Here is a 72,089-nt window from a genome sequence, read left to right on the forward strand (position 1 = left end):
GCGGAGGAGGGCAGGGGCGGTGGAGGGAGGAAGAAGAAGGAAGAAGAAGAAAGAGGGGGGAGAAGGAAGGGGGTGGGTGGCGGCGGTGTCTAGGTGGTCGGCGGGGTGGCGGTCGTTCGATGATGGTGACTGGGTAGGGTTGGTGTGATCGGAGAAGAAGAGAGGGAGGAGAGGGGCTTGGGGGGGCGCAAATGGTAGGGTTCGCGTGACTGGGGGGGTTATAGATTTGAATCCACGCGATCGCGTAGGGCACGCGGTCGCGTGGCTGGAGTGAAATGGGGGTCGACGCGATCGCGTGAGTGGCGTGATCGCATGGAATAGCTAAAAGAATGAATGACGCAATCGCCTAGGGCATGCGATCGCGTCGCTGGAAATTGTGCTAAACGCACGAATCCAGCGTTGTTTCAACGCAACTCTCTGTCTCCTTTTGGGGTTTGTGTAATCCATGAGACGCGATCACGTGGGATTGATGTTGTGCAAGTGACGCGATCGCGTCAGGGACGCGACCGCGTGGGTCGTTTGTGCGAAACGCACAATGGCCGCACGATTCCAGCCTAACTTTCTGGACGTTGGATCTTTACGCTGATCTCCAGATCACGTGGCCGCGTGAATGACGCGGTCACGTGGGAAGTGTTTTTCGTAACTTGACGCGATCGCATGAATGATGCGGTCTCGCGTCGCGCACCCCTTTTTTTTGTCCAAAATACAGAATGCAATGCTAATATGAATGTTATGCACGATTCTAGGTTCAATGAAGTAAAATAAAATAAAACTCAAAAATAAACAAAACGGAATAAAATTAAAATTGAAAAAAAAAGAACGATCATACCATGGTGAGTTATCTCCCACCTAGCACTTTTAGTTAAAGTCCTTAAGTTGGACATTGGATGAGCTTCCTGTTATGGTGGCTTGTGCTTAAATTCATCCAGAAATCTCCACCAACGCTTGGAATGCCAATAGCCTCCGGGGTCCCAAACTAGGCATGTAAAGCTTCTGAGCAGCTTCAAATAGATTCTCAGGCTCTCGGGGTGACGAGTGTCAGAATAGATTCCAGGATCCCAAACTTGGCTTTTAAATCCGGTTTAGAAATTAGATTCTCACCAGGATAACCAAACGTTTTCCGAGATCCATCCGATTGATCATGATGACAATCCGTGCACTTCGAGTTGAAGCGTGGAACCTTATTAAACCTTGTGCACCAGCTCTGAGTACGAGCCATTTCCCTTTTACTCTTAAAGCCGCAGAGAGCTCTAAGCTGGCCATCTGTTTCAAGCAAACCATATTCAAGTAGAAAAACACAGTTAAAGGTTAAGGATTGTACCCACTTGAAACTTGTATTGGGTGGTAATGGCCTTGGGATAGGTGGTTCCAGTGGTTCTGTGAGTTCTACTCCCTTGTGCTCTTCTGTGAATTTTTCCACTTCTTTGCAAGATTCTTCAAATGTATCCATGTCCTGATCAAAGCCATCTATGTCTTCCTCATCACTTAAGTCATAGACTGGAGGTTGAGAGAAATCTACCTCCGTATCATCTTCGTATTCACTTGGGGAAGATTCTTCGATCTCAGAGAATTCATTGCGGATGCAAGTTCATTACGTGGGGGTTGGGCACTGTCCTCCTTAGCATCAATTATAACGTCCTTGACAGAATTTTTCACAACTCTGGATTCTCATGGAAGTTCAGCGTCTCCTCAACCAACTCTTCTTCTTTAATAATGACAGCTTCCTCTACTTGTTCCAGGACAAAGCCATGCTCTGTCTTGTCCACTGAAGTTTCTAGTATCTCCTTCATGCTACGCTCTTCATTAGATTGTCCACATGGGGTTGTGGGAGGTCCTTGAATGTTCGAACGTCTAGAAGATAATAGACTTACTGCTTGCTCCAGTTGATGAAGGGTTGTTTGAAGTTGATTGGTGCACGAAATTGTGATCTCCAGGCTCGAACAAATCCTGGTAATGGCTCCAAAGCTTGGTGCTCTGATCTTAATTCATAATTGTCACAACTTCGATACAACTAACCAGCAAGTGCACTGGGTCGTCCAAGTAATACCTTACGTGAGTAAGGGTCGAATCCCACAGAGATTGTTGGTATGAAGCAAGCTATGGTCACCTTGTAAATCTCAGTCAGGCGGATATAAATTGATAATGGAGTTTTTGAATAATAATTAATAAGATAGGGATAGAGGTACTTATGTAAATCATTGGTAGGAATTTCAGATAAGCGAATGGAGATACTTTCGTTCCTCTGAACCTCTGCTTTCCTGCTATCTTCATCCAATCAGTCTTACTCCATTCCATGGCTGGCTTTATGCAAGGGCATCACCGTTGTCAGTGGCTACATCCCCTCCTCTCAGTGAATAATATGCTCACGCACCCTGTCACGGCACGGCTATTCATCTGTCGGTTCTCGATCATGCTGGAATAGGATTCACCCTCCTTTTGCGTCTGTCACTAACGCCCAACAATCGCGAGTTTGAAGCTCGTCACAGTCATTCAATCATTGAATCCTACTCAGAATACCACAGACAAGGTTTAGACTTTCCGGATTCTCTTGAATGCCGCCATCATTCTAGCTTACGCCACGAAGATTCTGGTTAGGAGATCTAAGAGATATTCATTCTAGCTTAATTCATGTAGAACAGAAGTGTTTGTCAGACACGCGTTCATAAAGGAGAAGGATGATGAGCGTCACACATAATCATCACCTTCATCACGCTCTTGGGTGCGAATGGATATCTTAGAAGAGAAATAAGAAGAATTGAATAGAAAACAGTAGTACTTTGCATTAATCTTTGAGGAACAGCAGAGCTCCACACCTTAATCTATGGAGTGTAGAAACTCTACCGTATGAAAATACATAAGTGAAGGTCCAGGCATGGCCGAGATGGCCAGCCCCCTAAAGCATGATCAAAGGATCGTAAGGTAATCCAAAGATCCAAAGATGCCTAATACAATAGTAAAAGGTCCTATTTATAATAAACTAGCTACTAGGGTTTACATGAGTAAGTAATTGATGCATAAATCCACTTCCGGGGCCCACTTGGTGTGTGTTTGGGCTGAGCCTGAGTGTTGCACGTGCAGAGGCCATTTGTGGAGTTGAACGCCAGTTTCTGTGCCAGTTTGGGCGTTCAACTCTGGTTTTGGATCCTTTTCTGGCGCTGGACGCCAGATTTGGGTAGAAAGCTGGTGTTGAACGCCAGTTTACGTCGTCAATTCTTGGCCAAAGTATGGACTATTATATATTGCTGGAAAGCCCTGGATGTCTACTTTCCAACGCAATTAGAAGCGCGCCATTTTGAGTTCTGTAGCTCCAAAAAATCCACTTTGAGTGCAGGGAGGTCAGAATCCAACAGCATCAGCAGTCCTTTTTCAACCTCTGAATCTGATTTCTGCTCAAGTCCCTCAATTTCAGCCAGAAAATACCTGAAATCACAGAAAAACACACAAACTCATAGTAAAGTCCAGAAATGTGAATTTAACACAAAATCTATTAAAAACATACCTAAAAGTAACTAGATCCTACTAAAAACATACTAAAAACAATGTCAAAAAGCGTATAAATTATCCGCTCATCACAACACCAAACTTAAATTGTTGCTTGTCCCCAAGCAACTGAAAGTCAAAATAGGATAAAAAGAATAGAATATACTATAAATTCCAAACTATCAATGAAACAGAGCTTCAATCATATGAGCGGGACTTATAGCTTTTTGCCTCTTGAATAGTTTTGGCATCTCACTTTATCCATTGAGGTTCAGAATGATTGGCATCTATAGGAACTTCAGATTTTGAATAGTGTTATTGACTCTCTTAGTTCAGTATGATGATTCTTGAACACATCTTCTTTATGAGTCTTGGCCGTGGCCCTAAGCATTTTGTTTTCCAGTATTACCACCGGATACATAAATGCCACAGACGCATAATTGGGTGAACCTTTTCAGATTGTGACTCAGCTTTGCTAAAGTCCCCAATTAGAGGTGTGCAGGGTTCTTAAGCACACTCTTTTTTTTGCTTTGGACCTTGACTTTAACCGCTCAGTCTCAAGTTTTCACTTGACACCTACACGCCACAAGCACATGGTTAGGGACAACTTGGTTTAGCCGCTTAGACCAGGATTTTATTCCTTTAGGCCCTCCTATCCACTGATACTCAAAGCCTTGGGATCCTTTTTATTTGCCCTTGCCTTTTGGTTTTAAGGGTTATTGGCTTTTTGCTCTTGCCTCTTGGTTTTAAGAGCTTTTGGCTTTTTCTGCTTGCTTTTTCTTTCTATTTTTTTTTTCGCCTATTTTTTTTTTTTTCTGCAAGCTTTGCTCTTTGCTGCTTTTTCTTGCTTCAAGAATCATTTTTATGATTTTTCAGATTATCAAATAACATGTCTCCTAGTCATCATTCTTTCAAGAGCCAACATATTTAACATTCTTAAACAACAACTTCAAAAGACATATGCACTGTTCAAGCATACATTCAGAAAACAAGAAGCATTATCACCACATCAATATAATTAAACTAAGTTCAAGGATAAATTCAAAACTCATGTACTTCTTATTCTTTTGAATTAAAACAGTTTTTATTTTAAGAGAGGTGATGGATTCATAGGACATTCATAACTTTAAGACAGAGTTACTAACTACTAATGATCATGTAATGAAGACACAAACATAGATAAGCACATAACATAGAAAATGAAAAACAGAGAAAGTAAGAACAAGGAATGAGTCCACCTTAGTGATGTCCTTGAGCTCTTCTATGTCTCTTCCTTGCCTTGGCTGCTCCTCCTTCATTGCTTTTAGATCTTCTCTGATTTCATGAAGGATGATGGAGTGCTCTTGATGTTCCACCCTTAGTTGCTTCCAATAATTGTGTGGAAGAAAATGTATCCCCTGAGGTATCTCAGGGATCTCTTGATTTGCAGTCAAATGTTCTACCACTGAGCTATAGACCCTTGATGGAAGCTTTTGTCTTCCCTTTCCTCTTTCTAGAGGTTTCTCTGGCCTTAGGTGCCATCAATGGTTATGGAAAAAACAAAAAAGCTATGCTTTTACCACACCAAACTTAGAATGTTGCTCGCCCTTGAGCAAAAGAAGAAAGAATAGAAGAAGAAGAAGAAGAGGATATGGAGGAGATGGATGGAGGTGCGTATTCGGCCATATGGGTGGGATTGGGTGGGAGAGAGATGTTGAATTTTGAAGGTAGTGGTTGTATGGATGTGAGTGGTAAATGGAAAAAAAAAAGAAGGGATGATCATGAATGGAAAGAGAGATGATGAGGTAGGTGGGGATCCTGTGGGGTCCACAGATCCTGAGATGATCCTGTGGGGTCCACAGATCCTGAGGTGTCAAGGCATTTACATCCCTGCACCAATTTAGGCATGTAAAATACCCTTGCACACAACTCTGGGCGTTCAGCGCCAGGTTGGTGCCCATTTTGGGCGTTCAACGCCCCTTTGCTGCCATTTCTGGCGTTGAACACCAGAACCATGCTTGTTCTGGGCGTTCAGCGCCAGGATGCTCCCATTCTGGGCGTTCAGCGCCAGAACTATGCTCTGTTCTGGCGTTTGAACGCCAGACAGATGCTCCTCCAGGGTGTGATTTTTCTTCTGCTGTTTTTGATTCCGTTTTCAATTTTTATATTTATTTTGTGACTCCACATGATCATGAACCTAAGAAAACATGAAAAACAATAAAAATAAGAATTAGATAAACATTGGGTTGCCTCCCAACAAGCGCTTCTTTAATGTCAATAGCTTGACAGTGAGCTCTCATGGAGCCTCACAGATGTGTAGAGCTTTGTTGAGACTCTCCAACACCAAACTTAGAGTTTGACTGTGGGGGCTCTGGTTGACTCTGCTTTGAGAGAAGCTTTTTTTGCTTCCTCTCCATGGTTGCAGAGGGAGATCCTTGAGTTTTAAACACAAGGGAGTTCTCATTCCATTGAAGAACTATTTCACCTCTGTCAACATCAATCACAGCTCTTGCTGTGGCCAGGAAAGGTCTTCCTAGGATGATGGATTCATCCTCTTCCTTTCCAGTATCCAGGACTATGAAATCAGCAGGGATGTAAAGGCCTTCAACCTTTACTAATACGTCCTCTACTTGTCCATAAGCCTGTTTTCTAGAGCTGTCTGCCATCTCTAATGAGATTTTAGCAGCTTGCACCCCATAGATTCCCAGTTTCTCTATTACAGAGAGGGGCATGAGGTTTATTCCTGAACCAAGGTCACACAGAGCCTTAAAGATCATGGTGCCTATGGTACAGGGTATTATGAACTTTCCAGGATCCTGTCTCTTCTGAGGCAATGTCAGTTGATCCAGATCACTTAGTTCATTGATGAACAAGGGAGGTTCAACTTCCCAAGTATCAATGCCAAATAATTTGGCATTTAGCTTCATGATTGCACCAAGAAACTTGGCAGTTTGCTCTTCAGTAACATCCTCATTCTCTTCAGAAGAGGAATACTCATCAGAGCTCATGAAGGGCATAAGGAGGTTCAATGGGATCTCTATGGTCTCTAGATGGGCCCCAGAGTCCTTTGGTTCCTCAGAGGGAAGCTCCTTATTGACCACTAGACGTCCCAGGAGGTCTTCCTCCTTGGGATTCACGTCCTCTCCTCTCCTCACAGGTTCGGCCATGGTGCTTATGTCAATGGCCTTGCACTCTCCTTTTGGATTCTCTTCTGTATTACTTGGGAGAGTACTAGGAGGGATTTCAGTGATCCTTTTACTCAGCTGGCCCACTTGTGCTTCCAGATTTCTAATGGAAGACCTTGTTTCATTCATGAAACTTACAGTGGCTTTAGATAGATCAGAGACTAGATTTGCTAAATTAGAAGCATTTTGTTCAGAGTTCTCTGTCTGTTGCTGAGTTGATGATGGAAAAGGCTTGCTATTGCTAAACCTGTTTCTTCCACCATTATTAAAGCCTTGTTGGGGCTTTTGATCCTTCCATGAGAAATTTGGATGATTTCTCCATGTTGAGTTATAGGTGTTTCTATAAGGTTCACCTAAGTAATTCACCTCTGCTATTGCAGGGTTCTCAGGATCATATGCTTCTTCTTCAGAAGATGCCTCTTGAGTACTGTTGGATGCAGCTTGCATTCCATGCAGACTCTGAGAAATCATATTGACTTGCTGAGTCAATATTTTATTCTGAGCCAATATGGCATTCAGAGTATCAACTTCAAGAACTCCCTTCTTCATAGGCGTCCCATTACTCACAGGATTCCTTTCAGAAGTGTACATGAACTGGTTATTAGCAACCATGTCAATGAGTTCTTGAGCTTCTGCAGGCATTTTCTTTAGGTGAATGGATCCACCTGCAGAAGTGTCCAGTGACATCTTTGATAGCTCAGATAAACCATCATAGAATATATACAGGATGGTCCATTCTGAAAGCATGTCAGAAGGACACTTTTTGATCAACTGTTTGTATCTTTCCCAAGCTTCATAGAGGGATTCACCTTCTTTCTGTCTGAAGGTTTGAACATCAGCTCTAAGCTTGCTCAGCTTTTGAGGAGGAAAGTACTTGGCTAAGAAAGCCGTGACTAGCTTATCCCAAGAGTTCAGGCTGTCTTTGGGTTGAGAATCCAACCATAATCTAGCTCTGTCTCTTACAGCAAAAGGGAAAAGCATGAGCCTGTAGACTTCAGGATCTACTCCATTAGTCTTAACAGTATCACATATCTGCAAGAATTCAGTTAAGAACTGAAAGGGATCTTCAGATGGAAGTCCATGAAACTTGCAGTTCTGCTGCATCAGAGAAACTAATTGAGGTTTCAGCTCAAAGTTGTTTGCTCCAATGGTAGGAATGGAGATGCTTCTTCCATGTAAATTGGAATTAGGTGCAGTGAAGTCACCAAGCATCTTCCTTATATTATTATTATTTTCGACTGCCATCTCCTTTTCCTGTTCGAAAATTTCTGAAAGGTTATCTCTAGATTGTTGTATTTTAGCTTCTCTTAATTTTTTTCTTCAGAGTCCTTTCAGGTTCTGGATCTGCTTTAACAAGAATGTTCTTGTCCTTGCTCCTGCTCATATGACAAAGAAGATGGCACAGAAAAAATAGTAATAATAATATGGATCCTTTATACCACAGTATAGGGATCCTTGTGTTAGTAGAAGAAAAGAAGGGAAGAAAATCTGAACTCAGAGAGAGACGGGGTTCGGATTTTTGGAGAGTTGAAGGAAAGATGTTAGTATATCAATAAACAAATAGAAGAAGATGAGAGGGGGAAGTGAATTTTAGAAAACAATTTTTGAAAAAGAGTTAGTGATTTTTGAAAATAGTTTTTGAAAAAGGTTAGTATTTTTTTCGAAATTTTTTTTTTAATAAAAAATAAAAATAATTAGTTAATAAAAAAGAAATTTTTGAAAAAGAGGGAAGATATTTTCGAAAATTAGAGAGAGAGAGTTAGTTAGGTAGTTTTGAAAAAGTTAAGAAACAAACAAAAAGTTAGTTAGTTAGTTGAAACAAATTTTGAAAATCAATTTTGAAAAGATAAGAAGTTAGGAAGTTAGAAAAGATATTTTGAAAATCAAATTTTTGAAAAAGATAAGATGAGAAGATATTTTTGAAAAGATATGATAGAAATTAGTTTTGAAAAAGATTTGATTTTTAAAATCTCAATTAATGACTTGATTCACAAGAAATCACAAGGTATGATTCTAGAACTTAAAGTTTGAATCTTTCTTAACAAGCAAGTAACAAACTTCAAATTTTTGAATCAAAACATTAATTGATTATGTTATTTTCGAAAATTTGATATAAAAATAAGAAAAAGATTTTTGAAAAATATTTTTGAAATTTTCGAAAATAACTAAGAATTTTGAAAAAGATTTGATTTTTGAAAAAGATTTTGAAAAAGATAAGATTTTCAAATTGAAAATTTGATTTGACTCATAAGAAACAATTTGATTTTAAAAACTTTTGAAAAAGTCAACTCAAATTTTCGAATTTGATGAGAGAAAAAGGGAAAGATATTTTTTTTTTATTTTTGAAATTTTTATGAAATCATGAAAATTATGCAATGCATGAAATTTTTAGATCAAAACAATGAATGCATGCAAGAATGCTATGAATGTCAAGATGAACACCAAGAACACCATGAATGTCAAGATGAACATCATAGACACAATTTTGAAAAAATTTTAATGCAAAGAAAACATGCAAGACACCAAACTTATGATATGACTCAAGACTCAAACAAGAAACATGAAATATTTTTTATTTTTGTGATTTTCTAAATTTTTTTGGATTTTTATTTTATATTTTTTTCAAAAATTATTTTGAAAAAGAAAAATAAGGATTCCAAAATTTTTAATATGAATTCCAGGAATCTTATGCTCTAAAGCTCCAATCAAAGGGTCAGGCATGGCTTAATAGCCAGCCAAGCTTTAGCATATAATTACATGGACTGGAGTGATTAGTTGAATACCAATCCCAAAGCAGTTTGGGTATGGCTTTACAGCCAGATAGGATTCAACATGTTTCATAAAACACTAGAATTCATTCTTAAAAGTCTTGAAGCCATAGAATAATTTATTTTTGAAAACATTATTTTTATTATTTTATTTTATTTTATTTTATTTTTTCGAAAACAAAAGAAAAATTTTTGAAAGCTTTTTGAAAAATTTTTGAAAACAAAACAAAAAGAAAATTACCTAATCTGAGCAACAAGATGAACCGTCAGTTGTCCAAACTCGAACAATCCCCGGTAACGGCGCCAAAAACTTGATGCACGAAATTGTGATCTCCAGGCTCGAACAAATCCTGGTAATGGCTCCAAAGCTTGGTGCTCTGATCTTAATTCATAATTGTCACAACTTCGATACAACTAACCAGCAAGTGCACTGGGTCGTCCAAGTAATACCTTACGTGAGTAAGGGTCGAATCCCACGGAGATTGTTGGTATGAAGCAAGCTATGGTCACCTTGTAAATCTCAGTCAGGCGGATATAAATTGATAATGGAGTTTTCGAATAATAATTAATAAGATAGGGATAGAGGTACTTATGTAAATCATTGGTAGGAATTTCAAATAAGCGAATGGAGATACTTTCGTTCCTCTGAACCTCTGCTTTCCTGCTATCTTCATCCAATCAGTCTTACTCCTTTCCATGGCTGGCTTTATGCAAGGGCATCACCATTGTCAGTGGCTACATCCCCTCCTCTCAGTGAATAATATGCTCACGCACCCTGTCACGGCACGGCTATTCATCTGTCAGTTCTCGATCATGCTGGAATAGGATTCACCCTCCTTTTGCGTCTGTCACTAACGCCCAACAATCGCGAGTTTGAAGCTCGTCACAGTCATTCAATCATTGAATCCTACTCAGAATACCACAGACAAGGTTTAGACTTTCCGGATTCTCTTGAATGCCGCCATCATTCTAGCTTACGCCACGAAGATTCTGGTTAGGAGATCTAAGAGATATTCATTCTAGCTTAATTCATGTAGAACAGAAGTGTTTGTCAGACACGCGTTCATAAAGGAGAAGGATGATGAGCGTCACACATAATCATCACCTTCATCACGCTCTTGGGTGCGAATGGATATCTTAGAAGAGAAATAAGAAGAATTGAATAAAAAACAGTAGTACTTTGCATTAATCTTTGAGGAACAGCAGAGCTCCACACCTTAATCTATGGAGTGTAGAAACTCTACCGTATGAAAATACATAAGTGAAGGTCCAGGCATGGCCGAGATGGCCAGCCCCCTAAAGCATGATCAAAGGATCGTAAGGTAATCCAAAGATCCAAAGATGCCTAATACAATAGTAAAAGGTCCTATTTATAATAAACTAGCTACTAGGGTTTACATGAGTAAGTAATTGATGCATAAATCCACTTCCGGGGCCCACTTGGTGTGTGTTTGGGCTGAGCCTGAGTGTTGCACGTGCAGAGGCCATTTGTGGAGTTGAACGCCAGTTTCTGTGCCAGTTTGGGCGTTCAACTCTGGTTTTGGATCCTTTTCTGGCGCTAGACGCCAGATTTGGGTAGAAAGCTGGCATTGAACGCCAGTTTACATCGTCAATTCTTGGCCAAAGTATGGACTATTACATATTTCTGGAAAGCCCTGGATGTCTACTTTCCAACGCAATTGGAAGCGCGCCATTTCGAGTTCTGTAGCTCCAAAAAATCCACTTTGAGTGCAGGGAGGTCAGAATCCAACAGCATCAGCAGTCCTTTTTCAACCTCTGAATCTGATTTCTGCTCAAGTCCCTCAATTTCAGCCAGAAAATACCTGAAATCACAGAAAAACACACAAACTCATAGTAAAGTCCAGAAATGTGAATTTAACACAAAATCTATTAAAAACATCCCTAAAAGTAACTAGATCCTACTAAAAACATACTAAAAACAATGTCAAAAAGCGTATAAATTATCCGCTCATCATTGATCTACTGTTTCCTTGAGGCAAACCTCTGATTCTCGGGGTGATAGATTTGGATATGGTACATGGGGAAGTGGTGATGTTTGGGAGTAATTGGATTGGAATCGGGGTGAATGAGGATTATATGGTGGCGAATGGTGAAAAGGAGCTTGTGAGTGTGGTGGTTCAAGGTTGTGTTGAGAGGATGGCCTATAAGCACAGGGTGGGGCTTGTTGGTAACTACGAGGTTGTCCACCATGTCTATTGCCTTGGTATACATTGTAGAATGGTCTTTGTCCATGATATCTTGGAGGGTGTTGCTGCCAAAAGGGTTGATCAGATCCTCTTGGCTCCATCCATCTTTGATTGCTCTGACCTTGATGCATGTTCCTGTTATAACTTTCATTCCTTTCAACAATATTAGAACCAAACTCAAAGCGAGAGGGGTGAGAATTCATAGTAGCTAATGAAGATAAAAGAAGAAAATAAAAACAAATAAACACGTAAAAGAAAAATATTTACAATAACCAATAATAAGGCACACGATTGCAATTCCCCGGCAACGGCGCCATTTTGACGTTTGGGGATTTTTGCTAGTAAAGAATTTTATAAAAATAGTTGCGTTGTAGACATAGTTTCTAAACCAACAGAAATCCCTTCGTACAAACGTTTTGGTTGTCACAAGTAACAAACCCCTAAATAAATTGATAATCGAAGTATTCAAACCTCGGGTCGTCTTCTCAAGGAACTGCAGGGAAGTATGTTCTTATTATTGGTTATGGAGATTGTAAATTGGGGTTTTGAGAATGAGGAGCGAATAGTCTAATTAGCAAATAAAGTAAATGAAGAACAAGCAATTTAAATGGCAAGTAAAATAAATAAATAACTGTAAATAAACTTTTGGCAAGGTATGAGAAATTGGAGGTCTTATCCTAGTTATCCTTATCAATGATGATGAGAATTGAATCTTAATTCCACTTTGTTAACCTTTACTAAGATAAAGGAAGGTCAAGGGATTAATTGGTTTGATCTTCGGATCCTATTTATTTCCTATGAAAAGATTGGGATTATTGAAGTTCAATTTAATTAACAAAGATGACAATTATCAATCATGTTTGAGTTTGATAACTCCTGAGTTACTGATTTCTTAACCAAGACCAAAAGGGGAAAAGTAAATCTATTGGAATAAAAAATGTCTTCAGATTGGGAATGATAGCAACATAAATAAAATAAAACAATATTAAACTGAAATACCTCAAATAACATTAATTCAAAAGAGTAATCTGTAACATGGAAAAATTCATAAATTAAATTGCAAAAGTAAATAAAAAGGAATATTGAACCTGATAAAGAGATAATCCTAAAAGCGAATAAAATCCTAATTCTAAATCCTAATCCTAAAGGGAGGAGAGAGAGGAGAGAACCTCTCTCTAAACTAAATCTAAATCTAAATCATGAAAACTAACTAAAGTGGAGACTCTCTTTGAATGGATGCATTCCCCCACTTCATAACCTCTGGTCTATACCTTCTGGACTTGGATTTGGGCCAAAAAGGGCTTCAGAATTCGCTATGAGCATTTTCTGCAATTTCTGGTGCGTGGCCTCTGTCACGCGTCCGCGTGGGTCACGTGGTCGCGTCATTCGGAGTTTTTCTTGTCACGCGGTCGCGTCAGTCATGCGACCGCGTCATATGTGTTTCGCTCGAGGCGCGCGTTCGCGTCAGTCATGCGGCCGCGTCAATGCCTTTTCGCGCTAGCATGCGGCCGCGTCGCCCATGCGATCGCATGGCTGCCAGTTTCTTCAAAAACTCTGTTTTGTGCTTTCCTTCCATTTTTGTATGTTTCCTTTCCATCCTTTAAGTCATTCCTGCCTTAGAAGATCTGAAACTACTCAACACACGAATCATGGCATCAAATGGAAATAAAGGGTAATCAAAATAATTATTTTTAAGCATAGGAAACATGTTTTTCACATACATCACATAATAAGGAAGGGAAAGTAAAACCATGTAATTAATATGAATAAGTGGGTGAAGGATTGAATAAATCACTCAGATTAAGCACAAAATATATCATAAAATATGGGTTTATCAATAACACAATAGGGGAAAGAAGAGTTTCTGGACGTTGGGTGCTAAATGCCCAGTCACCGGCATTTAGCACCAAGGCCATTAGATTTCATGAAAACCATTCTGTGTGGGTAGCGCTAAATGCCCAGTCACCAGCGTTTAGCGCCTAGAGCGTAAATCACAATGGAACCACACGTGCAAGCAGGAATCAACGGAAGGCCCTTATGATTGATTCTAAATCAAATCTTAATTAGAAAAGATTTGTTAGGCTTTAATTTAAGTTTCAAATCAATTACAATTAGGACTAGAGATAGGATAGAGATTCGCCCTCGCAGGGACTTATCCTCTCTTAATTTTCATTATGCAATTTACAGTTTTTCTTTCCTAGGGTTTTCTTTGCACTATGAACAACTAAACCTCCATTGTTAAGGTTAGGAGCTATGTTTACTTTGATGGATTAATAATTATTTGTTCTTATACTCTTGATTAATACATTGATTTATGTTTAAGAATTGGTTTCGTTCTTCATCCTACGAATTAGTGATTATTGGAGAATAACTCTAATCTAATTTGAATTCTCTTGAGTCTTGGAAAAGTTATATCATTAGAAATACATCTTGAAACCACTTTCTCACAACTCCTTAATTATTTGGACTTAATGTGGTAGTGACATATAACTGCATCATTTTTGGGTTCTTAGGATTTGTGTGGCTTATAAATCAGAAATTGAACGTAACCTTCTAATACAAATCGATTGATCAGGGAATTGATGGTTGGTTGGATTAGAGGAGATTGAATTGCCTAGAATAGGAATTCAAGCACTTAGGGTTTGCCATAAACTTAATCATTGTATGATCAAGGTAGTTGACATTGAATATTAATGCGGACATTTAAACATCTCCGAAGCTTTAACTTTATTCTCATCGTTTCTCGACCATTCACTGTTTGTTTTTCTTATTTTACTGTCTTTTAAGCTATTCGACACTCAAAATTTTTATTTCAACTTGTCTAACTAGAATAACTAATCAATCATTGCTTGCTTAGTCCATTAATCCTTGTGGGATTGACACTCACTCACTTGAGTTTATTACTTGGTATGACCCGATGCACTTGCTGGTAAGTTGTTGTTAGAAATTCTACACCACCAGGTAACCTTAAAAATAGCGTGCATAGTATAGCGAAAAGCCGCAACATTTTGAATTTTTGAAAAACACATTGAGTACCTGACCTATCCCAAAAAGGCGGCATGCCTAACGTAATGTGGCTACGTCCCAAAAATCAGGTAAATCTAAAAATGCTCGAGTCTGACCTTGTGAAAAGGTTGGACTCAAGCAGGGGCACTATTCATACTCTAGCCCAAAGACATAGCCAGGCCCATGGAAGAGATCATGCCTCCTTTACACCTACCCGACCTCAAAAAGGTCAGGCTCGACGATGACGGATCAGCTCTATTTATCAGAATAAATAACTCCTAAGATATCTCCCATTTATTTAGAAGGGAGATCTCAACAACTTCCCTAGAAAAAAGGAACGGTTATTCACGAGCAAAGATGGAACTACACTAAAAGGTAGTTATCTACTCTACATAAATACATTGACACCCTCGGGTATATTCTGAACTCAATCTACTAAAAACCTATTTAAAACCCTTGCTAACTTAAGCATCAGAGTCCCTTGCAGGTACCACCCCGACCACCTCACGAGGAACTCGGACGACAGCACCTCGATACCAGAAGAAGTCGAACGATGCCTCAAAAAGAGTCTGGATCACATATTCAAGCTCAAAAGCAACCAGTTTCAGGTAACCCTCGAAACAATAATATTAATATATAATTAATTATTTGTGTTAAGCTCTTTTAAACCGATACTATATGAAAATAAAAATTATTTAATATATCTAAAATAAAATAATAGTAAAAAAAATTATTACAAAAGAGAGTTAAGAAGATTTAACTATTAAAAAAATTTAATATTAAAATTATTTAAAAGTATTCATTTTTATAATAATTAAAAAATGATCAAATTTTTTTATAAAAAAATAAATATATCTTTAAGTTATTTTTATTTATTTTTTTTTTGTAAATATATTTTTTCTCTAATTATCTATTATGCTCAATTTCTTATTAATACACCTTCATCCATAACTCATAACAAAAATTTGTTACTGTGAATCACAAATTCCTCATTAGTAAGTCTTTTAATTTTTTCTTATTTTCTCTCATTTATTGATTAATTATTGATTTTTAAAAACATTGATAATAGAGTAATTAAGAGATAGACACAGAGATAGAGCAATGTCCCAGTAATTAGGGTTATAAGTTATAAGGCGTGACATTCTCAATCACTGTTTTCAAGTCTCAAAATTGATTTAAGCATCATGAATGCTGAATTTGAATTTATGAATCTTCCAAATGTCACACATTTATCATGCATGGTTCATGAGGCATGGCATGACCCGAATCATGGTCGGTAATTATTTTGAAATTGGCCTCAAAATCAAATAAGAGGCACAGCACCGTATTATTACGCTGAAAACTACCTCTAGTCGACTTTACATAAAGTTATTTTTGGATGGATGACACGTGCTATCATTTAGTTTAAAAAAATTAGTTTATTTTATACAAATGATTTAATTAAAAAATTAATTGATATAGCTATGATGTTAGATTTTTTACTGCATTTTATTTTAAAAATAAATTGACTAATTTAAATTAAGAAATTATAGTTAATTGTTTACTATATAATTTTTTAAACTAAAATTATAATTAAAAATCATTAAAAAAATAAAATTATCTAGTATATTGGACTAGTTCAATGTTAATCAGATTTTTTATTTCTATTATAAAATAGAAAAAAATTTAATTCTCAGAAAAAAAAAATCATGTTATTTTTAGGATTTAATTTTTTTTATTGTATTTTCATAAAGTTTGCATAAAATTCACTTATTACATCGACTAAATTTATTTATTTACCTAAAGTTTGTTTATGGACTCAGCAAATTTGTTTACGTTTTAATACGATTCGAATTGTATTAATATATTTTTATTTTTTAATCAATTTAATTTTATTTAAATAATTAGAATTTTAAATTATAAAATTTGTATTAGTTTGTAATTTAAAATTTAAATAAATATAATTTAAATTAATGATTTATAAAATTGTATATATTCGTATTATTGTATTCATATGATTAATTATATTTATTCTATTTAAAAAAAATAAACGGTGGTTAATTTTTAACTAACAAATAAATACACTTATATTATTTTAAAATTAAAATTTTTTAAATAAATGAACTCTTATTATTTTAATTTTTTAATTTAAATAAATATATTCGTATTATTTTAAATAAAATTTAAAATTAATATAAGTAGGTTTATTAAAAATTTTAAATTTTAATATTTTAAATAAACATACTCTTATTATTTTAAAATTTTTTAAATTTAAATAAATGTACTCATATTATTTTAAATAGGTATATTCTTTTAATTTAAAAATAATATGAATGTATTTAAATAAAAAAATTAACAACCATTATTTTTTATAAATCGAATAAATATAATTAATCATAGGAGTATAATAATACGAATACATATAATTTTATAAATCGTTAATTTAAATTATATCTATTTAGATTTTAAATTACAAACTAATACAAATTTTATAATTTAAAATTCTAATTATTTAAATAAAATTAAATTGATTACAAAATAAAAATATACTAATACAATTCAAATCGTATTAAAATGTAAATAAGTTTGCTGTGTCCATAAACAAACTTTACGTAAATAAATAAGTTTAGTCGATGTGATTGGTGAATTTTGTACAAATTTTCTGAAAACAAAATAAAAAAATTAAATCCTGAAAAATAACATGATTTTTTTTAGAATTAATTTTTTTTATATTTTATAATAGAAAAAAATCTAATTAACATTGAGATGGTCCAATACATTAGATAATTTTTTTTAATAATTTTTAATTATAATTTTGCTTAAAAAAATTATATAGTAAACAATTAACTACAATTTCTTAATTTAAATTAGTCAATTTATTTTTAAAATAAAATACAGTAAAAAATCTAATATCATGTTCATAGTTATATCAATTAGTTTTTTAATTAAATCATTTATATAAAATAAATTGATTTTTTTAAATCAAATAGTAACACGTGTTATTCATCCAAAAATAACTTCATGTGAAATTGACTGCAGGTGAATTTCTACCTATTATTATATTAGACTTATATATATCATCTAATAATACTAGAGAACTGCAAATTGTTTTTCTTGGTATAGCTAATAAGGTTACTAATAAGTAATGACAACGTAAGACTAGGGGAGTATACTCCTCTTTTGGTTTCACGAACTAGTTCTTCTCAAAGCTCAAGGCCATATTATTCATATTGTTAGTCAAAGCTAAGCTACAATATTCATATAATCTGTCCAAGCATAAAACAATTAAGACACATTTATTAGTCTTTCAGCTTTTTATTTGATTCGCAGCAACAAAACTTTGTTATGAGTTATGAATAAAGGTGTGTTAATAAAATGAAAATGTATCAATAAAAATTTGAGTATAATAGATAATTAAAAAATATATATATTTATGAAAAAATAAAAAAATAACTTAAAAATATATTTGTTTTTTTACAAAAAAGAAATTGGTCTTTTTTTTAATTATTAACAAAATTAATATTTTTAAATTATTTTAATATTAAATATTTTTTATTAATTAAATCTTTTTAATGGTTCTTTGTAATATTTTTTTAAAATTAAATAATATAAAAGATGTTAAATATAAATTATCCTTTTAAAATAAAAAATCATTAAAAAAAAGATAAATAGATCCCTAACCTTTTACTTCGCAGGTATTTCTATCCGTAACGATTTAAAAATATTTTTAAATCTCTATCTATTTAAAAGTTGGACATATGAGTCTCTCAATTCATATGGGTCCGTCGGACTCAATGAAAAAGTCTAATGTGGCTCCCACGAATGCACACATGGAGTAAACCTTTTTAAAATGTGATAAATAAGTCTCCTTATTACAAAACTATGTCGTTTCATAAGTAGTCCTTTTTATACACTTTCATTTCTTATGTAATACCTATAACACCCATACCACACTTAGAGAATTACATAAAATTCTAAGAATACTAATCATCAAATGAATAATACTCTATTTCTCCCTCCAAAAACTTCACTACGTAGGTTGAGGAAGTTGTAGTGTGCAGTCGCTTGGAGACAGTGAAAAATGTTTCATTATTGTTATTGTAGTTATTGTCTTCGTCACCGAAAGTAAGATTACTTTGCTTAGTGACTCAATTTTCAAATTAAATGGTTATGCAAAGGGATAAGTACTTTTTTCGTCCCCAAGGTCTGAGGTCGAAATCAAAATCGTCCCCGACCTTTTTTTTATTAAAATCATCCTCAACATTCAAAAACACTTTAAAATCATCCTTTCCCGAATTTTTGGACCAAAATGCCCTCATCATCATCATTCTCCTCTTCACCTTCCTCACCCCATCACCTTCACTGCCACCAACATTACCACCACAACCACCATCAACACCAACACCACCACCACCACCACCACCACCACCACAAACACCACCACCAACACCAACACCAAGACCACCAAATAGCAACAACACCATACCACCACAACTACCATCAACACCAACACCACCACCACCACCACTAACATCAAGCCCCTCACTGTAACCCCTCCCCCCTCCCCCCACACCCCTCACCCCCACTCCCTCACCATAACCCCCACCCCCTTCCTCATGCTCCTCTCTTCATGGTCATCATCATCATCATCAACAGATTTCATCAAAAATCCAGAAATTCAAATTTCAGCAACAATAAATTTCATCAAAAACAACAAATTTTATCAAAAATCTAGTTCACAGAAGAAGAAGAAGAAAAAGAAGAAGAAGAAGAAGCGGTGGTGCGGTGGTGCGACGGTATGGAGAAGAAGAAGATGGTCGTGCGGCGGTGCGGTGCGGTGCGGCAGGACGGCAGGCGGCAGGGCAGGGCGGCGGTCCCCCTTCTCTCCCCCCTCCTCCCCCCTTTTTCTCGCGGCCTCCCCCCTTTCTTTCTCTCCCCAGTCCCCACCCCCTTTTCTTCTTTTTTTTTTTATTTATTTTATTTTATAATTTTTTAATAATAAAGTGTAATTTGGTAAAAAAATAAAATTGAAGTAAAAAAGGACGATTTTATAACGTTTTGTAATGTTGAGAATGATTTTAATAAGAAAAAAAAGGTCGGGGACGATTTTGATTTCAACCCCAACCCTTGGGGACGAAAAAAGTACTTATCCCTAAGAAAGGGTTATTTGTGCATGCTGAGAGTGATGTAAAAAAGGTATAATATTATGAAGCTATTGGATTGAAATTGCGTTTTTGAAATTTATTCCATGTTAGGGCAAAGGTTCTTGGTTGATTTCTTTTCTATTTTATGAAAGGCATTGCTTTTTAAAACATGAAAATTACTTCTTGTGTATAGAGTTAGTTGAATTGGGATGAAGATGTGCGTTAATTTTAAAAATAAAAAAAGAAATTAACCAAGAACCTTTGCCTTAACAGAGAATAAATTTCAAAGCAAAACTCCTAAAAATGCAATCCAATCCAATCGCATGACAATATTATACCTTTGTCTTTTTTTACATCACTCTTAACATGCACAAACAATCCTTTTACAAAACAGTTCATACTTACATAACCATTTAATCTTAAAATCGAGTCACTAAGCAATGTAATCTTATCTTTGATGAAGAAAACAGCAACTACGACAACAGTGGAGCTTTTTTCACCCTCTTCGACAGCGACTGTACATCACAATTTTCTCAACTTACGTAATAGAGTTTTTGGAAGAAGAAATAGAGTGTTATTCGTTTGATCGTTGGTATTCTTAAGGTTTTATATAATTCTCTAAGTGTGGTATGAGTATTATAGATATTACATATACGGTAATGGATGAGAGTATGTGAAAAGACTGTCTATAAAACGACGTAGTTTTGCAGCAAAGGAATTTATTTGTCCCATTTTAAAAAGATTCCCTCTACGTGTATTTTTGTAACGGCCAAATCAGCACAATGAGAGTCATATCAGACTTTTTTATTAAGTTCGAGGACTCATATGAATAGAGGGACTTATAATCCAACTTTTAAAAAAATCATGAACTTCAAAAATATTTTTAAATTATCAAAAACAAAAATATTCACAGAACAAAAAATCAGAAATTTATTTACATTTTTTTTAAAATTATAGTACACTGTCATATTATAATATTTTATGTGTGATTCTTCATGCCATGATTTTTTCTTTCTTGATAATTTTTAAGGGCAAGATTATAAAATAATAATATTTCAGTATTGTTAAATATATCATTAAAAGATAAAGCTCTGAAAGCTTAGACTTTAGACAAACATGTTTTTTTCTCTTTTTAAGTGATAGATACTACAATTAATAATATATTAGTTTTTTTATAAATTAAATGGAGATAATATTTTTTAAAATAATAAATTTAAAAATTAATTATGACATGATTAGATGTCTCTGTAAACAATAAATTATATTTAAGTATTTTTAATTATTGTTGATAACATATCTTGGTATCATATATTTTTCCCTCAGTAAAACTTTGTTAATTGACTTATTGCATGAAAAATTAAAACTCATATAAATGAACACAAATTAAAAAGAAAATTGAGAAAATAAAGAAATATTAAATCTCTTTTTATATTTCATTTTCTATTTTTTTTTTTTCAACTTTGAAGTGGAACTGTGAGAGCGGTGAGAGCGAGACGCACTTGTGTGAGATTATGGAATGTGAATGATGATGATACATTCCAGGGCCTTGGATGTTGGAACAGAGTAACTAACAGTCAACAAACTAAAATGGCTTCATCAACTATAACCTGCAACTTCCACTATACCTATATTCCTTCAACCCTCGCAGCTTCAGCTTCATCCACAGCCACTCGTTCTTCTTTTCCCTTATCTGCTTCTTCTTCTTCCCTTTTTCACCGCTACACCCTCCACCGTGCCACCTCCACTAGAATCCTTGCCAAGTTTGATAAATTCCAAGGTGAAACTCCCCTAGACACAGACACGCCTCAGAGTCCAGAACCAGAACCTTATCTTGATCGCGATAAGGAAGAAGATGACAGGTACTTCTATTTCGACCACCTTTTAGCCTTACCTTTCTTAATTAATTAATTTGATTAATTTATATTTAATATTACTTTCCTTTTCCAATTTATGTGTTATCGTAGCTTTTTGTAAATTGTAAGCTATGAAACATTGTATTGGATAGTGTTTATATTTATGTTTTCAATAGTGCTTTATCTTCAGTTCGTTTATGTAAATGATCGTTTGTTGCTGAAAGTTTATGCTGTTAATTAAACAATTTTTTGGTGAAGTCCAAATATGAATTTATCGAGATGATGATGCGTTTATTAGCCTTGGAGTTTGGTCTAAATTGTGATAATGTGTGTCTGGAAGATGTTAACTCAATTTTTGTGTTTTTAGTTGTTTGCCTTCAGATTTGGAGGGTGCGGTGCGACAATCAAGTGAGGCAGCTGCATTGTTTGTCTCTTCAGGAGGGATGAGAGCCATAGTATGTGCCAAAATTTCATGTCCTTATTAATTTTTTTATATTTTATGCTTTCAATTTTGTGGTACTACTTGCTGTAATCAATTGGATATTTGTCGCAGATCTTTTTTTTTAGGTGTGGTTTCATTTATAGAAGATAGAACAATGCTTCTTTGTGGATATTCTTGGGTGAATCCTGGTGTTTTGACTTTGATTAATTGTACTGAAAATCTTGTTTAAGATCAACTTCATAAATTTATTTAACATGTTTAAATTAAAAAAGACTATGATAGTGCTAGTTTTATTCTTTTTTGAGATTGGCATTAAAATTTTTATCATTTTGTGTCTCATGTAACTGAGATTTTTTAAGCAAAGACAGGTTAATGGGTGGCTTAGTTTGTTCTTTTGAGTTCCTTTAGCACCTCATTTTTCTTGAACTAACTATTTTTAACTTGCTCACAGGTTGAACTCTTAATCCCCCAACTGCAAGTTTTAGATGATGAAGGTGCACAGGTAGAGCTCTGGGAATTGTCAAGGATTTTCTTGGATACACTTATTGCAGAAACAGAATGTCAGGTTAGTGTAATTGAAATGTGTGAAGAATTTGCTGAATTTTAAATGCCATTTTCTATTCAATATCTTAGAAATACTTGTATATATGATCCGTTATTTTGTTATGTCCATGTAAGTTAAATTGGTTTCTTTTGATGTAACCTACATTATTGACACCTATGAGTTATGTCCAACATTAATGCTTTCTCTGCTACTACATGTGCAAATGTATTTATGCATTCTTTAGCATCCAACTTATACTCCTACTTAGTCCATAGTTTTATTTTTAATAAGAAGATTACTAATATGTCATTTGATTTATCATGAATTGTTCTAGACCCCTAGTTCTTGGTTATGAAGAGAAAAATTAAATAACTCACAGATATAGCCATAGTTACATTTCGTTCCACTAATTGAAGTAAACTACACGTATTAGAAAATGCAATAAAATTCATTGACATAATGATTCAATAGAGTGATAGTTGTGCTTTGACTGATTTCTGCATGACATAAGGATTCACAAAATAGATGCTGACGAATACTTAAACTTAGGCATGCTTTTGTGATTATGATGATTCAAATTCAATAAGGTTTTGCGATTTGTGTTTTAATGACTGGTTTAATTATTCTGTTAATCCCTATAATTTCATTGGATTTTCAATTAACCCCCTATACCATATCAGATTTTGTAATTAAATCCGTAATGTGACAAAAACGTTGGAATTAACAGAATATTCTGTTAAACAAAACGAATATGCCTAATACTTGACTGAATATTCCGTTTTGTTTAACAGAATATTCTATTAGTTCTAATTTACGGTAGAGACTTGGTTATAAAATCTGATATGATATATGGATCTAATTGAAAAGAAAAAATATAGGGACCTAATTGAAAATTTAGTGAAACTATAAGGACTATCGGCCGAGTAATTAAACCTTAATGAATCTATTTTATACACTGTAAACTTGTTTCTAAGTTTATGAGTTTGATTGATAGAGAGTTAAAGCCATATTTCCAGATGCTGGCGCAGCTGCTCTTCTTAACTACCGGTGGAAGGATGCTCAGTTTAGATTTGCAAGGTAACTGCCATCACATCAATTAACGCTCTATGTTTTATTTTGCTTTTCACCCCAGCAGCATAGTTAGTAGTGTAGTTTTTGTAAGCATTTGATTCTTTTGTATTTCACTTAAGGCTGGATGATTGTTCAGTTACATTTCTATTTGTAGAATTTAAGTTTTCCTCTGTACTTATAGTCATGCTGCATATATCTCACATTCCGCTCTTCTGTATATCCAGCTTAAGTGACCGGAAGCCTATAGAGAGTGACGATGAGATTGTGGTTATGGTTGTTCCTGATTATCAGATGTTAGAAAGTGTGGAGAGAATCGCATCCAATCTCTCAAGTGATCCAGTACATCCCTGCACTGAATTCTCCTGTTTTATTACTGATGTCATTCTTTTGCGTTTTTGTGCACATATATGTTTCATACAAACTACTCGCACATTGGTAGGTGAGACCCCTTATCATGTGGAATCCACGCCTGATTAGTGAGGATGTTGGTGTTGGTATCAATGTCCGGAGATTAAGGCGCTACTTTCTAAGGTATGGTTCTGAGCTATTTTGGTTTACTTTGTATCTTAAACTTGTTGGGAGAAATAATATTGTGTAAATTACATGACCTCTCCCGAGATACAAACTTATTGGGAGAAATAATATCGTGTAAATTGCATGACCTCTCCCGAGTTTAGACGATATTACAACTTGTCCCTCCAACACTAACCTCACCTCTAGGGAAGTTAGTGTCGTGTTTATAAGGGAGATTAGAGTCATATTTTACAAAATACAAGCATGTCTAGTGTGATATTAGTATACCCTAAATATTATGGAGTTAAATGAATACTTTTATAAGTAGAGGATTTTCATTATAATATCACCTAATCACAGGGAAACATGAACATGTTTTTTTTTTTAATGTTTTTCTGGTGATAGTAATTTTTGGCGGGCCAAGCTAACATTTCTAACGAAGCTTGAAGTAAAAAATCAGAGTAGCTGGCATTATTAAATGTTATGTTTATCTTCAACCAAATAATTTACTATATAAAAGTCTTTTTTCATGTGCTTTATTTTGAAGAATTGGCTTATTCTGACACTATCAGAAGACTAAACTCTGATCAATTTTTGTGCAGCACTTTTACAACAGTTTATCACATGCGCCCAATGCCATTCGGTGCAATCTTCAGGTGTTATCCAGGGTAAGGCTCTTCTGTTCCCTCTCATAAGAACTATCACATTTAAAAAATTGCATATTGCTCTTACCCAAACCCAGACTACCTTAGACCACCGTAAAAGTGGATTATTTGGTCCACTTGTTTTGCTAGATGTGGTTCAATAATCAATATCTTTTTTCCACCAGATGTTTCACGGTCATTTTTGTTTATTCAAATTTGGTCAAATTTCATGCTGTAGGCAATATGTTAAATTGTTTGGTTAATCACATTGATCTGCTGTTTGATTCCTGTCGTGTTTTGATCACACTCAGAATGTGGAAAGTGTTCAGTGATGACAAGGATAGGCCAGACAGATATTTGCTTGCCAAGGAATTCATCAACCGTCCTGATTATGCAGATCTTGAGGTTAGTAGCTTTAGTTCCAGATTAAATTGCCAGATCTTATGGATACAACCACTTTCTATATAAAATAGAGGGAGATTCGGAGAAGCATAAATTATTGGAAAGAGGAAGGACAAGCAAATGATGGCGAATAATTCATAGTGAAAAAATAAAATAAAAACCTGAACCAAAAGATGTTATGCATGCATTAAATAATACAAAACCAGAAGTTTCTTAAGAGTTTTTCTGTGCAGTGATATACAAAGAATTCAATTTCAATGCAATGTGACCTACGAGTATAAGCAGGGTTTTAGCAAAAAGTCAATCATGAATTATTACATTAGTAAAAGCATTTAACACAGGTGGTGCCCTTCTATTACAAACACACACGTGATTAGATATCAGTATAAACTTTTACATTGATTATGGATGAAATTTAATCCCATATATCAATATGATAGTCCATTGACCTTTATGTGGTCCAGATTTTATTTGGCGAGGATGAACAGAAGTCAGGACAAGGTCAAAGTTTATTTGGAAAAGCAGCAAGCATCTTTTCTTCAATTAATAGGTTCATGAAGGCGATATGATGATCTTTTAATACATTTTCTCATCATTGTTGCATCCAGACCTTAAATTGTGGCTCATGTCAATTTGTGTGATCACTTCAAAATTCATATTAAAATAACATTACAGCTTGTATAATATGCTACAGTGCTACATAATACAAGTATATAAATGATATGGCATTAAGGGGGGCAAAAAGTACATACAGTATGATTATATTTCAACCTTGTAATGATATTATGACTATTATCTAAAAAAAAATGGGAAAAGATGAATTTTCAAATGTAGAGAGAGAGAAGGGGGCTTGTTTAGTTCTGAATTTCAAATGCATTTATTAATGGTAATATATACACAGTTGATCAATTTCACAGTGTTTCTCTGCGACATCCTCATAGAGCTTCAAGTACAGTGTGTCCTTCACTGTAATTCCAGCCCTGCAGAGTAATTCTAGGAGTGACACCCTCAGGGACCTCAAAGCAAATTTTAACAGTCATGGCCTCTCCTGGAACCAATGAAAAATAGTTATCTGAGTAATGAACAGGGAGAATTCTTGTGTCTTCTCCCTCCTTGTGGTCCTTATTTGAAGAATGCACAGAAAACTGAAGAAAGAAAGCAACACCTATACCATTTCCCTTAATTTCAGATACCTTCAAACCATTATTTTTACCACCAATGCATCTGTGTAATCTCTTAAACCAACCCAGTTCATGTTCTGTTGAACTGTTTTCGGTGTTTGGTGCTTTAGATATGTTTTCCACGTGCATTTTAAATCTATAAGTGGACCCTTTAACAAAAATCTCTGATGTTATCTTGAGTGGTATTTTCTTCTTCCTATATGGCTCCAGTAGTTTGTAGTCTCCACCAGGAAGGTGCAGCCAATATAAGTTTCTTGATAAAACTCTGTTATCCGATTTGTCGTAGAGTTTGAGCAGAAGAAAGTAGACCGGCTTTGCGTTTTCCGACTTGGGATAGTCCATCTCAAAAATAGGTGTTACTGTTCTAGGTAGCATAGTGAAGCTTTCATGAACTTTGTAGTATGGACACATTCCATCTAGATCCCACACTGAAGCTTCAATAGCCATATTAGACAATTTCTCTGATGTAGTATTAACAGCCTGTTTTAAGCAGAAAAATAAAAGAAAATTAAAGCAAGACCTTCCAGAAACTATTCAGAACTGGAAAATCTTGATGATTTGCAGATATATCCTTTTAGCTTGTTCCCATTTGCTTCCTATCTCAATTTTCATTTAAGAGACAAGGGAGTAATGTGTTATTTTCTTTCTCATCTTATTGAAAGGAAAACTTTAGTCTTAGTTTCTTAGATACTTACTTCTATAAAGTATGTATCTAGATTAAGCTGTACATGAATTGGCTCTGCAGCACATCGACAGCCATAGAATCCAGCTGTTTGGTCGAGAAGATGATCATAAAATTGACCTCTCAGACCAGTCCAAGGATTTTGTGTTTTCCAAATCAACACACCTGTATACTTGCGCCACATGCGAGAAGTCCATCCCTCAAGAAGAGCTCTGTATTGTATGTAGTTTACAAGTTGAGCCTGAAAAGATCAGTTAGAAAAAAAAAAACACCCCGCAACTGCACAACAAAGATAAGATCACGGAAAACTCAACATGAATGAGTGGCTACCAGATAAAAGTTTCTCATACCTTAAAACAAAAATCATCAAGATCCTTCGCTATACCATAGAGCTGAATCTGATCATGAACCATGGTTGGTTTTGAGTATGGAATGTATTTATGGTATTTCCAAATGGGATTTGGAACTTCTTCTACATAACCATTGGAAAGTTCATTAAATAATGGTATCTGCCATCCTTCTGGAGGCATTGTGGCTCTTATGGTAGCAGCAACTGGCATTCCTACAGAACCAACCTCCGGGTTGAATCCATACTTGTAGAAACTATCCTTGAAAAAATCTTCAGGGTTTTGAATTTCATATGGTCCGTCGGTAAAGTTCCCCTTCCCATCTGCAAATCCATCCCATAATGATCCTTGTATATAAATGCGAGTGCCATCAAGATACTGGCTAGGGTCCGCTGATGAATTCGTGGTAGCAGATGATGGGGTCAAGTCAACTACTACAGGTTTTCCATTTTCATTTACATGCTTAAAAAATGGATGAAGTTTCAGATCACTTTTCAGAGCAGCATTTATATCTTTTGGTGGAATCTGTTCATTTCCACCAACCCAAAGTGCAAGACTAGCATGATTTCTTAAAAGTTTGATTGTGTCTCTTGCACAAAACAAGAAAAGATCATGGTCTAGCGGACCATTTGGGTTCGACACTGGAATACCGCGCCCGTCAACATCCCCGGTAATCCAGAACTCTTGCCATACCTGCAAGAGTCAAATCATTAATATCATCAAATATAAAGCCAGTATCATGACAACAATATAAGAACTTAATTATAAACAAACTATTGAGATCTCCGAAAAAACTATACCAATAAAAAAGGACACAAATAAACCAAGAAGAAAGAATGATAAAGCAACACAAATGAGCAAAAACCAATCTTACCAGAATGCCATAATAGTCACAATAATGATAAAATTCTGGCCTTTCAGCCAGTCCACCACCCCAGCAACGAATCATCTTAAAATTCATATCCGCATGAAATTTGATATCCGTCTCATACCGCTTCTTTGAAAGTCGTAGTAGCCCGTCAGACAAGATCCAGTTACCGCCTCGGATGAAAATTGGTTCTCCATTGACCTTGAACAACCTATGATATAATAAACATGCAACAAAACATATAATGCAAAATTTGAAAACAATTTTAAGTTTGGAATTCTACTTAAAAAAATGGTATGTGCTACTAAAGAAATACTGGAAATTTTACCATACCTGCCACCGGTAGCATCATCAATATGGCTTTCAATTTTGCGGAATCCGAAGAGATGGCTCCATGTATCAGACTCACCAAATCCTTCAACATCAATGCTAATAACAACGTCGTACAAATTTTGCTTTCCCATTCCATTTGGCCACCATAAATTGGGCTTGTAGAAGAAGAGCTGCCATTACAGACCATTAACACTTGAACAGAAGCAACGAAACTTCAAGTTACCCAACTTAATTGGATCAATACTAAAAGTAGGTTAGAAATCAATCAAGGATCACATTTTTTTTATCAACATAGGGAGAAAAAAAAGATTAGAAAGAATTAAGTGAGTAACATAGACAACATAACAAATAAGTTATGAAAATGGAAAGCTAACTCAAAGTAACAAAGTTCTTGAAAAAAGATGTCATGATTAAAGATTAAGTTCTTCATGTTTCAAAAGGTTAAACCAGAAACAACAAAGCAGTAGATTGAGCATTTTCCCAGGCAGAATGATTGCAGTCACTGACCTCAGGAAAAGTAAATTGCACTCGAGATTTTGGAGGAACTGATAGCATTTGAGTTTGAAGCTTCTCCACCAATTGAACACTCCCCTCGAGTTCTGTTGTCACTTGAATTTTCAAAGAACACTCAGCAGCTGAGGAGCTTCTGTTTTCCACCTCAGTTGTGGCATGTAGATATACTCTCTTATAATTGTCAAAAAATGAGGACACCAAGTGGGGATCGGTTATTTTTACCGGCTGCGCCAAATATAGACACCAGAATCATCCTATCAAAGAGCAGCTAGAAGTACTATGAACTATATTAAAAATAAAAATGCAAATATGCTTGATCATATTTATCAAATAATTAATTATAAGGGGATGCATGGAAAAAACAAGCTTAACAAATCAACTCTTTGATGGTTTGGAAATATTTTAATATTCAATCATGATTTAATGAAAGTTTGGAAAGCTAAAATGCATTTTCTTTTTAAAAGGCATGTGCTTTATATGGATCACAAAATTATTGGAAAAAAGAGAAAAAAAAGAAGTTTGCAAGGAACTTAAATCATTCCTTAAAACTCACCCCAGTAATAAAAATGGAAACTTCATCCCATATTCCAGTGTTCCTATCTCTGCAATCAAATTAACTCTAGCATTAGCTTTAGATAGTCCAGAAACTCTTCAAATTTCAGATAATCAAATTAAAAGCAACATCAACTTTACCTTATAGGAGCTATCCAGTCCCAACCTTCAACATACTGTGTGGCTACATCTTTTCCTATCTATAAAAATCAACAAAATAGAAAAGTTAAGCAATTGAGAGGGAAAAATTCAATGGATTAAATCCAGTAATTTAATCTTTGACCTCATGGTCGCCACCTTGTCCCCCTGAGGAGGAATTGTCCCTGGATGATCCGGTGGGTGAACTAGAACAGCAAGCAAGTTACTGCCATCCGGATTGAGAATACCAGTGACATCAAGAGAATGCCTCCTAAACATTCCTTTTGGGAGAACCATTTTGTGCCCATTTAGATATACATCAGCAGAGTAATTGATTCCGCGGAAGTTCAGATCACACTTCTGGTTAACTGACTGCAAAAGGCTCAACCAAGAAAAGGATAAACTGAATTCGGTTAGAATTTGGAGTCTATATGCTATGATGGGGGAAAAGGCCTTACACCAAAGTCCAACTTGAATAATAAAATTATATAAATATTATATATCATGATACTGTTTCAAACTTTTGAAATTGCATCATATGAGAGAGGAGAATCCCTACCAGCTTGCACTGAAAGGTTGTAAAGAACCAGAAAGTGTAATAGTCTCTTCCAGAATCAGCAATATCCAAGATTGCCTCATTTCCAAGTCCATAGAAAGGATCAGGCACAACTTTGTTCTTCACCAAGGTTCCCAAAACACTGTCACAAGAAAGAAAATGGAAAATGAATGAAACTCACTTAAACCAATTCAATTTAAGTCTCAAATCATGTTCAAAACTCAAAACTTTCACAAGGAAGCAGGTTTCAACAGAGAACTCTGTTCCTTTTTATCTGTAACTCCAACAGAATCCGAAAACGAGGAACGAAGAGAGTATCAAAGAAACAACAAGCGTGTGCATGGATCATTGCAGCTAAAATAATAAGGCTGCATTTGTTAACTTAGAACTGGAAAAATGTTACTAAAAGCTACAAATTTGTATCTATTTGTTTATCCAAAATACCTATCTCATTCTAACAAATGTGCAGAATATAATGGCAAGTAAAGCTACTAAAAGAGTCAACTACTATCTCGTTAATGTCTCTAATGTTAAAGGTAGCATAAGACTAAAGATAGTGAAATGAAAACAGAGACAAAAACAGAACTTTTCTTGTCTCTGACTCTTATCTCTATCTTTTCTTTTTGGATCTTAAGATAATTTAGTGTAATAAAGAAACAGAAAGAGAAAGAGGGATTACGTTCCGGGAACAAGAGCATGCATCCATGGTGGGGAAGTTGGGGCAGCGGTGGAAGGAGGGTTGGTTGTGGTGAGCTGAATGCCACTGAACTGAACCTCAGTGGACCTTGCTGCAACCCATTCTGAATCAAGAATCATCTTCCCTTGTGCCTCTTTCATCACATTATTCACCATGTCTCTTACTCCAAGTGTGATACAATCATGTGATGAAATTTATGTTGTCGGTAACAACAAGAGAATCACAGAAAGTGTATTATCACTATTTGCTATGTTATGTGATAATGCGTGTGGAAATTGGTGTTGTGACCACTGTCACCGAGTCACTAGTTGACTCACTCTTATCTTATGGTCCTTCATGCAATCATATCATTACAACAATCACAAAATCATCTTTAATTTCCATTGTTACATTTGAATCCACTTTAAAATCACTTGGGGTATTTTAAAATAAATTCCACTCGTAATTAAGTCTCGTAACTTTTAGTCCCATCCTATCAAGCACGGACTATTCTCTGAATTGTGTATCTGCGTGTTAGACATATTTTATAAACGATATTTACTGGTGTTTGGTATCTGTTGTGTCCAACTGTATCTTAATAAAAAACAAAAAATATTTTTTTAGATACATATAGACATACTTAAATATTATTACGTATTAGTATATTCAATTTTATTTTAACATATATTTTTAAAATAAATTTAGATATAATATATATTATTATTTATTAAAACAAAAAATATTTTAAATACTTGACATAATTAAAATAAAATATTAAATAATTAAATTAATTTATATTTTAATATCAATAAAATATCAAAATATTATTACGATTACTTTATATTTTATAATATTTTAAATACTTCATATTTTAATATGTGTGTCCGCGTGTCTTATAATATTTTAAAATTTACGTATTGACGTGTCTCGTGTCATGTCCGATGTTTATATCAGTGTCCGAATATCATACGTGACATTCTTTCCGTATTTAATTTATTTTTAATGTATTTTATATACATAATTAAGTTAATAATTATTTTTTTTACACATTAGATATACCTATATCAAAGTCGTATACGAATAAGTTCAAAATATAAATAAATACAGGTCAATATGAATATGTACGACGTAAAGACTTAAGGAATAAAGAATAATAATCAGTTAATTGCAGGTTTTTATTTCTCTTTTTTAAGTAATATCAAAAACACTTTATAAGGAATTTTTGTTACACTTTGTGTCAACATATTTTAATTATCAAATCATTTGTTAAATTATTAGTTCATAGATAAATATACATTATTTTGTTTGTTTATTTTAAAAATTTGATATGAGAATTTTAAAAAGTTTTTAAAAGATTTTATATATTTATTAAATAATGATAGAATTAATTTTTCTAAATATTTTAGCAAAATATGATGTATGATGATTTGCTTAGAAAATAAAAACTGTAAACTAATTTAATAGTTAAAATTTATTGAGGACTAAAATATCTAATTAAAATTTTTTAAAATAAATATTTGGACTTTTGGAGTACTACTTTTTCTTTATGGGAAAGTGGATTAATAAAAATATTGCACAATATATAATGTAATTGACTGAAATTAATTACATTAGGAAGAGGATATTACTCTCAGACGGATAGAGCACACGGGGTATTAATTTCTCGTTTGACTTATAATAATTTCTCGTTCTATATATATTAAATACACACTACAAATTTTTTTTTAATTTAAAAAAAACACATCATAATACATTTGCTACAACAATGATACTAAAAATTTACAACAGAATTAACAATGAAAGCGTACAATAAAAATAATATAATAGTTTTAACAGCAATAACTTTGTGCATATAGTTTTAACAACAATGACATTTTCTCTTTCTTATAACCGCTAGAACTAGCTACTTTTTAAATTTTATTGGAATAGTTAAAACTATTTTATACGACTACTTAATTATAACATTTTGAATTATTAAAAAAAACTGTTTAATTCTTACAATTCTCTAAAATAATAATAAAAAAATTATAGTGTAAAACTCTTTATATAATACCATATTTTTTATATAAACATGAATTAATACATATATAAGTGGTAAGAAATTTCGAGTGTGATCAGAATTTATATATTAATTAATTTTTAGTGTGTATGTATTTTTGATATTATAATTAAGAAAAAAATATAAGAAACAATTTTTAGTTAATTAATACAATCAACTTTATAGTTTAAGATTTATAATTTAAAGTATAAAATTAAAATTTTATAATTTAAAGTTTAAAATTTAAGATAAATAAATAAATTTTAAAAAAATTGACTAATATTAATAAAAAATTGAGTACCTAACATTAATCATTAATTAATTATAATGATCCGCAAGACGGTTCCTTCTTGGATCCTTAACCTGAATGTTCCAATGATCATCATTGAAATTTCTATTATTTCTTGCCCTCTGTCTCCTCTTCACATTCCTCTCATCCATCTTCTTAGAAAGTCCACAATAACTTTGCAACACTTTTGGCATGTTGTCATAAACCTCCCACCACCTTTGGTGTGCTGAATCACTAGCAAAAACATGTAATTTTAACATGTCCCAGTTACAATCATAGTTCCTGTAACACATCCATGGCTTCAACCCCAAGTAATGCATCACATACAACTCGTTTGGTATCTCATGTTTCTCATTCTCCCCTGGCAAAGGCTCAAAGTTCTTAAGGAAATTAACTTTTCTTGGTAACCTATGCCACCATGTTATTACTTCATTGATTAAACCTTGGTCACCACCATTATATGATTTGATCTCTAAAGTTTTGTCTAGCAAGTGCCTGAACATGCATTGCGACGGCTCGATCACCATCATCCCCGAATTAAACAACGTGAAATCGTTAGGCGCGGCGGATAATTGAGGGTAACTAAAGAAATCGTCAATGTTCTTGAGGACTAATAGGTCAGAATCTAGGAATATGATTTTGTCATACATAGTGAGTTGCCATATTCTTAATTTGCTATAGTTCCATTCATTGTAGGTACCCTTTTCAGCATAAGGGTTAAGGATCCTTTCTATGCGCTTGATTTTCCACCCTGCAGCTTTGAGACCCCTTATGGATTTGGGAGAAATTGAATCATCTGCAAGAAGAACAAGATCTATGATGTAATTGTTGTATTGAAGGGTGCTTGATTCTCTTTGAATGAGGCTTTGTGCTAATGCTATTGCACCACAAACATATGCTTCTGATGAGTGAAGAACTGTCACATAGGCAAATCTTGGTAACTTCATCATGGTTTGATTGTAATTTTCTGTTGCTGCTGATTGTGACATGTAGCCCCTCCATACCTCTTTGCCTTGCAAATCATCAATCATATCAACAATTGTTACTTGTCCAACTCTTTTCTTAAGCATTTTAAAGACAATTAGAGGTGAAAGCAAAAATGAAAATATATAGTATTCTTTTATGATTTCTCTAAACAACTTTTTTTTAGATAGAACACCAGATTTTAATAACTTACCTAACACATTCTTGACAGTTATTTATAAGATAAAACACAATTAATAATTGAGTAAATTAAATAATTAAATTGGTTCTTAAAATATTACACGATTTCTGTTTTGGTCTCCAAAATATTTTTTTAATCAAATTCATCCCTAAAAAATTTTAAGTTAGCCACGATAGTCCTTCTGTCATTTCTCTCGCCAACACCGTTAATGAAAGCTGATCTAACACGTTAAATTACATCTCACCATATAAAACGACATCGTTTTAAGTCAAAGAGAACTGATTCATCGAAACAGCATCGTATGGATCAGTCTTCATTCTTCAACCACATTTCCCTTCGCTCTCAGTAAACAAAAAAAAACCTTGTTCTTCGTTGTTCTCTAAATCCAGCAAAGACGCTCATTGGAAGACGAACTAGGTTGGATTTCGACGCGCTATTAATGGCAGGTGTTGTGATGCGTCTTCTCCGGCAAGAGTTGGTTCAAGTTTCACATATGGGACGGCAAGAAAGGATGAGAGATAGTGATTGAAATAACATTTCTCTCATAAAACTCTCCCTCTCACTTCCTTTTCGACGTCGTTGAGGAGAAGACAAAGAAATCTTTATCATTGTCGCCGATTGAAGCATCCGGCGTGTGTTTGCGAGTTCGCCGTTGTGACTTCGGTGCAATGATTGCATATGTGACCGACGACCATTTTCGTCATTATTTAAGGGATTTTTGTTACTAAACTTGTTAGGATTGTATTAATGATAAAATTTATTTATTTTTTGTTAGTGTTTTTTGTTGGAACTGAAAATCGTTTGTAGGATTAGAATTTTATTCTTTGTTGATTCATAAAATTTGATCACAGAGTATTATTTTTCTGAATGTTAAAAGGAGTCTACTGACTATTAATTTCTCTATTCATGGTTTATGTTTAGTGTTTGTTTTGTTGTTTGATTTTGATGTTTGCATTTTCTTCATGAAATTCGATTTTGTAAAAGGAATTTTTTTTTCTGACTGAACTTCTTTTAGGATTGTACCGTTGTTAAAGTCTACTTTTGTTTGTGTTTTTTTCTGGAATTCAAATTTGTTTTTAGAGTTAGAGTTTCGTTCTAGTTGATTAAATATTTTCGGTACCTCCAAATTGATCATTTTTATCGCTGCGACTTCTATTTCAATCACCCATCATACTGGTGACCTCAAATTTTGCCGTCTAAACCACTGCAGCTATACTCCATAAGAAAGGGATATGTATACAATATTTTAAGATTAAGGTTTGTTATTTAGGGACTCATAATTTAACCAAATTTTATAAATATATTGTATTGATTGTCAATTAGAATGTGGAGGAGTATGTTGATATGTAATTTAAGGTATCATGTTAACTTCTATTAATGCCATGAACATAAGAAGTGTCAGAAAAATTAATGTGATTAAATTAAAATTTTTAAAGAATAAATTTGATTAAAAAATCTTTTTAAAATCAAATTAAAAGATCATATAACCTTTTAAAAACCAATTTAACCCTATACTCTTTAATAATTCTTACACGTGTTAGCATAGATGACAGGATGAGCCTATGCTTTCATAAAATATGCATAATATTTAATCTATATATATATATATTCACTAACATTCACGTAGAGGGATGAATATAAAAAATTTTAGAAGTGAAGGAAAAAATATTTATATTAAAATAAATATTATTAAAAATTATTAGTTATACTAAAAATATAATAGAGATATAAAAATTAAAAAGAGTTAATGAACACTTTTATTTTTAAAATATTATTTATTATATATAATTTATAAAAAAATATTTTTTATTTTTTAAATTTAAACTTAAAACATCTTAATTAAATTATAAATAATTTATCATTTTAATTAATTTTATTTTTATTTATTTTTATACACATTTAATAATAAAAAGAGTGAATTAATTAGCATGTCAGTGCTTATTGATACATTAGCATTTATGGTTTTAAAACTAAAATTATATATAAATACAAAAAAAAAACCTGTATATAAAAAGTATGTTTATATAAAATAATAGAAACTTAATTTATAATTATTTTTATTTCTTTTTTTTAAATAATTAAATTTTTATATATTTTTAATTTAATTTTGATACATATAAAAAATTTTATGCATCTATTTAATTATGTATTGTAATTAAAAAATAACTTTTTATATTCATCACGTAAATAATTATCTAAAAGAATAAATATAATTAAATGACTATATAAAAAAATATACATATTTTAATATATCAAAATTAACTTATATGCTTTTAAATAATTATTCTACTATTTATTATAATTTTCAAATATTAATTTTCACCCATTGAATTAAAAAATTTATTTGTTATAATATTTATGACATAAAATACTTTTTAAATATAAAATAGTTGTTATAAATAAGATTATTTAAGAGATAAAATTAAAAAATAATATATAATTTTAAAATAAAGAATATTAATTAATAGAGAGATACTATTTTTTTTTAACTAATTTTTAAAAACAAAAAAAGATATTGATAATTTTACTTATATTTAGAAAACTAAGATTTAGTTTGATAATTAACTAATTAATTAGGTTTAAGAATTATATTAACATTGTTCATTAATATTTTATTGAGTTAATTTATTTACTTATTTTTAATTTTTATATTAAATCAAATTTAACAAAATAAATATTGTTACTATTAAATTTAATAAAAATTTATTTTTAGCAAAAATTTCAAGACAAAATTTTGTAAAGTTTTGTGAGGATAAAAAATATAATTATATTGAGAATATATATATATATATATATATAGAATTATTATTTTTTTTAAAAATTTAGTGGGACAAGTGCCTCTCTTCCCATCCACCTGGGTGGCTGGGTACAAATAACAATCACCAAAATGAATCATATTCCATCGCTGCATGGTTTTGTGAATAGTTAATTTTTATATTGATTGAACAAACGCATACTTTTACAATACGTGTGTACTATATTTGTTTCTTCATAATGTCTTCATTAAACTGCTTTTATTATTATTATTATTATTATTATTATTATGAAAACCATTGTATTTGCTTTATGCGGTGACCTTCGTGACAAGGATCCACCAAATAGAGAAACAGAGAATCCTCTCTATAAACTATATTCCTTTTATTTCTTACTTTTCTATCTCCAACATGGTGATCAAGTATTCAAATCACATGAAAAAAGAAAAATAAATAAAATTTATAAATATTTTCAGATCATATGAAAAAAGATCCCACTACAAGTTCTTGAAGGTCAATCACATCTTTATTTAACATGTACCATACTTTTCATAGACTCGAAACAAAACATTGTCATGAAAAACTTAATTGAAATTCAATAATAATAATAATAATAATAGAATAATTTATTCACTTGTGTTATCATTTTATCATCATAGAATGGAATATATCTCTTACGCAGCGTGGGATCTATACTCCACAGAATAGTAATAGTAATATATTTCTTATAAGGAGAATTCTTCACTAGGGAAAGAATCTTCAGAATTTTCATGGTCTAAGATGTAAAATTTTGGCCATTAAAAAATTTGAACAAATGGTCGAGATAAAAGACATTTGTTATAAAAAAAAAATACTTTTTTAATAATTATATTATATTAAAAACAATATGATTTGAAATACCAATTTTATCTTTTCTAAACTTTTCTTCTTCTTTCTCTCTCTTTTTTTTTCTTTCTGTAATCACAAAAATCCAGATACAATTATAACCCCATTTCCCACTATTATTTAACAATTTCTTGTGAAAGAAATTTTAAAAATTAATAAAAATTTATAACTATAAATCATCATGATCTTTAAGATTCAAAGAAAAATGATCACAATAATGATATATATGGTGCACTATTTTTCATGCAGTTTCTGTGCAACTTGATCAATTACATCATTTATAAGTTCTAAGATAGCTAGATCTAGATGTACGTTTGCACCATCTTCCACTTGTATTTTTCTTTTTGGCAACTTTCATGCTTGCTTAAGGATAATAAAAAGGAAAAGTATAGGAAAATATCGAGAATATTAAACCATGTGAATAATTGATAAAATTAATATTTATATGAATCAACGGCCTTAGAAAATATTTGTAGTTTACTATGTTGTGTGTCCTAAAATCCACTTAATTACTACCACAACATTGCACCACCGGGGTGTCTCGCTTGGTTAATAGATGGATTTTAAAAATAAAGAATAATAAGAAAGCCGGTCTTATGTTTGGTAAATTGTGAAGACATTGATCTTTTTACCGTGTTCGTCAACATAGAATAATGTTGATGATCGAGTGTGTGCGGTCATAATTCAAAGAACATATGGCGGTGATCTTGCTGGAAAAAGAAAATGGTAAATTATATGATAAAAATGTAAGATTATAATTTTTTTTTTATAAAATAAAATAGTACTTGAGAAAATTAAGATCTTCATTTTAAATAGCAATAATATAATAAAAAAGAACTACAAAAAGAATTTATATTTTTTTTTCTATATAACTTTAATCTAGAGTAGAGTGTCTCAAAGAAAATATGTAAATAGTTTGATGTGATATGGCTTTTTTGTTGTCGCACGAGAAAGAAGAAAAATGGTAACTTGATAATTTAAAAAAAAAAAAGATGAAGTATATTTTTTGTTTTTGAAGTTTGATAAAAGTTTTAAAAATATCTTTAAGTTTTATTTTGTTTTAATTTTGTTCTAAAAATTTTCGATTTGCATCAAATATACCCCTGACGGCTAATTTTTCAAAAAATTTAAAATTAATTCAACAACAATTTCATAAGAACAACCCTCAATATAAGCAAATCAAGCATAATTTTCATGTATTATTGTTAGTTTTGTCTTAAAATTTTTTGAAAATTTAGCCGTCAAGGATAAATTTGATGCAAATAAAAAATTTTTGGAATAAAACTGAAACAAAATAAAATTTAGAGGTATTTTTAAAATTTTTGCCAAACTTTAAGGATAAAAAATATACTTTATCAAAAAAAAAGAGATAAAAAGGAGTAATTTTATATAATTTGAAATTGTTTATGACGAAGCACTATTAAAATTCAATATTCTAGTTGGTTTATTGAAGACAAAACCTTCTTTTATAATAATATATAGAGTATATACCCATTTTGGTCCTCAAAGAATTTTAGACTGGACACTTTAGTCTCCAACTAAAATTAATTACTCGATTGGTCCCTAACAATTGATTCCGTCAGTCACTTAGGTTCTTTACTCAGTTAACTCTAACAGAGGACAAAATAGTCCCTGACAACTCTAACAGGGGACAAAATGGTCCCAGATCTCTTCTGTTCGGAAACGACACTGTTCTCTCTCAATTTTCATCATATCTCGTATAACACTAGCAGTCTAACACTGTAACTTCAAACTGCACAATGCACGCTCTATAAATTTAATGTTCACAAGAAAAAAAATCCTCAACTTGTTCTTAACCAATTCATACTCAGGAAATTAATGTCTATGTCTCTCAACTAGTTATCGTCTTCGATAGATTGCATGAATCTAGACAGCAAGTTTGATTTGTTAAGACCTGTCGTCGTCGTTGCCATCTCCCTCCTCCTCTGTCCTATCATCTCCATGACCACATTGTCCACCACTCCGATCGCTTCCTTCAGCTTCTTCTCCGAACCAATGTTCAGTAATCGCTTCAGTTTCCATATGAGTAGCAACGGCGACGTTGCTCGTTGTACTGATAGCTTGGATGCGAGGTCGAAACTGTCTGCCAACTTGGACTCTGGAAAAGAAGGAATGAAACACTCGGTGTCTATTTCAAATGAGAATTTGCATATGATGTTGAAGGAGAATCTTCTTATGATGTCCTAATGTCCAACAATCTATATTGCTTGCCGGAGAGTAGAGAAAGGCGTGCCCTTGGAGTATTTGTGGAACTTGGTCTTGAGGATGTCGTGAACGTGTCGGGGTTGGAGGTGATGTTATCGAAGACGTGGAAGTAGATGCTTTTGGTGGGTGTAGTGCAGAGGAGGTGGATGTACCAGTTACAAAGATTTAGGAAGTGTATGGTCCATGACATGTTGAGGTAGGTGCGACATGTCTGACAATTACACCATGGCTTAATCTTGGAGGTAAAGAGGAGGAAGGAAAAGATGAAAAAGAAAACTGTGAAGGTGAAGAAGGAGAGTATGAATATTAGAGTTATGCGAGATATGATACAAATTGGGGAGAAACAGTGTCGTTTTCGAATAAAGGAGTCAGTGATCATTTTGTCCCTTGTTAGAGTTGTCAGGGACCATTTTGTCCCCCGTTAGAGTTAACGGAGTAAAGAACTTAAGTGACCGACGAAATTAATTGTTAGGGACCAATCAAGTAATTAATTTTAGTTGGGAACTAAAGTGTCCAATCTAAAATTCTTTGAGGACCAAAATGGGTATATACTCTAATATATAAGAAAAAAGAAAATGATAATTCTATTTTTTTTTAACAAATTCATACAAACAAACAATCTAATAATAATGATGAAAAGTGGTAAAATCAAGAATCTGATGGCATGATTATTTTCCAAGAAAAAAAGAGCCACCAACATTTATTAGGACACAAAAAGCATACCTATTTCAGCATAAGGAGGAGCAATCTGGCATGAACCAACAGGCATCAATGTCTTCTGCCTTAAGCTTCTCAAATCAGGTTCATAAACCCAAAACTCACCCAATGGATCAGGCAACAACAAATCATCACACCTGAAAATCTCAATCATGGGCTCACAAGGCCCAATGAACACAACATAAACTTGTTCATAAGAATCCAATTTCTTCATCCAACCACTCTCCACAGCCAAATTAGCCACTACCAAATTAACATGCAACCTAAACACATCTCTAACCCCTCCCTTTTTTGTTCTGTTCCCACATGGAACTCTTGCAACCACCACATTGATGTCTCTATAATCTTCCCAAGTTGGCATTGGCATGTCATGGCATTTCGGCTTGCTGTTTATCTCGTCCTCGTCGATCCACACCGGAAAAAGATCCTTCCATGTCAAGCTTCCGTCGACGTGGTCAAAGTCAACGGATACCACTTTCTCCACTTGTGGATGAAGTGAAGTTAATTCTTGATAAAGGGTAGTTTCCACACTTTTGTTAATGTTAACAAGGCCTATGTTAATGCTATTGCTTCTACCAATGGAATTTTCTATGATATCAAACCAAGGAGGCTTTAAATTTGTTTTCTCCACCAACTTGATTCTGTTTGTGAGATTAGGAACACTATTTGGCTTCTCAAAAGGAATGATGAGTGGGATGATTATGAACAAAAGCAAGAGAATAACAAAAGTTTTTTGCTTTGAAGACAAAAGAAAATGGGAGGAAGAAGAGTACTTAGAACCCATTTTCTCTCTTATTTTTTTTGTTTTTATTTTTTGTGCAGTTATGGCGTTATGCACTAAGCTGTGAATAATTGGTGTAATATTTATAGGAAAAGTCTAGAGGGCCAGCAACTTTGTTAAATTCTGGTCAGCATGTAACCAGCAAAAAAAGTGAGCCATTGGATGAAATCTCATACCAATCTCACACCATTAAAACCATCATTGATGGCTATTTGATGGCTACAAATCACAAAAGTTACTGGCCCTCTAGCATTCCTCATATTTATATGTTCATAAGGTTGTGCAATTTAATGTTGCATGAAACTTTTTGCTGACGACAAACTTATTGAATAAGAAATATTCTTGGTAAAATGTACAAAACCAATCTTAGCACAACTTGTGACACATAACCTTTCTTTTGAGTTTTGACAATATACATTTTCTTTTCCATATTTATATTCCTATTAAACCATAATTGGCAGATGCAAGATATCTTTCTAAACTTTTTCAAGGGACCAACTTAAATAAATTTGAAATACTTATACTATTGGAAATATTATTATTTTGTTTGCAGGAAGGAGAAAGGTTGTAGACACTGACGGCAAAATATTAGTGTGATATTTTTCAGTGAATGATGGTTTGTGTCTAACTAATCAATAGATAGGGTATCTTGAAGGATGTGAACTGCTTATGGAAAATTATCCCTTGCCAAGTCAGTGATGAAGAAGCATGATATATAATATAATATATTACAATATAATATATGACATGAATTTAGCTCAATTTGGATAAACAGCTTAATTAAATTTCTTTTAAAAAAATAATTTAAACAATAAATAATTATATTAAAAATAGCTTATAAATAAGTTATTTTGTGTTTGGATTTTTAGTTCTAAAAGTGCTTATTTTATAAAAATGTGATAAAAAATAGTATTATTATGAGAGAAGTAATTTTTTTAACTTCTTTATAAGTTCCTAAATAGCTTCTTAGAAAGCTGCAATTTGATTTTGAAAATTGCACCAGACATTAATACTACTACTTTTTATAAGTCAAAATCTCAAAAAAGTTACTTTTGAAACTTTTCAAATGGGCCCTTAGTCTATTTGATCTGTGATTTTTTTTTTATTTTTAAACATGGTAGATGTACAAGGATGATCTTGAACGGGTTGAAGAGATGGATTGAGAACTCGTTGGTCTCGACGGATGACGTGATCGGACCTCTGGAGCGGCGGAGGTGGTATCTGCAAAGACACTCCAATGCCCAAGTTAGAGAATTATTGAGGTAGGATTTTAGTGTTAAGGTAGGTTGGATCGTACTTGGGAGAGCAACTAAGCTCTCTTTTTATATATGGCATAAGTTATTTTTTCTGGGGATAAAGTGGGTCCCGTTGCACCAGATTCTAGACGAGTTAGTTGGGATCTCGGATGGCTCTGGGTGGGCCGGTTCGTGAGGGACCCAAGGAGACTTGGGAGTCCAAGTCTGTAACAGTTACCTCCAGGGCGCAAGGGCTCGGAGGCTGAGGTCTTGACGCTGATGTTTTGAACTTCTCTTGTCTTCATGAGGTGGCGAGATCGGTGGATTATTGAGTGGGCAAATGGGCTTCATATCTGTTTGTTACACTTCTTTGGTGAAGTGACCGTTTAGCAGTTTTCATGATGGCGTCAAATTCACGAAATGAGAGTGACAGGTGTTTTTCCATATTTGTCCTTCCTCTTTTATTTTCTTGTCTCATATATATTTGCGAGGGGTTCTCTTTTGAATTTTTCAGACTTTTCTCCTTTTTTCGCATTTTTTCTGTTCTATATTTCATGCACTTCTTATGCTCCATTTCTGCATATTTTTGCGGTCAGCGTGGGCTTTGTGTTTTGTGCCTCTTTGTGCATTTGTATTTCTGTGAAAGGTACGCCGCTTTCTGTCCCATTACTTAGTTTGACCGGTAGTTTATTTTATGTTTTGCCCTTCTGTATTTCTTCTATACTGTGTTAGTGGGTAGGGGGTGCCACTATTTTTGACACATAGAATTTAGTAGTTGTTGTGAGATTAACATAGGCTAAGATTTATATATGCTCTGTATTTTTGGGTAGTGGGCTGACAGTAGTACCCCCTTTGGCTGTAGGTATGGTGTGACGGAGGACAGTTCAGGAGAACTCGAGCCTAATTTTTTCGGCCAGGGGTGTACCCGATCGTTATCATGGGGTGACTTCCGATGTGTCGGGTACACCCTCTTGGTTGCGCGAGGACGATCATAAAAAATTTCGGGTCGAGGGGGACATATGTGGTGGTGGCGAGGCGGAGCAACAGTACGAGCTCGTGCTTGCCGATGAGAACGAGAAGGTGTGCTATTTGAACTTGCACTCTTCTCGAGTTTCTGATTGGATGTGGGCGTATGAGCCTTTATTCACAAAGTTAGGGCTTCGGTTTCCCTTCTCTGATTTAGCCATGGCCCTTCTACACCATATTTTTGCAGCACCACCCCAGTTGCATCCGAACAGTTGGGCGGCCATCCGAACCTTCAAATTGGTGTGTGAATTTTTGAAGGTTTCAGCTCGGGTTGAGGTTTTTCTATTTTTCTTTCTCTGTACCATTCTGCAAAAGGAGGGGAAGCATCGAAAGGGCTATATCTTCTTCCGGGCTTAGCCGAATCGTCGGATCTTTGACTTGTTCGAGGATTCATTCCATGGTTTTAGGCAGAGTATTTCAAGGTTCTCCTCATCCGAGGTCATCACCTGTTTTGATTGACCCAAGAGGGCGAGCGCTGGATTGTCACTTATTGAAATTTTAGGGTGGGGGCTTCCTATCTGACTAGGGTGACTTATGAAGGTTTGTCTCCCGAGGTGGGTAGATCTTAGCGATATTATGGGAGGATCTCGTTTTGGTTGACCCAGGAGTGGGCGCCGAATTGATGTTTTGTTGGCAATTTTCAGGGATAAGTTATTGAATCCTAGCGTTATTATGGGGGGATCCCGAGGTGGGTAGATCTTATGTGGATAGGTCTCCCCCGTTTTGAGTTTTTGAGTTTGTAGTTTTGTTGCTTGTATTTTCGGGTTTATAACTTGTAATTTTTGCTTTGTTTTTGTAGTTGAAATGGCTGGCGAGCAGACAACATTGGTGAGGTTGAAGATCTCTTTTCTTCGTGATTCAGAAGGCGGGGAGACAGGGCCTCGCTGTCGACTCCTCTGGTTTTTTCACAATTGGACTCATAAATAGTGTCTTAGGAGGTGGTTACTGCTGGGGCCACCAGTGCCGATGCCGAAGTTGTGGAGATCCCTAACCCTCAGTCCAATAAGAAGCAGAAGGGGCCGGTCGAGGAGAATAGCAGTGAGAATTTTGAAGAGGAGGTGGGTGTTACCTCCGTGATGGATAAGGATTTTGATGCTATGGCCTTTATTGATCAACATCTATTACCAAGTACCGAGGAGTTCTTCCATGATTGTGACCTTGTAGGCCAAGCTAAGTTCGTGTATCGGGCCCTTCTCCGCTTTGCCGTAATTGTGCGGAAGGCAGAGCCGAAGCTATCTCAAGTGTTCCTTCTGGTTGGTAAGTTTCACCATTCTCAGGCGGAGGTCGGCAAATTGAAGAAGAAGCTGGAGGACATTGCGGCTTCTCGACAGAAGGTTGTGAAGGATTTAGAGGAGTCCGGCTCAGAGATTCTACTTCTTTTTGAACGAGACACTGAGCTTGTTTCCCAGCTAGCTCGACCTCAAAAGTAGGCTGTTGATGCTAAGATAGAGGCGTCTTCCACTAGTTCCAAGGTGGAGTCTCTGAAGATTGAGATCGCCCATCCGAAGAAGGATAAAGAAAGCCTACTCACCGATGCCAAGGAAGCTATTTCGGCAACCAAGGAGGCTTTGAAAGCTCAAGTCCAGGTGTTGGCTCCTGACGTGGATGTGTCGATGATGGGGGCCTTCTGGACCGTGAAGGGTGGTCAGATTGTGAAATTTGAATGATTTGTTAGTGCTTTGTAGAAAAAAGAAGTATTTTACTAAGTTTGTAAGCCATTTATTCGACATATATCTTTGTTGTTAGGGTCTTTTAGTGCTGTTGTGAAGAATTTGGGCTTCGTGGTAAGCCGTTTTTTTGATTAATTTGTTTTATTATTTTAGATATCCATTTTTTGTTGGCCTCAGGGGTGATTGGTACCCAAGGATAGTTGCTTTTATTTTTTTTGACTTTCCATTTTATAGTTTTTGGATTTCACTTGTTGGAAGTAATACGGATAAATATATAAAGAAATGGGAAAATTTTATTAAAAGTTTTAAGAGAATGTGGGCCTCGTTAAAACCTCCTCGAAACTTGGTGTAGGAAAGTGTGCCCGGGTTTAAAACCAAATAAAACAAGAAAAAAGTGAAATAACTTTCCTAAGTTACCCACTCAGAAGCCCAATTTACAAATAATAGCGTCATAAATTGGTGGCGTTCCATGACCTCAGTAGTTCGGTGCTATTGAGCCATTCCAACATATAGGTCCCTTTCCCGATCACAGCTTTGACTCGGTAGGGTCCTTCCTAGTTTGGAGTTAGATTCTCTTCTCTTGGAGTTGGGAGATTGATGTCATTACATCGGAGGACCAGGTCTCCTTGTATGAATTATCGTTTCACGACGTCATGGTTATACCTTAAGCTCACCCTTATTTTCAAGGTAAGTTCTTGTAGGTGGGCTATGTTTCTTACCTCATCTAAGAGATCTTGTTCTGTGGCTTCATCGTGTCCTTCGTCGTGTTCTCCAACTTCAACCAGGATGACGACTTCCATGTCGTATGTCAACCTAAAAGGTGTTTCTCCAATCAAGCTCTAAAGTGAAGTTCGGTATGACTAGAGGACAGATGCTAGCTCGTGACGCCACAATGCCTTGGCTTCGTCTAGCCTCTTCTTAAGTCCTTCCAGGATTATTTTATTGGTCACTTCAACCTGGTCGTTGGTCTGTGAGTGTTCTACTGAGCTGAATTTCTGGGTGATTCCGGGTCCATCTAAGAATTGTTTAAATCACTTATATGTGAACTGGGTTCTGTTCCGAGGGTTACCTGAAACTGTAGGTCGATCTCAGATGAGATCTTCTGTACTGGTCGGAGATGACGTGTCCGACTGGCTGGTGGCGGCCGGAGCTGTTGTGTCCGACTTGTTGGACTGGCTGCACTTCTGATCCTTGGTCACCGGAGGGTGGGGGGTACCTGCAAGAGACTCCGATACTTAAGTTAGCACGGGTATTAAGCAGTTTTATTGTAGAATTAGAGTATGAGTTATACCTGGGTACTCCAGTGTATTTATAATGGTGTAGAGTGACCTTTTTAGATAAGATAAGTTAGTTATCTTATCTTATCTTTATCTTTGAGTTGAGGTCAGCTTATCTTCAAGGGAACTGCCCTTATCTCTATAGGCTTGGATGGCCTGTGGATTTGGGCCCTTTATTGGGCTTTTCTGTCGATTTGGCCGACCTCTTTGAGAAGAGGTTGGATAGCCTGACCTGAAGAGGTCGGTCGTTTTGTCGCCAATTGATAAACCCATATTTTATGGTATATTTTGTGCTTAGTTTGAGTGATTTATTCAATCCTTCACCCACTTATTCATATTAACTGCATGGTTTTACTTTCCCTTCCTTATTATGTGATGTATGTGAAAAACATATTTCCTATGCTTTAAAATTAATTATTTTAATTACCTTTATTTCCATTCGATGCCGTGATTAGTGTGTTGAGTAGTTTCAGATCTTCTAAGGCAGGAATAACTCAAAGGATGGAAAGGAAACATACAAAAATGGAAGGAAAGCATAAAACGGAGTTTGTGAAGAAACTGGCAGCCACGCGATCGCATGGACGACGCGGACGCATGCCAAGCGCGAAGAAGCAGCGACGCGGCCGCATGACTGACGCGACCGCGCGCCTTAAGCAGAATACATATGACGCGGTCGCATGACTGACATGACCGCGTGACAAGGAAGACTCCAAATGACGCGACCGCGTGACCCACGCGGACGCGTGACAGAGGCCACGCACCAGAAATTGCAGAAAACGCTCCCAGCAAATTCTGAAGCCCTTTTTGGCCCAAATCCAAGTCCAGAAGGCATAGACCAGAGGTTATGAAGTGGGGAAATGCATCCATTCAAAGAGAGACGTCCACTTTTAGTTAGTTTTCATGATTTAGATTTAGTTTAGAGAGAGTTTCTCTCATCTCTCTTCTCTCTTTAGGATTAGGATTTTATTCGCTTTCTGGATTATCTCTTTATCAGGATCAATATTCCTTTTTATTTACTTTTGCAGTTTGATTTATGAATTCTTCCATGTTACAGATTACTCTTTTGAATTAATGTTATTTGAGGTATTTTAGTTTAATCTTGCTTTATTTTATTTATGTTGCTATTATTCCCATCTGAAGACATTTTTATTCCAGTAGATTTACTTTTCTCCTTTTGGTCTTGGTTAAGAAATCAGTAACTCAGGAGTTATCAAACTCAAACATGATTGATAATTTTTATCTTTGTTAATTAAGTTGAACTTCAATAATCCCAATCTTTTCTTAGGGAATAAATAGGATTTGAAGATCAAACCAATTAATCCTTTGACCTTCCTTTACGTTAGTAAGGGTTAACAAAGTGGAATTAAGATTCAATTCTCATCATCATTGATAAGGATAACTAGGATAGGACCTCTAATTTCTCACACCTTACCAAAAGTTTATTTACAGTCATTTATTTATTTTACTTGCCATTTAAATTGCTTGTTCTTCATTTACTTTAATTGCTAATTAAACTATTCACTCCTCATTCTCAAAACCCCAATTTACAATCTCCATAACCAATAATAAGAACATACTTCCCTGCAGTTCCTTGAGAAGACGACCCGAGGTTTGAATACTTCGGTTATCAATTTATTTAGGGGTTTGTTACTTGTGACAACCAAACGTTTGTACGAAGGGATTTCTATTGGTTTAGAGACTATATCTACAATGCGACTGTTTTTATAAAATTCTTTGCCACCATAAAATCCCAACGTCAAAATGGCACCGTTGCCGGAGAACTGCAATCGTGTGCCTTATTATTGGTTATTGTAAATATTTTTCTTTTACTTGTTTATTTGTCTCTATTTTCCCATCTTTATTTCTATTAGCTACTATGAATTCTCATCCCTTTCGCTTTGAGTTTGGTTCTAATGTTATTGAAAGGAATGGAAGTTATAACAGGAACATGCATCAATGTCAGAGCAACCAAAGATGGATGGAGCCAAGAGGATCTGATCAACCCTTTAGGCAACAACACCCTCCAAGATATCATGGACAAAGACCATTCTACAATGCATACCAAGCAAATAGACATGGTGGATAACCTTGTAATCACCAACAAGACCCACCCTGTGCTTATAGGCCATCCTCTCAACATAGCTTCGAACCACTACACTCACAAACTCCTTTTCACCATTCGCCACCACATGATCCTCATTTACCCCAGTTCCAATCCAATCACTCCCAAACACCACCACTTTCCCCTGTGCCATATCCAAATCTATCACCCCGAGAATCAGAGGTTCGCCTCAAGGAAACAGTAAATCGACTTCAAACAATCCTTCATCAACTGGAGCAAGCAGTAAGTCAATTATCTTCTAGACGTTCGAACATTCAAGGACCTCCCACAGCCCTATGTGGACAATCTAACGAAGAGCGTATTATGAAGGAGATACTAGAAACTCCAGTGGACAAGACAGAGCATGGCTTCGTACTGGAACAAGTAGAGGAAGCTGTTATTATTGAAGAAGAAGAGTTGGTTGAAGACTTAGGAGATGCTGAACTTCCATGGGAATCCAGAATTGTGGAAAATTCTGTCAAGGATGTTACAATTGATGCTAAGGAGGATTGCGCGCAGTCCCCAGGGCAGGTATTTCATGAAGAACTAGACAGAATAATCCAAGAAGCAAGTTTCCTTGATGACAATAATCTCAAGTCAAGTTCTTCTAGCAATGAGCTTGCATCCGCAAGTGAATTCTCTGAGATCGAAGAATCTTCCTCGAGTGAATACAAAGATGATACGGAGGTAGATTTCTCTCAACCTCCAGTCTATGACTTAAGTGATGAGGAAGATATAGATGGCCTTGATCAGGACATGGATACATTTGAAGAATCTTGCAAGGAAGTGGAGAATTTCACAGAAGAGCACAAGGGAGTAGAACTCACAGAACCACTGAAACCACCTATCCCAAGGCCATTACCACCCAATACAAGTTTTAAGTGGGTACAATCCTTAACCTTTAACTATATTTTTCCACTTGAATATGGGTTGCTTGAAACAGATGGCCAGCTTAGAGCTTTCTGCGGCTTTAAGAGTAAGCGGGAAATGTCTCGTGCTCAGAGCTGGTGCACAAGGTTCAATAAGGTTCCACGCTTCAACTCGAAGTGCACGGATTGGCATCATGATCAATCGGATGGATCTCGGGAAACGTTTGGTTATCCTGGTGAGAATCTAATTTCTAAACCGCCCAGATGGAAAAGTATAGATCAAGACGAAGGTGGATTTAACAGCAAAGTTTGGGATCCTGGAATCTATGCTAACAATCATCACCCCGGGAGCCTGACAATCTGTCTGAAGCTGCTCAGAAGCTTCACATGCCTAGTTTGGGACCCCGGAGGCTATTGGCATTCCAAGCATTGGTGGAGATTTATGGATGAATTTAAGCATAAGCCGCCATAACAGAAAGCTCATCCAATGTCCAACTTAAGGACTTTAACTAAAAGTGCTAGGTGGGAGACAACCCACCATGGTATGATCGTCCCTTTTTCAATTTTTATTTAGTTTTATTTGTTTTCAAGTTTTATTTTATTGAACCTGGAGTTTTGCATCTCATTCATATTAATCATTGCATTCTGCATACTGCATAATTGCATACCTGCATAAAAAAAAAAAGAGAAAAGGGTGCGCGACGTGACCGCATCATTCATGCGATCGCGTCAAGTTGCGAAAAACACTTCCCACGCGACCGCGTCATCTACGCGGCCGCGTGCCCTGGAGATCGGCGTAAAGATCCAATGTCCAGAAAGTTAGGCTGGAATCGTGCGGTCATTGTGCGTTTTGTACAAATGACCCACGCGATCGCGTCACTCACGCGATCGCGTCACTTGCACAACCTTAATCCCACGCGACAGCGTGAGCGACGTGATCGCGTCGCATGGATTGCACAACACCCCAAAAGGAGACAGAGAGTTGCGCTGAAACGACGCTGGAATCGTGCGTTTAGCACAATTTCCAGCGACACGATCGCACGTCATTCACTCTTTCCCCATTCCATGCGACCGCGTGCCCCACGCGATCGCGTGGATTCAAATTTATACCCTCCAGTCACGCGAACCCTATCAGTCGCGCCCCCCCAAACCCCTCTCTTCCCTCTCTTCTTCTCCGATCACACCACCACCACCCAGCCACCACCACCGAACCACCATCACGCCGCCGACCACCCAGACGCCGCCGCCACCCACCCCCTTCCTCCTTCCCCCTTCTTTCTTCTTCTTCCTTCTTCTTTCCCCTCCAACGCCACTGCCTCCCCCTCCGCAACCACCACCCACCGCCGCCGCCCCGTCATCACCGCTCAGCGCCACCCACACACCCCCCCGTCCAGAGACTCCAGCTACCCGTCCTTCCAGTGATGACACCCCTTCACACCCTGCTTGAATGAGCATCAGGGACGATGCCTCATTTTAAGTATAGGGAGGTCGCCATCTTTGGCGTTCTTTTTTTTTGGTGAACCACTACATACTCTTTTTATTTATTTTGCTACTTTTATGTATTTTTATTTTTATTTTTATTTTCTCAGTACTTATATATTGCTATTTTTATGTATTTTTACTCTATTTTCTACATTTTGCACTTTAGTTCATATTTTAGCCATTTAGTTTTAGTTGCAATTCTAACTTATTAGTTATAGAAATTGTGGATTAATTAGTATAGTTTACCCTTTTTTTAGCATAAGATAGCTTAGTTTAAATTGAAAAATATAAAAAGGAAGTAATGGAAATAATCCACACACCTTGTATATATAGCATTACATGTTAGTTAGTTAACAACATTTCATCAAGGAGAAATACTAGAACTTTAAAGCCACCTTAAGCTTTACATTGAGAATAATGGGAATTTTTAACTAAACCTGCATGACATACATAAGTGATAAATGATTTTTGAACTAGAGAATACACAGCCTGTGAGTTTTGAGCTTAATTGTATGATTATATTCAAACCATAATTTTATTCCTGTGTGTTCCACCCTTCTTTTGTATTCTTGTGTTCTTTACTTTGTTTTAATCATGTCCAATTATAGAATAGAAATACATACCAAGAGAGTGATTGATGCCATTATTTGATTTTAGCTCACTTATCCCAAAATAGCCTACCCTTTTACATCACCCTTGTTAGCCCCCTTGAGCCTTTAAATCCCTTTTTTCTATAAACCACATTACTAGCCTTAAGCAGAAAAACAAAATAAAAATCCTAAGTTGAATCCTTGGTCAGCTTAAGATAGGAAGTATGTATGGTTTAAATGTGGAAAAACCTATTGGGAACATGGATGATAAAAACAAAAGGTAGAAAAGTTGAAAAGAATGAAATAATTCAAAATAAAAGTTTTGGGAAGCATGCTCATGTAAAATCAAAATAATTGAATTACCATGTGCATAAAAAAAATTTATTTTTCAGTATTTGAATAAAGGGGACACAAAAGAAATCCCCAAATGTGAAATAAAGCAATGCACATGGGAAAAAAATAAACATTGAAACCTGAGCATGTAACATCAAAAGTGGGAAAATATGGGAAAATAGGTAAAGAAGCTTCGCTTTACAAAGTATGTATGTTAGGTGAGATCTTAGACTAATTAAGGATTCACTTATTAGCTCACTTAGCCTTATACATATACCCTTACCTTTACCTTGGCCCCATTATGACCTTAACTAAAGACCTCATGATTTTTGCTATGTCTATGTTCTATAATTGTTGATTGGTTAGATGAAGAACAAAGTTATAGAAAGTAAGAATAAAAAGAAGAATAAAGTGATTAACCCAATAAACACTGAGTGACTAGAGAGTAAACACAAAATCCAGTGAGGGTTTAATAGCTCATTAACATATTCTCTGTTGAAATTATTAATTGTCTTGCAAGTTTATAAAATGTTTTTCTCTCCCATTTCAATTGTAAAGGAACTTTATCAACTATCTAAGGTTTGGCTATTTTATATATATATGACTCATTGAGAATGTGAATTAATTCAACTACATGCAAGCTTTATATACAAGTGAATAAAAATTAGAATTGCATGATGCATCATTCATTTAGGTAGTTGCATTTAGATTAGATTGCATTGCATGGCATTCCACCACTTTAACCTAACATTACTCTTGGACTTAGCATGAGGACATGCTATTGTTTAAGTGTGGGGAGGTTGATAAACCCATATTTTATGATATATTTTTTGCTTAGTTTGAGTGATTTATTCAATCCTTCACCCACTTATTCATATTAACTGCATGGTTTTACTTTTCCTTCATTATTATGTGATGTATGTGAAAAACATGTTTCCTATGCTTTAAAATTAATTATTTTAATTACCTTTATTTCCATTCGATGTCGTGATTAGTGTGTTGAGTAGTTTCAGATCTTCTAAGGCAGGAATGACTCAAAGGATGGAAAGGAAACATACAAAAATGGAAGGAAAGCATAAAACGGAGTTTGTGAAGAAACTGGCAGCCACGCGATCGCATGGACAACGCGGACGCATGCCAAGCGCGAAGAAGCAGCAACGCGGCCGCATGACTGACGCGACTGCGCGCCTTAAGCAGAATACATATGACGCGGTCGCATGACTGACGCGACCGCGTGACAAGGAAGACTCCGAATGACGTGACCGCGTGACCCACACGGACGCGTGATAGAGGCCACGCATCAGAAATTGCAGAAAACGCTCCCAACAAATTTTGAAGCCCTTTTTGGCCCAAATCCAAGTCCAGAAGGCATAGACCAGAGGTTATGAAGTGGGGGAATGCATCCATTCAAGGAGAGACGTCCACTTTAGTTAGTTTTCATGATTTAGATTTAGTTTAGAGAGAGGTTCTCTCCTCTCTCTTCTCTCTTTAGGATTCGGATTTAGAATTAGGATTTTATTCGCTTTCCGGATTATCTCTTTATCAGGTTCAATATTCCTTTTTATTTACTTTTGCAGTTTGATTTATGAATTCTTCCATGTTATAGATTACTCTTTTGAATTAATGTTATTTGAGGTATTTCAATTTAATCTTGCTTTATTTTATTTATGTTGCTATTATTCCCATCTGAAGACATTTTTATTCCAGTAGATTTACTTTTCTCCTTTTGGTCTTGGTTAAGAAATCAGTAACTCAGGAGTTATCAAACTCAAACATGATTGATAATTGTTATCTTTGTTAATTAAATTGAACTTCAATAATCCCAATCTTTTCTTAGGGAATAAATAGGATTTGAAGATCAAACCAATTAATCCCTTGACCTTCCTTTACCTTAGTAAGGGTTAACAAAGTGGAATTAAGATTCAATTCTCATCTTCATTGATAAGGATAACTAGGATAGGACCTCTAATTTCTCACACCTTGCCAAAAGTTTATTTACAGTCATTTATTTATTTTACTTGCCATTTAAATTGCTTGTTCTTCATTTACTTTAATTGCTAATTAAACTATTCACTCCTCATTCTCAAAACCCCAATTTACAATCTCCATAACCAATAATAAGAACATACTTCCCTGCAGTTCCTTGAGAAGACGACCCGAGGTTTGAATACTTCGGTTATCAATTTATTTAGGGGTTTGTTACTTGTGACAACCAAACGTTTGTACGAAGGAATTTTTGTTGGTTTAGAGACTATATCTACAACGCGACTGTTTTTATAAAATTCTTTACCACCATAAAATCCCAACGTCACCAATCATCCCAGGTCGGATAGCTCGACCCAGGGTATGAACAGTGCCCCTGCTTGAGCTCGGTCTTCTTTTTTGAGGTCGAGTCCTTGACTTCGGTCCTTCTCTAGTGAAGCCGAACTCAGGCATTTAGTCGATTCCTTCCTTTGTAGAACCTTTTTGAATGTGGAACGTTTTTCTTCTAAAAGCGCGTGCTTTTATATCAGCACTTTGATCTTGGGAACGTGCGAGGGTTTAATACCTTCATTAATTGGTATTAATTGCCCTGTTTCCTTTAGCTTTATTTTGAATTTCTACACTCAGAAAACGGTTTCTCTCCTTCATCTTTCTTTGTAACTTCTCCGTTCGTTCTCTCACCTTCTGCTTCTCGCCTACATTTTGCCTTTGCGGCGTCATTTAGCGATCCGGCGATTCCGTCTTTCCATCTTCAACCCTTCTAAGGCTCTGCTTTTTTCCAGGTTGGTTCCATTTTTAATTTCTTCTCGTCTTTGATGCTTTGTTTTTAGTTTTGTGGGGAAGTTTTGATTTTGCTTAGAGAAAGTTTGGATCTTTCTTTTTTTGTCGCGCCTGCTTGCTGTTGTAATGTGTGTTCTGAGAGTTTCTTCATCCTTTGCATGAACCTTTTCGCCTTTCCTGTTTTCTTTGATGCTTCTAGGGCTTTGCATGTTCTACTGTCGCTTCTGTCCGATACCCAGAAAAACTGCATTTTTACTCACTTAATCGAAGATTGCTCCTTGGTTTTTTGCCCTGTTGATAGCTTTCCCTGTTTGCTGCGATATTTGTTTTGGTTTTTGTTTGATTTTGAGAAAAGGTTGCGCCTTTGACGATTTTCGCTTTGGCATGTTTGATGTTTGGCGATGCTTTTTGCTGATAGACTGTAAAAAGATAGTGACTTTTTGTGTTCTGACTTTCTTTTCCGAAATGTCCGTTATTTGAAATCTTTTCTTTTTTGAGAGATGCCAGGACGTAAGCTGTGAATTTTTCCTGAAACCTTGCTTTGTTACTGCCTCCAAAGGATGCCCCAGGACTTTGGTTTGAGTCTTGGGATTTTCCTTTTCTGTTTGTTCTTCTGTATATTAGTCGAGTTATTTTACCCCTCGTCCGAGATGTTTTTTAGTAATCCCATCTTCTTTTCTTATTGTAGGATTAGTTGGCCTCATGTCTTCTCGCAATAACATTGTAGAGATGTCTTCTAAAGTTCCCGAAGGGATGTCTGATTGGCTGGACTCCCTTGTCTTGATGTGTGTCTCTGTGGTGGACGCTGATTTTTGTGTAGAGCTGAGAAAACGTCATAGGATTTATGGTAGCAGCATTCGGGAGAGGGATTATGAGCTTATAGTGCCCGACTCTGATGAGAGGGTTTGTTTTCCTACTTCGGTCGAGGGGGAGCGTCCCTTTTTCTACGCCTATGAATATTTCTTCAGCCAGTTGGACATTACCTTTCCTTTTACTGCTTTCGAGACCGATTTGTTGTGGTCTTGTAATATTGCCCCATCCCAACTTCATCTGAATTCCTGGGATTTTATCAAGATTTTCCAGTTGCTTTGCCAAGAGTTAGGCATAACACATTCTCAAACTCTTTTCCTCTATTTTTTTGTTTCTGTCAAGCCCGGAGGGTCTTCCAAAAAGAAAGCTTCCTGGGTTTCTTTCAGGTCGGCCCAGGGGCATAAAGTTTTTGCCATGTATGATGAGTGTTTTAAAGATTTTAAGAATTATTTCTTCCGAGTCCGTGCTGTTGAGGGGGCCCGCCCCTTTTTTCTTGATGAAAATGATGAGCCTGCCTTTCCTCTAGAATGGGAAAAGAATGTGAGAGTGTCTCGCTATACATGGGAGATGCTTGACGAGGTTGAACGAGCTTTTGTATTTGTTCTTGAAGATTTATGGGGGAAACCACCCCATCTTGATACAAAAATATTTTTGAGTGACCCGTCTTTGGTTCGAACTGCTTTGGGTACTGTCCGACTTGTTTCTATACTTGTTTCTTAGTTTTGCTTCTTCTAGATTGTAACTCATCACTATGGTTGATTCTGTATTTTCAGAGATGTCGAAAAATAATGATTCCATGAAGGCCTACAAAAAGGCAAAGAAGGCTGCTTCTGCTCAAAATATCTCGGCCAAGGTGGCGGGAGAGGAATCTTCTCAAGTTCCAATGAAGCCGCCCGTGCTGAGTTCTCCTGGGCCGAAGAAGGTGATCCCCACTGCTCGAGTTCGTCTAGCTGACCCTCCACAGGCTTCTGTTGCTACTTCTAGTGCTCCTCCCAACAAAAAACAAAAAACAATTGAGCCTTTTAACCTTGACGCTCCTGACTTTGATGCGGTGGAGTTTGTTGACCAGCAGATCGGTCCTTATGGTATTGTTCCTACTGACGACGCCTCTCTCCTTTGCCATTTGGACTTCATAACTCGGAGTAGCATCAAGATGGCCTATATGGGGGCTGCCCTGTATCGGACTGCTCAAAATCTTCCTCTTCATGCCACTAAAGCCTTCATGGAGGAGGCCAAACAAGAGTTTGATCGGATGAAGGGCTTGAAGGAGGAGCTTGAGGTGAAAGTAGCCAAGCTGGAGAAGGATCTGAAGAACGAGAAGGCTAGCTCTCTTGCCCTGGCGGCCTTTGTGAGGTTGGCCGAGGACACTGCTTTGAGGCATAAGGACAGTTACGTCACATCTTATCGGGAGGTAATACGTCTGAGGGAGGAGTTGGAATCTGCCCGAGTTGACTACTCCGAGCTCCAAGGTCATCTTGTCGGCAGCGTAAATGCTGCTTATGATAATTTAAAGGAGCAGGTTCAAGTTCTTGCTCCTGAGGTTGACCTTACTCTCTTCAGCTTGGACAACGTTGTAAGGGATGGTAAGATTGTCCCGGACGACCAAGATGATGATGACGTCGGGCCTCCCCCTGTGCCTGCTGCTAAAATGTCGACTTCTATAGCTCCTCCCGCTGGGATCGTTCGTCCGGAGTTAGATCCCGATTGTCAAATTCTGAATAGGGATGACGGTACGGTGGATGCAGTGCCTCTTCAGGCTCACCCTCCTTCACCTCAGACTGATGTTGCCGAGAAGTCTTCTAGTCTTAGCTGAATTTTCTTGGATATTTGTGTGAATAGCCCGACTTGTGGGCTTTTAAACTCTTTATTTTGTAGTCTTGAATATTATGCTGACTGTTGATACTCCTTTTGGTTGCTTGTTTAGCAACTTTTGATTTGAAAAAACAACAAGTAACTTTCAAGCTTTTTGGGCCTGACCCTGAAACTTGTTATAATATTTTATATTATGCGTGTTTGCACTTGTCTTGACACCTTTCTGAGTTTTGAGAGTGTTAGAGCCTTGCTGCTCGTTCTCTTTGGATTGCCTTGTACTTACTGCTTGTAGCTTGGATCCTTTGAGGTTGTGGATATGTGGGTCCAACTTGTATTTCGGTTTTCTCGCTTTTACTTATATTTATTTCTAGCACTCCGTAACCGATTTCTTCACGTTGGTCCGCTTTCCAGTTATTTTTGTAATCCTCTTTCTTGGACCCTTGTCAGGTCTCTTTCAGGGACTACTTTTATAACTTATTTGTGGGAGACCGACTTCTTTGCGTCGTTCTTTTCCGAGTTATTTTGTAATCTTCTTTCTTGGACCTTTGTCAGGTCTCTTTCAGGGATTACTTTTATAACTTGTTGTTTGTAGGAGGTCGACTTCTTTATGTCGTTCTCTTCTAAGTTATTTTTTGTAATCCTCTTTCTTGGACCTTTGTCAGGTCTCTTTCAGGGACTACTTTTATAACTTGTTGTTTGTAGGAGGTCGACTTCTTTACGTCGTCCTCTTCTAAGTTATTTTTTGTAATCCTCTTTCTTGGACCTTTGTCAGGTCTCTTTCAGGGATTACTTTTATAACTTGCTGTTTGTAGGAGGTCGACTTCTTTACGTCGTCCTCTTCTAAGTTATTTTTTGTAATCCTCTTTCTTGGACCTTTGTCAGGTCTCTTTCAGGGATTACTTTTATAACTTGTTTTTTGTAGGAGACCGATTCGTCACGTCAATCTCTTCTAAGTTATAGCGATTCCTCTTTTATAGGGTTGGCCAGACCTCTTTCCAGGGATTTGCTGATAACTTGAGTTGACTTGGTCCGACTTTTCAACGTCGGCCAGTCTTTAAGTTATTATTTAGCAATCCATAAGACCTCGTCAGGTTCTTTTTTCGGATCACTTTCGATAACTTCTTGCATTATTCTGTGTTCATCTTTGCCGATTTGTAGAAGGTGGTTTCTATCTTTCTTTGGTCGACCTTTAGATGAATCGCGTTTTCATCTTTATTGGTCTTTTATCGTGATCGTGCAGTGAATCTATTTTTCACTTTCTGCCGATCTGTTGCTTTATAATCGGACGATGAATGCTTCAGATTAATGCGTCTTGAGAATTTGTAGAATATCTAAAATATATTTTATTCAAAAGAAAGTGCAAATATATACATGTTGGAGTTTTTCATCCTTTTAAGTCGGATAATATTTGGATCTCAACTTGGTGCCACAAAAAAAACCTTTTCAGAAAAAAGAGTGCATCCTATGATGAGATCTTTTACCTTCTCTAGCTATAGTACTTTCTTAGGTTGCAGGTGTGCCACGATCTGGGAAGCTCTCGTCCATCGAGTTCGGACAGTCTGTAGTAGCCCTTCCCAAGTACTTCTATAACTCGGTAGGGTCCTTTCCAGTTTGCTGCCAACTTTCCTTTTCCGGGTCGAGTTGTTCCAATATCGTTTTGGATTGGGATGAGATCATTCTCTGCGAAACCTCTTGGCACTACCTTTTGATTATATCTTGAAGCCATTCAGCGCTTTAGCGCTTCTTCCCTGATCCGAGCTCTTTCTTGGATTTCCAGAAGTAAGTCGAGTTCTTCTCTTTGAAGTTGGGAATTGGCTTCTTCATTGTAGTGGACTACTCTAGGTGACCCTTCCTCGACCTCTACTGGGATTATTGCCTCCACTCCGTACGCTAATCGAAATGGTGATTCGTTCGTGGTGGAATGTGGCGTAGTTCGATATGCCCATAGGACCTGTGGAAGTTCTTCAGCCCAAGCTCCCTTCGCATCTTGCAGTCTCCGTTTCAACCCAGCCAATATGACTTTGTTGGAAGCTTCGGCTTGCCTATTGGCTTGAGGATGTTCGACGGAGGTGAACTGGTGCTTTATGTTTAAGTCGGCTACTAATTTCCTGAAGCCTGCATCTGTGAATTGAGTGCCATTGTCTGTGGTTATGGAGTATGGAATCCCGAACCTCGTGACAATGTTCCTATATAGGAATTTCCGGCTTCTTTGAGCAGTGGCGTTGGCTAAGGGCAATACCTCAATCCACTTTGTGAAATAGTCTACTCCGACTATGAGGAATTTGACTTGTCCTGATCCCTAGGGAAAGGGTCCGAGAAGCTCGAGTCCCCATTTTGCAAATGGCCAAGGCGAAGTTACGCTGATGAGCTCTTCTGGCGGGGCGATGTGAAAGTTGGCATGTTTCTGGCATGGGGGACATGTCTTTACAAATTCTGTAGCTTCTTTTTGTAGAGTTGGCCAGTAAAATCCCGCCCGAAGTACCTTTTTGGTGAGAGCTTGTGCCCCGAGATGATTGCCACAAATGCCACTGTGTACTTCCTCTAAAACTTCCCTTGTGTTAGAGGTTGGCACACATTTTAACAATGGTTTTGAAATCCCTCTTTTGTATAGGGTGTTGTTTATGATAGTGTAATACTGAGCCTCCCATTTTAACCTCTTTGCTTCCTTCTCATTTGTGGGGAGTGTTTCTTTTTTGAGGTAATTAATTATGGGGGTCATCCATCCTTGATCCTGACTTGTTATAGCTAGGACTTTTTCCGCTTCCGAGATTGACGGGTTCTGTAGCATTTCCTGGATGAGGCTTCTATTGTTGCCCCCTGGTTTGGTGCTGGCTAGCTTTGAGAGTGCATCTGCTCGGGCATTTTGTTCGCGGGGCATGTGGCAGATCTTATATTTCCCGAGTTGTCCGAGCTGTTCCTTGGTTTTATCCAAATACTTTTTCATGGTGGGATCTTTGGCTTGGTAGCTCCCTATTATTTGTGAGGTGACTACTTGTGAGTCGCTGAAGATGTTGAGTTTTTGAGCTCCAACCTCCTTAGCCAGCTTCAAACCAGCTAGTAACGCTTCATATTCTGCTTGGTTGTTTGAGGCCGGGAACCCAAATTTGAGGGAAAGCTCAACTTGGGTTCCTTGGTTACTTTCTATTATCACACCTGCGCCGCTTCCAGTCTTATTTGAAGACCCGTCCACGTAGAGATTCCATTCTGTGGGGTTTCCAGGGTATCTGTGAATTCTGCAATGAAGTCGGCCAAGTATTGTGATTTGATGGCTGTCTGAGCTTCATATTGGAGGTCGAACTCGGATAACTCGACTGTCCATTGTAAAATTCTGCCTGCTAGATCTGTTTTCTGCAGTATCCCTTTTATGGGCTGGTCAGTCCGGACCTTAATGGTGTGAGCCTGGAAGTACGGGCATAGTCGTCGAGATGTCAGTATGAGAGCATAGGCAAACTTTTCTATTTTTTGGTAGTTCAACTCGGATCCCTACAGTGCTTTACTAATGAAGTATACATGTTGTTGCCTTTTGTCATCCTCTCGAACTAGTGCTGAGGCTATTGCCCGACTTCCTACCGCAAGGTACAATACGAGTGGTTCTTCCTTTCGTGGTCAAGTTAGGATAGGTGGTCGTCCCAGGAAACTTTTGAAATCCTGGAAGGCTTGCTCGCATTCTATTGTCCATTCGAAGTTCTTTCCTTTCCTTAGAGTGGCATAGAAAGGAAGGGATCTTATCGCTGATCCCGCTAGGAACCTGGACAAGGCTGCCAACCTCCCGTTGAGTTGTTGTACTTCTTTGACACAAGTTGGGCTCTTCATGTTGAGTATGGCCTGGCATTTATCCGGATTTGCCTCAATTCCTCTTTGTGTGAGCATAGAACCCAAGAACTTGCTTGCTTCTACTGCAAAAGTACATTTTGCGGGATTGAGGCGCATGTCATGCTTCCTTATAGTGTCGAACACTTGGGCCAGGTCGAACAATAATGTCTCTTCACTTTGTGTCTTTATTAACATGTCCACGTAGACTTCTATGATTTTTCCGATATGATCTGAAAAGACTTTATTCATTAGCCTTTGATACGTAGCTCCCGCATTCTTGAGACCGAAAGGCATTATAATGTAGCAGTAATTTGCTTTTGGCGTCAAAAACGAGGTCTTTTCTTGATCTGGTGGATACATGGGGATTTGGTTGTATCCGGAATATGCATCCATAAATGAGAGGTATCTATATCCAGATGAAGCATCTACCAGAGCGTCAATACTTGGGAGTGGGTAAGGATCTTTTAGGCAGGCTTTGTTGAGGTCGGTGTAGTCGGTGCACATTCGCCATTTCCCATTTGATTTTTTCACCAAGACGACGTTAGCTAGTCATAGTGGGTACTTGACTTCTCTTATGAATCATGCCTCCAGTAGTGCTTGTACCTGTTCTTCCACAGCTTGAGATCGTTCTGGCCCAAGTTTTCTTCGTCTCTGCTGTACTGGCCGAGATCCTGGATAGACCGCCAACTTGTGACTCATTAGCTTGGGGTCTATGCCTGGCATGTCTGTAGCTTTCCATGCGAAGAGATCGACATTATCTCGTAAGAACTGTAATGGTAATTCTTTTGCATCTCCTTTCAGGATTGTGCCAATATTAGTTGTTTTGTCCGAGGTATCCCCGATCTGAACTTTCTCTATTTCTCCTTCGGGTTGTGGACGGAGTTCTTCACGTCTCTGAACTCCATCGAGCTCAATTGTATGGAACTCTTCTCCTCTGCCTCTGAGGTTTAGACTTTCGTTATAACAGCGGCGTGCCATCTTTTGATCTGCTTTTATTGTAGCTATCCCTTCTGTAGTTGGGAATTTCATGCATAGATGCGGAGTTGAGACTATTGCGCCGAGTTGATTTAGTGTTGTCCGACCTATTAGGACATTGTAGGCTAAACTCACATCGACCACGATGTAGTCTATCTTGAGTGTTCTGGATTGGTTCCCTTTTCCGAAAGTTGTATGTAATGACACGTATCCCAGCGGTTGTACTGGGGTATCTCTCAGTCCAAACAGGCTGTTAGGGTATGCTCTAAGCTCCTTTTCTTCTAAGCCGAGCTTGTCGAGGGCAGTTTTGAATAAGATGTCGGCGGAGCTCCCTTGGTCTATTAATGTGTGGTGGAGATTGGCATTTTCCAGTATGATGGTGATGACCATGGGGTCGTCGTGTCCTGAGATGATACCAGATGCATCTTTTTTGGTGAATGTGATTGCAGGGATGTCGGGAGCTTCCTCCTTTCCTTCAACGTGATATACTTCTTTGAGATATCTTTTGTGGGATGATTTGGAGATTCCTCCTCCTGCAAATCCTCTCTGTATCATATGGACATGTCTTTCTGGCGTACGAGGTGATCGCTCGATTCGTCCGACATCCTCATCCCTTCTTCTCTTTCTTTAATCATCATCTCGGGTGGCCAGAAACCGATCTAGTTTTCCTTCTCTTACCAATTTTTCTATGATATTTTTTAAGTCGAAGCATTCGTTGGTGGAATGTCCTCGGACTCGGTGATATTCATAGTATTCGTTCCGATTTCCTCCTCCTCTTTTACCTTTGAGTGGTCGAGCTGGGGGTATCTTTTCCGTGTGGTAGACTTCTATGTAGACATCTACTAGGGATACCTTAAGAGGGGTGTAATTATGATATTTTTTAATTTTCTCCCCTTGTCGATCTTCCTTCTTTTTGGATTCTTTATCTTTGTCTCGGTAGGAGAATCCGGATTTTGAGGTTTCTCCCAACCGAGAGTTTTCTTCCATGTTGATATATTTTCCGCTCGCTCCTGCACCTCATCCAGAGATGTGGGATATTTCTTCGATATAGATTGGCTGAAAGATCCCTCTCGTAGGCCATTGATGAGGCCCATGATGGCGGCCTCTGTTGGTAAGCTTTTTATGTCTAGGCATGTTTTGTTGAATCTCTCCATATAGTTGCAAAGACTTTCCCGATCTTCTTGCCTGATTCCTAGTAGACTGAGGGCGTACTTGGTCTTGTCTTTTTGGATGGAGAATCTGGCCAGGAATTTTTTGGCTAGGTCGTCAAAGCTTGAGATGGACTTAGGAGGTAAGTTGTCGAACCATCTAATTGCTGTCTTCGTGAGTGTCGTTGGAAAAGCTTTGTAGCGAACAGCGTCCGAGGCGTCGGTGAGGTACATTCTGCTTCTGAAGTTGCTGAGGTGATGGTTGGGATCTGTAGTGCCATCATACAGAGTCATATCCGGGAGTTTGAAATCCTTAGGAATTTTAGTTTTCATGATGTCCCTAGTGAATGGATCTTGATCTTTGCGTGAATTGTCCTCAGGGGTGGTCCGGGTAGCCTTTGCTTTGAGATCGGCTTCGAGTTGTAGGATTTTATCTTCTAGCTCTCGACGTCTCCTTACCTCTCTTTATAGATCCTTGCCAACTTCTCGTTGATGCTGGCTTTCTTTTTCAAGTTGCTTTAGACGATCTTGAAGCGCTTCTATTACTCCCGGATGTGATGAGTTTTTGTCTCCGTTAGAGTCCGGAGTATCTTTTGGTGTAGCATCTGCGTTTTTGTGCGGCGTTCTGTCCTCTAGATCTGAATCATGGTCATTGTCATGGTCGTCCGCCATAATGATGGGATGACTTCCAGGTTTCCCGGTAACGGCGCCAATGTTCCGAGGGTTACCTGAAACTGTAGGTCGATCTTGGATGAGATCTTCTGTACTGGTCGGAGATGACGTGTCCGGCTGGCTGGTGGCGGCCGGAGCTGTTGTGTCTGACTTGTTGGACTGGCTGCACTTCTAATCCTTGGTCACCGGAGGGTGGGGAGTACCTGCAAGAGACTCCGATGCTTAAGTTAGGACGGGTATTAAGCAGGTTTATTGTAGAATTAGAGTATGAGTTATACCGGGTGCTCCAGTGTATTTATAATGGTGTAGAGTGACCTTTTTAGATAAGATAAGTTAGTTATCTTATCTTATCTTTATCTTTGAGTTGAGGTCAGCTTATCTTCAAGGGAACCGCCCTTATCTCTATAGGCTTGGATGGCCTGTGGATTTGGGTCGTGTTCCTCTATTTGGGCCCTTTATTGGGCTTTCCTGTCGATTTGGCCGACCTCTTTGAGAAGAGGTCGGATAGCCTGACCTGAAGAGGTCGGTCATTTTTGTCGCCAATCATCCCAGGTCAGATAGCTCGACCCAGGGTATGAACAGGTTCCATTGTCCGAGATTATGATTTCAGGGATATTGAAACGGGTGCCTCCAGAAGAACTTTCAGCATTGGGTGTTCGTGATTGCAGCTAATGCCTCTACTTCGATCCATTTGGTGTAGTAGTCGATGGACACGATGAGGAACCTAAGTTGTCCCAAGACTATTGAGGAGGGCCCCATGAGGTCAACTCCCCATGTCCCGAAGGGAAAATCAGCCGATATGGTGCTGAGTTGCTGTGGAGCCGCTTGGTAGAGGTCGGCATAAATCTGACACTGCTTGCATGTCTTGACTAGTTGGAGGGAGTCTTTGATGATGGTCAGTCAAAAGTATCCAGCTCAGATGATCTTTTGGGGTAGGGTTTTACCTCCGATATGATTACCACAACACCTTTCATGAATTTTTGGTAGGACGTAGTCTGTTTGGTTTGGTTTGATGCATTTATGGAGTTGGGAGAGTCCCTTCTTGTATAGTTGTCATGCTATTATGGTGTATTTGGTCCGTTTGCACTTTATGCGCTTTGCTTCAGTCGGGTAGTTTGCCTTTTTCTAGGTATTTGATGATGGGGGTCGTCCAGATCGGTAACTTGGATAAAGGCATGCAGGTCAGACCTGGTGATGAGATAGAATGTGTTCATATGACTTCGTGGATTAAGGTTTGACTAGTGCGGCTTGGTGCTTGCTAGCTTGGAGAGTAGGCCAGTGACGAACGGATTTTTGCTAGTAAAGAAATTCACAAATAAATCCTCGTTGAAAGTATAGTTTTTAAACCAACAGAAAATTCTTTCATACAAAAAATTAGTTGTCACAAGTAACAAACCTTAAAAATAATAACCAAAGTATTCAAACCTCGGGTCGTCTCTCAAGGAATTGCAGGGAGGTGTATTTATTATTGGTTATGAGTTTTCTGGGAAATTTGGAGTTTGGGCAATGGGCACATAAATGATTATAAGTTGAAGCAATGAAAATTAACAAGAGGTTTTATGTAATTAAAATAAATAAAAAGCCTTGACTAGGAGAAGATTAATTGGAAGTTCTATCCTTGTCGAATTTCTCAAGATTAATAGCAATAGGTTGTTGTCTCTACTTGGTTATCCTTTACTAAATAAAGGAAAGTTAAGTTGGGAGCCAACTTCTATTCACAAGTCTTAATCCTCTCCCTTGGGAAGGATTAGTGTTAGTGGCCAGAGAGCCAATCACAAATTAACTCTTGAGTCTCCCAACTCAAGGGTCTCCAAATATTAATCAACCCCAAAGTCAAGCTGAGGCCTACTCTAAATTAGAAGAAAGTATTAATATCATAAATGGAAGAAAACAATGTTAAATCTGAAATACCTCAATTTATATTAAATAGAAAATCAAATTAAACATAGGAATTCATAAACCAAATTGGCAACATCAAGTAATCAACTAAAGTAATAGAATGAATAAAAGTAGAAGAGAAACTAAAGTAAAGGAACATTGAACCTGGATTGAAGAAATAACCATACTCTAAGAGAAATCCTAATTCTAAAACCTAAGAGAGAGGAGAGAGCCTCTCTCCCTCTAAAACTACATATAAAACCTAAAATTGTGTATATCAAAGTTGTCTGAATGAATGAATGGATTCCCCTACTTTATAGCCTCTAATATCTGTTTTCTGGGCCAAAACCTGGGTCAAAAATAGCTCAAAAATCATCCCCACCGATTTCTGATACGTCCAGCACGCGGCAAAGTCACGCGTGAGCGTCGTCCACGCGTGAGTGGTGCACGAATTGTGAATCACACTTTTCACAACTCGTACCACTAACCAGCAAGTGCACTGGGTCGTCCAAGTAATACCTTACGTGAGTAAGGGTCGAATCCCACGGAGATTGTTGGTTTGAAGCAATCTATGGTTATCTTGTAAATCTTAGTCAGTAAGTCAATTATGTTTATCAGTTGAATTGTGAATAACCAAGAGAGCATAAATTAAAGGTTACTTGTTATGCAGTAATGGAGAATATGTTGGAGTTTTGGAGATGCTTTGTCTTCTGAATCTCTGCTTTCCTCTGTCTTCTTGTTCACGCATGCACGTCCTCCTATGGCAATCTGTGTGTTGGTAGATCACCGTTGTCAATGGCTACCTTCCATCCTTCCAGTGAAAACTACGCTCACGCACTCTGTCACAGCACGGCTAATCACTGGTTGGTTCTCGATCCGGTTGGAATAGAATCCCTTGATTCTTTTGCGTTTGTCACTAACGCCCAGCCTTCAGGAGTTTGAAGCTCGTCACAGTCATTCAATCCTTGAATCCTACTTGGAATACCACAGACAAGGTTTAGACTTTCCGGATTCTCATGAATGCCGCCATCAATTCTAGCTTATACCACGAAGATTCTGATTAAGAGATCTAAGAGATACTCATTCAATCTGATATAGAATGGAGGTGGTTGTCAGGCACACGTTCATAGGTTGAGAATGGTGATGAGTGTCATGAATCATCACCTTCATCACAGTTAAGCGCGAATGAACATCTTAGATAGGAACAAGCGTGTTTGAATAGAAAACAGAAATACTTGCATTAATTCATCGAGACACAGCAGAGCTCCTCACCCCCAACAATGGGGTTTAGAGACTCATGCCGTCAGAGAATACAAAGTTTTTATCTGAAATGTCATGAGATACAAAATAAGTCTCTAAAAGTTGTTTAAATACTAAACTAGTAGCCTAGGTTTACAAAAAATGAGTAGACTATGATGGGTGATGCAGAGATCCACTTCTGGGGCCCACTTGGTGTGTGCTGGGGCTGAGATTTAAGCAAGTCACGTGCAGAGGCCATTTGTAGAGTTGAACGCTAGTTTTTGTGCCAGTTTGGGCGTTCAACTCCAGCTTTTGATCCTTTTCTGGCGCTGGATGCCAGAATTAGGCAGAGAATTGGCGTTGAACGCCAGTTTACGTCGTCTATTCTTGTGAAAAGTATGGACTATTATATATTGCTGAAAAGCCCTGGATGTATACTTTCCAACGCAATTGGAAGCATGCCGTTTCGAGTTCTGTAGCTCCAGAAAATCCACTTTGAGTGCAGGGAGGTCAGAATCCAACAGCATCAGCAGTCCTTTTTCAGCCTGAATCAGATTTTTGCTCAGCTCCTTCAATTTCAGCCAGAAAAATACCTGAAATTATAGAAAAACACACAACTCATAGTAAAGTCCAGAAATATGAATTTTTTCTAAAAACTAATGAAAATAGACTAAAAACTAACTAGAACATACTCAAAACTATATGAAATTAACCCTAAAAAGCGTATAAAATATCCGCTCGTCAGTGAGCGTGGATTGGATTTTTTCCAGGTCACACGTGCGCGTCACTTATCTTCAGGGCAGCTATGACAAATTATATATTGTTACGAAGCACCGGATGTTAGCTTTCCAATGCAACTAGAACCGCCTCATTTGGAGCTCTGTAGCTCAAGTTATGATCGTTTGAGTGCGAAGAGGTCAGGGCTGATAGCTTTGCAGTTCCTTCAATTTCTTTTATTCCTTCCACTTTTGCATGCTTCCTTTCCATCCTCTAAGCCATTCCTGCCCTGTAATCTCTGAGAACACTTAACACACATATCACGACATTGAATGGTAATAAGAGAGGATTAAACATAGCAAATTTGAGACCCAAGAAACATATTTCCAATCATAGCAAAAAATCAGGAAGGAAAATATAAAACATGCAAATTCTATGAATAAGTGTGAGTTTAGTGAAAAAAATCCACTCAATTAAGTACAAGATGTACCACCAAATAGTGGTGCATCAAATCTCCCCACACTTAAACATTAGCATGTCCTCATGCTAAGCTCAAGAGAAGCTATAAGAGTGAAGAGGAATGGTAGAATGTATGAAATGCAACCTATCTGTATGAATGCAGCTCTATGCAAAATGCTTTTACCTACTTGGTTAAAAGTAAACAAATCTTTTAAGAACAAATATGAACTTGATTTTACTAATTCAAATCACAAAATAAAGTACAAGTAAACTTGCAGAAGGAAATAGCTTATGAAAGCTGGGAACAAAGAATCGAGCATCGAACCCTCACCGGAAGTGTATACACTCTAATCACTCAAGTGTTTAAGGTTTGATATCTCAATTCTCTACTAATCTTGCTTTCTAAGGCTTGCTCTTCTTCTACCAATCAACAAAGAATTAATGCACAGATACACATATCAAGAGGTCTTTTAAGGGTTGTAATAGGGTTAGGGTCAAGGTAGGATTGTATTTGGCCAAGTGGACTAAAATCTGAATCCTTAATTAAGTTAAACTTTCCACCTAACTTTAGACAATCCATGTAATCATAATACCACATCTAACTATCCATTAACCATGTTTTCCATATATTCATGCATCTTAATTTCGAGTACAGTACATATGCATTGCTTTCACCATTTATTTTGGGGCATTTTGTCCCCTTTTACTTATTTGCTCTTTTTCTTTTCTTTTTCTCTTTTTCTTTTCTTTTTTTTCTTTTTTCTTTTTTTATTTTTATTTATATATATATATATATATATATATATATATATTTTGTTTTTCTCAATGCATATGATTAAATTATTGAATGTATGAACATGTCCTAAACATTTCTTTCACATTTTCATAAAGATATATAACACCCAATTCTTAAACCAAACGTTTCCAAATCCAACTTTCCTACACTTAATTCATGAGCACTCTCACTAGTCTAAACTAACCAAGGATTCAAATTAAGGACATTATTGTTTTTCGCTTAGAGTTAGTGATGAGCTAAAGTAAAGAACAAAGGGGTATAATAGGCTCAAAATTGGTTTGCAAGGGATAATGAAAGGATAAGGCCAAATGGGTATGTAAGCTCAGTGAAATAAGGCCTCAATCATATAAGTGCATGCATACATCAAACCATGGAAATATAGAATTAAGAAAGACAAAGATCACAATTTTAGAGAGAACAACACACACCAAAAATAAAATATTGGTTGATAGAATGCAACCAATTCAAATAGGCTCAAAATCTCACAAGTTTTGTGTATTCGAGCTCTAAACCATGTTCCAGTATAATATTCCTTCAAACAAGTTTATCAAAATTTTTAATCAAATTAGTGAAATGTTTAAAAAAAAATTCTTGAAAAAGAAAACTATTACTTTAACCAAGTGGTGGTAAAATATGCACAAAATCAAACAAATATGCAATCAATCATGCAAATGCAACAATGAACAAACAAAGAAAATAAAATATTGGTGTTGAGAAGAAAATAACTAACCCATGGAGATCGGTATCGACCTCCCAACACTTAAAGATTGCACCGTCATCGGTGCATGCTGAGATGTGCAAGTGGGCGGGCTGCTACAACTGATGCTTTTCTCCAAAGATTGTGCAGATGGACTTGTTTGTTGCCCCTTTGAGAAGCTCCCTTTTCCTTCTTCGGTGGCCATCCTGAAAGAAGAGAAAAAGGAAGAAAGGTAACCCAAAAACAAAGATAGAAAACAAATAAAATATGGGTGTTAATGCCAAATAATAAGGGTCTCAATTACATGGTAGCTACAACATGCAAGTGAGAAAATAGTGGAAGCAAATGGCATATCAATAGTGCAAAAAGTGCAGCAATGGGGAAAAGGCAGTATAAATTCATGTCAATGAAAAAAGAGTACAAGTATCATAAAGGATTAGCAGTGACTTAAATAATATTACCTTAATCAGAATAAAACAAGTCATGAAGTACCAGAGTAATGCAAGAAAAGATGCAACAGTTGAATAAGAAAATTTAACACCAATGGAAAAATAATAAATTTAGAAAAGAAAATAAAAATATGCACAAGATGAAAATGCAATGAATGAAGGTATGCAAATAAATTAAGAAAAATAGAAAGACAGAGAATAAGGATGAGAAGCTAAAGAAATGAAGAAGAAGAAAGTAAGAAAGGAGGAAGAAGGAAGAAGAAAGGAGAGAAGAAAGAAGTAAGAATTTAGGAACGGGGCGCGACGCGGACGCGTGAAAACTGAGTTGGCCGTTCGACGCGTAAGCGTCGTCCACGCGTATGCGTGGGTGGTCTGGAAGCAAAAGTACGCGCATGCGTCAGGGACGCGTACGCGTGGATGACCTTGTGCCTCTAGCACAGTTCTAGCGTGGGGGCAGCACAACTTTTTGTCCAAAATGCTATTTACGCCGATTTTCCTATCCACGCGTGCGCGTGCTTGACGTGTACGCGTGGATTTCCCTTGTGGCAGATGGCGCACGCGCGTCATAGACGCGTACGCGTGGCTTGATTTGTGTGCAGAGCATACCAGTCGCACGATTCCATCACAACTTTCTGTTCGTTAGATGGGAGAGCGAAGTTGCTATCAACGCCCACGCGTGGCCTGTGTGCACGTGTGGGTTGCACCCCCTTTTTTTTATGTGTATATATATATATATATTATGCAGTATGCAAAATGCAGAATATAGATGACTATGTAGAAATTATGAATGAACACGAATAAAAATAAAATAAAATAAAACTAAGAATAAAAAGGAAAGAATATACCATGGTGGGTTGTCTCCCACCTAGCACTTTTAGTTAAAGTCCTTAAGTTGGACATTTGGTGAGCTCCTTGTTATGGTGGCTTGTGCTTGAACTCATCTTGAAACTGCCACCAATGCTTGGACTTCCAATAAGCTCTGTCTATTCCATGTAAATTTCTCAAGCTTGATGGAGTTCTTCACAAGCTTTGAGCTCCCAAAGTTTATCTTCTTGTATGCTGGGATCCCAAATCTTGATTCTACACCCGTCTTCAAGTTGATCATCATGGTTCCATCCAGGTGGCAAGCACTCTGAATTCTCTACAAAGTACCAAACTCTTCTTTGGATTTATCACCAGTTGAGCTCTTACATCTATCTCTTGAAGTATCAACCTTGATGAGCCTTGATTTGCAACTCCAACCACTAAACATCCTTCTCTTACGCTTAATGCCACAAAGTCTCCTAAGTTGGCCATCCATTTCAAGAATACCATATTCAGGTGGAATGGTAAGGCGAATAGAGACAAGCCTTATCCACTCA

The 72,089-nt window shown here is 36.5% G+C and overlaps 3 protein-coding genes and 1 non-coding gene across 4 annotated transcripts; 2 read left to right on the plus strand and 2 right to left on the minus strand.

Moving 5' to 3' along the window:
* The first annotated feature begins 7,385 nt into the window (after positions 1-7,385).
* LOC112780804 (small nucleolar RNA R71) lies at positions 7,386-7,493 on the plus strand. The gene has a single exon (XR_003191618.1). It is a non-coding gene; the product is annotated as a small nucleolar RNA R71 (small nucleolar RNA).
* Positions 7,494-21,145: 13,652 nt separating this feature from the next.
* Positions 21,146-25,961, plus strand: LOC112775616 (uncharacterized). The gene is made up of 9 exons (XM_025819369.3): positions 21,146-21,607; positions 21,969-22,056; positions 22,495-22,608; positions 23,582-23,664; positions 23,883-23,997; positions 24,098-24,189; positions 24,774-24,839; positions 25,127-25,220; positions 25,682-25,961. The coding sequence occupies exons 1-9, from the start codon at positions 21,336-21,338 to the stop codon at positions 25,784-25,786; spliced, it is 1,029 nt and encodes a 342-aa protein (XP_025675154.1). The 5' UTR covers positions 21,146-21,335; the 3' UTR covers positions 25,787-25,961.
* Positions 25,962-26,070: 109 nt separating this feature from the next.
* LOC112775615 (mannosylglycoprotein endo-beta-mannosidase-like) lies at positions 26,071-31,385 on the minus strand. The gene is given in 12 exon segments (XM_025819368.3): positions 26,071-26,878; positions 27,094-27,321; positions 27,431-28,120; positions 28,302-28,506; positions 28,629-28,798; positions 29,136-29,366; positions 29,695-29,743; positions 29,835-29,893; positions 29,977-30,002; positions 30,005-30,203; positions 30,391-30,529; positions 31,067-31,385. Coding segments are annotated over 12 exon segments (2,895 nt in total). The 5' UTR covers positions 31,240-31,385; the 3' UTR covers positions 26,071-26,152.
* A 2,034-nt stretch (positions 31,386-33,419) lies between these two features.
* On the minus strand, positions 33,420-41,985 carry LOC112779746 (putative UDP-glucuronate:xylan alpha-glucuronosyltransferase 4). Its single transcript, XM_029295738.2, has 2 exons — positions 41,143-41,985; positions 33,420-34,402 (listed from the first exon to the last, which is right to left on the minus strand). The coding sequence occupies exons 1-2, from the start codon at positions 41,918-41,920 to the stop codon at positions 33,420-33,422; spliced, it is 1,761 nt and encodes a 586-aa protein (XP_029151571.2). The 5' UTR covers positions 41,921-41,985.
* Between the last annotated feature and the right edge of the window lie 30,104 nt (positions 41,986-72,089).

This window comes from Arachis hypogaea, chromosome 19, assembly GCF_003086295.3.
Source record: "Arachis hypogaea cultivar Tifrunner chromosome 19, arahy.Tifrunner.gnm2.J5K5, whole genome shotgun sequence".
Taxonomy (NCBI): domain Eukaryota; kingdom Viridiplantae; phylum Streptophyta; class Magnoliopsida; order Fabales; family Fabaceae; genus Arachis; species Arachis hypogaea.

Bases quoted from the DNA above. Each gene is read 5' to 3' on its own strand.
- LOC112779746 (XM_029295738.2), bottom strand. From the start codon at position 41,920: ATGGGTTCTAAGTACTCTTCTTCCTCCCATTTTCTTTTGTCTTCAAAG. The intron at 34,403-41,142 runs GTATGCTTTTTG...ATGATTTGCAAG, and splicing joins TCCTCCTTATGCTGAAATAG to GCAAAGAGGTATGGAGGGGC.
- LOC112775616 (XM_025819369.3), top strand. From the start codon at position 21,336: ATGGCTTCATCAACTATAACCTGCAACTTCCACTATACCTATATTCCT. The intron at 22,609-23,581 runs GTTAGTGTAATT...TTTGATTGATAG, and splicing joins TTGCAGAAACAGAATGTCAG to AGAGTTAAAGCCATATTTCC. The intron at 23,998-24,097 runs GTACATCCCTGC...GCACATTGGTAG, and splicing joins CCAATCTCTCAAGTGATCCA to GTGAGACCCCTTATCATGTG.